We start from the raw sequence: 53058 nt of genomic DNA, 5'->3' as shown, positions 1-53058 counted from the left end.
AAATTGCTAATATAGACATATTGGGGCATGAATCACACAACCTCACACAGTCAAAGAACATTTTAGTTGACTAGAAGGACCAGGCAGGACAGTCAATGGCAGGATTGGCAGGGTTTACACCAGAGTTGTTTGGTTTAAAAATAATTTGTTCCTGCCAATATCATTTTCTAGCAAGTAATTCAGTTTAATACATTGCGTAAAAAAAAGCAGTGTAAGTGCTGACAGTGTGCCTCATTTATCAAGCTGGAAATTAACACATTTATTTACTTACAAATGACTGATGTTGAAATGCATTGTACACACACACACACACACACACACACACACACACACACACACGTTATGTATGTTATGTATGATATTGTTTTGAAATAACAATAGTTTATAGCCCTGCATGGAATACAATAGACTAGGTCTTCCCCCCCAAATATCTCTATCCATTATGTATCAGTAGGTTTTAAATTCAGAACACAAATTCTACATTCATTTGGTTGACCTGGTGAGAAATGTTATTGAGCAGGTTCCATATATCCCCTGAGCTAAATAGTGATTAAACCACAACATCTGTTGTGTCACAACATGTGTCATTTGAGTTTTATTGTGGTGAATAAAACATTGTATATTGAAAGGCATTACTTTCTTGATGACAAAGTTCAGGGATCAAGGTTCATGTATAAATGGCCATGTAATTACTGATTTTTACTTTGGGATTCGAATTTTGAGAGTTATTTGACCAAAATATTGAAATTATCTGATTTTCATCAAATTTGCATATATTATTAGGTGGGTCAAGACAAACATTGAGGTTTGATTAATATCCTCCTATCATACTGAGATACACTATCATCAAATATTTTGCTCTGCTACATCGCAGGATAATTGCATAACAAGATGAAACTTATCACCCTCCCATCTTCCTATTGAGTTTTCATACGCACATTGTGAATTTGGTGAGAATTGGATTTGGGAGAAATTTTCAGCCAAAAACACGTAAACCAGCTGTCTTAGCATTTTTAAAGTTTTTTTGACCAAAATTTTGAAATTGTCTGATCTTCATCAAATTTGCATACATTTATATGCAAATGGTGGGTCAAATGGTCACATTTTTTTTATTTTGCTAGAAAGCTTTTATTCTGTAATACATTAGCATTAAATATGCTTGCTCTGCTATTTTGTAGGATATTTGCATAATAGATTGAGATCACCCTCATATGTTACTATTGAGTTTACTATTGTGAATTATGAATTTTGTGACGACTGTATTTATGAAATTTTTGCCAAAAAAAACACATTTTGAGTGTTTTTTGACCAAAATATTGACATTGTCTGATCGTCATCGGCATGGAGTTCACCAGAGAAACACAGGTTGCCACTGGAGTCCTCTTCCACTCCTCCATGAGGACATCACAGAGCTGGTGGATGTTAGAGACCTTGCACTCCTCCACCTTCTATTTGAGGATGCCCCACAGATGCTCAATAAGCTTTAGGTCTGGAGACATGCTTGGCCAGTCCATCACCTTTACCCTCTGCTTCTTTAGCAAGGCAGTGGTTGTCTTGGAGGTGTGTTTGGGGTCGTTATCATGTTGGAATACTGCCCTGCGGCCCAGTCTTCAAAGGGGAGGATCATGCTCTACTTCAGTATGTCACAGCACATGTTGGCATTCATGGTTCCCTCAGTGAACTGTAGCTCCCCATTACACTCCCACCACCACGCTTGACTGTAGGCAAGACACACTTGTCTTTGTACTCCTCACCTGGATACCACCACACACACTTGATACCATCTGAAGCAAATAAGTGTATCTTGGTCTGGTCAGACCACAGGACATGGTTCCAGTAATCCATGTCCTTAGTCTGCTTGTCTTCAGCAAACTATTTGTGGGCTTTCCTGTGCATCATCTTTAGAGGAAGCTTCCTTCTGGGATGACAGCCATGCAGAACAATTTAATGCAGTGTGCGGTGTATGGTCTGAGCACTGAGAGAATGACCCCCACCCCTTTAACCTCTGCAGCAATGCTGGCAGCATTCATACGTCTATTTCCCAAACACAACCTCTGGATATGACTCTGACCATGTGCACTCACCTTCTTTGGTCGACCATGGCAAGGCCTGTTCTGAGTGGAACCTGTCCTGTTAAACTGCTATATCTTTATGTACACCATCTTTATGTAGAGCAATAATTCTTTTTTCAGATCATCGGAGAGTTCTTTGCCATGAGGTGCCATGTTGAACTTCCAGTGACCAGTATGAAAGAGTGAGGGCGATAACACCAAATTTAACACACAGGTGCTCCACATTCACACCTGAGACCTTGTAACACTGATGAGTCACATGAGATCATGGAGAGAAAATGGCTAATTGGGCCCAATTTGGACATTTTCACTTAGGGGTATACTCACTTTTGTGGCCAGCGGTTTAGACATTAATGGCTGTGTGTTGAGTTATTTTGAGGGGACAGCAAATTTACACTGTTTTAAAAGCTGTATACTCACTACTTTACATTTTAGTGAAGTGTCATTTCTTCAGTGTTGTCACATGAAAAGATATAATAAAATATTTATATGTGTGTGTGTGTGTGCGTGTGTGTGTACACACTAGATAAAAGCAGGACACAGATGATATCCAAAGGTTTTCTGAATCTTTAATGCGGATCTTTAAGCTTACACACAAGGGGAGGAGTACTCCGTCTCAGACTGGTCATCTAAATGAAAGAATCATTAAGTGAAAGTAATGTAGTCACAATAACAATGCTTAAATCACACTTGTTTGGCAAATCTTACTTGGTTGGTAGTAATCATAAACTTTGATCACAGCTGGCTTGAGATTCTTGACAGGCAACGCTTGTTTAATATGTAGACGATAGATGACAGGAATATTCCTTTGGAGCTGTTAGAGATACAGAAGAGTTTTTAAACAACATATCCCATCATATTGTTTTGTACATTTTAAAAATAAAACATATATTATTTAAGAGTAGGTGTACAGCAGATGTGTGTAATATAGGTGATAATATTTGGTACAGCTTTCTAACTCTTACCTTTTTGATGTACATGATAATATGGTCATCTTTGGAATCAACTCGTTGAACCAAAAATTGATTTATCAGCTAAGAAAATAAAGAGTCAGCATTACTAAATAAATACTTAACACACACAAATAGAGTAACTTAATTTCAGTGGCCATGTGAAAGTGATAAGCAAATCAGCTTACTACCATCTCAGAAATATAGCCAGAATTAGATGTTTTGTCTCAAGACAGGACTTAGAGAAACTTGTCCATGCTTTCATCACCAGCAGGGTGGAGTATTGCAATGGACTCCTTACTGGGATCCCCAAAAAGACCATTAGACAGCTGCAGCTCATACAGAACGCTGCTGCCAGAATTCTGACCAGAACCAAAAAATCTGAGCACATCACTCCAGTCCTCAGGTCCTTACACTGGCTTCCAGTTACATTTAGAATAGATTTTAAAGTATTGTACTCGTTTATAAATCACTTCATGGCTTAGGACTGAAATACATTACAGATATGCTAACTGAATATAAACCAAGCAGACTACTCAGATCATTAGGATCAGGTCAGTTAGAGATACCAAGGGTTCACTCAAAACAAGGTGCGTCAGCATTTAGTTATTATGCCACCTATAGCTGGAATCAGCTTCCAGAAGAGATCAGATGTGCTTCAACAGTAGACACTTTTAAATCAAGATTAAAAACACATCTGTTTAACTCTGCATTTACTAAATGAATACTGTGCTGCTTCACACTGACTGCACTTTTTATCCAAATCACTTTTACTCCTGTTTTATTCTTTTTAACATATTTTAAACTGTTTTTATTGAAATCACATTTATTTTCTTTAATTGTTCTTTGTTTTTATTATGATTTTATCGTGTGTCTCTTATTTTTACATATATATATATATATTTTTTCTCTCTTATAAACTGTTTTCTAATTTCTATGTAAAGCACTTTGAATGACCTCTGTGTATGAAATGTGCTATACAAATAAATTTGCCTTGCCTTGCCTTGCCTAACTAATATTTTAGCATTTTTACACATTTTTGTATATAGCTATTCTAACTTACTTCACCAGGATCTGCTGTGAACCCTGATAAGAGTTTTATGTCCACTATGATCATGTTAGTGCTGTTTAGTTCCCCATCATATCTGAAAATAAAAAACAAACAACAAAAATATACTCTGATATTTTATGCGATATGATCTTCAGTTGTTTAATGTTAAAGATTGAAAAGAATCAGGCACTTATTTACTCATATTAGTTTAAGGATTTATTATATGTTTATTCTTACGTGACAGTGAAATTGATTGCTAGAGTGTATTGGAATGATTTCGTGCAGTTTCCACCAGATGTAGCTGAGATGCGCAGTGTATTGGCATGAGGAGGTGTGGGGACATTGTAGAAAAGTGCTGTCTGCAAGTTGGGATAAAATTGAACAACAAATTGAAGTTGTTATATTGCCTTTAAATTACAAATACTGTAACTCAATATTACAAATGAATAATTTCAATAATAATAATAATAATAACAACAATAATAATAATAATAAATGTGTGCGTGCTCTTATTATTTAACAAATAAAGAATTGTAAAAAATGTATTGAAATAATTTAGAGCACTGACCTGCACTGACACACAGGTGGAGCCCTTCACATCAATGCTGTATTTACCAGGAACATCCTGCAATGATCTTTCTTGGTACAGTAACTTGTTGTTCTGATTCACATCAAAGTTGTGACTGTGTCCAGCTGCAGACTTTACAGTTACTGTGCTAGAGCCTTCTGAGCTGAACACTTTAGTGGAGTACAGAGCCAGAGCTTGGAGGGCCACAACTGTGTCCTGATTAAGAGTATGAGAATATACTGTACATATAAATATTTACTGAGGAAAATATAATCATACAGGTATATTCAACACTTTTTTTAATCTCTACATATATTGTGTGTTCTTAATATGAAATGGGAACTTTAGAAATTTTTTGGTATCAGTCAGCATGTTTACTGTTTGGTGTTTTGTGTATTATTGTCTGTGTTTTATGTGCTGTTTGGTACAGGCCTGTTGAAGACAGTATTTGCGGCACAAATATTTAGATCTTGCATAAAGAAAATTTGCATAAAGGTCTGAAAATCAGTTACCTGTGTGGATGAAAAGCCTCCATAGGGATTTTGCTGCTTCACGAGCCAACTGACTATCCTATTAGCGTAGCCCAAATCAGCAGCAGTGAGGTGACCTGTAGTGAGAACAGCTAGGAGCACGTAGGAACTGATTTCCACTGACAATGAGCTGGAATCATCCAATGCTGACTGAGACCAGTGAAGACGACCATCTAAAATTAAAGAAAATACAAGATAATTAATACAACCTCATTGGGATGTTAGACTATCACACACTCATTCACATACGTAGTTACACCAAAAGTCCAGTCCAGCTACTAGCAGGAAGGAGACACTTACACATGGTCAAGAAGTGAAACTCCATAGAAATTTAATTGTAATACGTTTATATAATGCAAAATACTTGAATGCTCTCATACCTCCTGTAATAGCAATACTATTTAACTCTTTAAGTAGCTGCTCTCGAGTTTCATTCTCTCCGGCCAGACTGAAAGTGTAGGCCAAGAGCGCAGTGGTGTAGGTGTTTGTCAGGTTACCAATTGAAGATTTTAGGCATAACAGCCCTTTATTCACAACAGGATCCTGCAATCAAAACAAACAATAGTAAAAAAGTGTTTCCCATTCAAGTTAAAGCTTTATAATGACTTTTTCAAAGCCTCCCGATAGACTTAGGTAACCTTAAAGCAGAAACTGAATGCATCATGCTCTTACTTGCACTGTAAGGCCCAATTCAAGGAATGATGCAGTGATGTATGCAGTTATGGTCACATCATCATTTACACCACCCTGTAATACATGATAAATTAGATTGGATAGGACGAAATATTCAGAAACGTGTTCTCTAGATTTGAGAGCCGTAGAACCAGAAATACCTTCATTCTGTTATTGAACAGATTTCCCTGTCGTATAAAACAGCCATCTGATCTTTGCATACTTTTGAGCCATTTCTTTGCACTGTTAATGATTTCTGGATCAATAAAAATGTAACGCTGTGCTTTGCCGAAGGTCCTTAAGACAAACGCAGTTAACCTGGTGGTGGAGATTTATTTGTATTAAATGATAAAAATATTGTTTTAAATTCACAATGTCTGAAAATCATTAGATAAAAATAGCTTTGTAACCATTTGCATCATTACTGCTACCTGTAAAATTCTTACCATGTGTTCTCCTCTCCACTGCCAAATGTGCTATATCCACCATTGATGTGCTTATAGTTTAGCTGCCTCTGATATCCTGTGTAAAAATAATTGATTGATTCTGATTACTTCAGAAAGAATATATTGGATAGCTAGTATTGACCTGTAAAGATTAAAAACAGAAATATTATGTCACTGACCACTTTTAAGTAAACCAGTAGCCCTCTTATGGATAGCTGTGGTGAGCTGCTTGGTGTTTTCTAGATACTGAAGAATGTAGATATTTGGGGCGAGAAGAGCAATGTTGTCTTCTCCACAGCCATATGGCATCATTAGTTGTCCATCCAGATTTTTTAATGCACGACCAAGTACATCTCCTACAAAAAAGGAACAATAATACAATAATCATTGTATATTCTTTATACATTGGCAAAAATCCATTGCAGTGCTTGTACAGTATATGTCCATATATGTTTTCATTTCTTATGTTCTGGATTGCCAGAAAAGCTCGCTAAACTTTCTGTGTAAACTAGGGTTATTTACTAACCAAACACTTCTAGCCATCAAAATAATGAATCAGTATATGATTAATCAGTTTATAAAACAATTATACACTCAATGGCATATAATTGAAGAAAGGAAAAAAGCATTTTCCAGCTTCATGTCACACATTCCTGCTCATTATGTAAATCTGACCAATCATGCCTGGTTGTGCACCTATGTTGTTATCCGTTGAAGTTAATATATTTTCTAATAATTATTGTTGTAAACAGATGAATTTTGAGTCCCATAATCTTGTGCACTATTACTGTTGTGATGTTGGACACAGGCGAGTGAGGATCCAAATGCAGTTTTTAGACTTTACTGAACCAAAACAAGAAACAGGCAATACAAACAAGCAGACAAACCAGAGCATAATACAGAGCAGACAAACCAGAGCAGAATACAGGGCAGACAAACCAGAGCAGAATACAGGGCAGACAAACCAGAACAGAATACAGAGCAGACAAACCAGAACAGAATACAGAGCAGACAAACCAGAACAGAATACAGAGCAGACAAACCAGAACAGAATACAGAGCAGACAGGAGACTGGTACATCCACAACATACATACAAGCACAATGCTATAACGACCAACAAAAGGGAAGTGAACAAACAGGGTATAAATAACAGACAAGAACCAATCACAGAGCAGAACTAATTAGAGACAAAGACAACACACCTGAAGGAGAGAAGGAGTACAATTAATGTCCATGGAAACCAAAGAGTGGGCGGATCAAACAATTAACAACCGGGAAAGACAGCAGACAGAAACAGGACAGAAACACAGACAGACTCATTACAGAGTTCCCCCCCTAGGAGTGGATTCCAGACACTCCAACGCAGAACCGGAGGGTGGTGGAGCAGAGGCGGAACAGGGGGCGGGAAGGCGGGCCAGGTCCATGTGGCGGCAGAGGGCAGGGCGGAGCCGGCAAAGCTGGAAGCCAGGGCGGAGCCGGCAGAGCAGGAGGCCAGGGCGGAGCCGGCAGAGCAGGAGGCCAGGGCGGAGCCGGCAGAGCAGGAGGCCAGGGCGGAGCCGGCAGAGCAGGAGGCCAGGGCGGAGCCGGCAGAGCCAGCAACCAGAGCAGGACTGGAGACCAGGGTGGCGCCGCAGGCAGAGCCAGCGACCAGAGCAGAGTTGGAGGCCAGGGTGGTGCTGGAGGCGCTTTGAACCTATAAGGATGGACAGGAGAGGGAGAGACTGACAGAGACAGGGAGACAAAACTGGGGACTGATAGAGCAGATAGGCAGAGCCATTCGGTATCAAGCCCTTCAGGCAGGACAGAGAGTCTACGGGGCTTGGGCACAACCATACTCGCTGGTTCCGTCGACCCGGTCGGTTCGGCTGGTTCTGTCTACCTGGCAGGCCCGGCTGGTTCTGTTGACCCGGTCGGTTCCGTTGACCCGGTCGGTCCGGCTGGCTCGGTTGACCCGGTCGGTCCCATCGACCTGGTCGGTTCGGCTGGTTCTGTCGACCCGGTCGGTTCCGTTGACCCGGTCGGTCCGGCTGGCTCGGTTGACCCGGTCGGTTCCGTCGACCCGATCGGTCCGGCTGGTTCGGTCGACCCGGTCGGTTCCGGTGTCTCAGTGGGTTCGGCGGGTTCGGGTGCTTCAGCAGGTTCGGGCGCTTCAGCAGGTTCGGGTGCTTCGGCGGGTTCAGGTGCGTCGGCGGGTTCTGGCGCGTCGGCGGGTTCGGGTGCGTCGGCGGGTTCAGGCGCTTCAGCAGGTTCGGGCGCTTCAGCAGGTTCATGTGCTTCAGCAGGTTCGGGCACTTCGGCAGGTTCGGGCACTTCGGCAGGTTCGGGCACTTCGGCAGGTTTGGGCACTTCGGCAGGTGCGGGCGTTTTGGCAGGTTCGGGCGTTTCGGCAGGTTCGGGCGCTTCGGCAGGTTCAGGCGTTTCAGCAGATTCAGGTGCGTCGGCGGGTTCGGATGCTTCAGGTGCCTTAGGTGCTCCAGCCGGTGCCGTAGGGATGCCGGCCGCCCGAACCGGCACCATCGGGGTGTCCGCCAGCTTGGCGATCAGCCGGTTCCCCCGGGCCTCGCCCGAGCTTTCCGGTCTGGCACCCATGTGGACGGGTTCGGTCACCGTACACAGGCCTGGCGTACACAGGCCTGGCGTACACAGGCCTGGCATACACAGGCCTGGCGTACACAGGCGTACACAGGCCTGGGTCGGGCCGAGGTACCGTAGGGGCCTTGGGCGTCCGAGCCCACGGACCCCGATGCCAAAAATATTTAGGGCCAGTGTCCGACTCTGTCCTGTGCACGGTTAGGGAGGACCCGCCCAGGAGCAACGCTACATTGGCCAGGTCCGTGAAAGGCCCCACCTCTCGGCCCAATGGCACTAGGTAGCGCAGCCCGTCCTCCAAACCATGCCGGAACAGGTCCTTGAGGGCCCTCTCCCCAAAATCCACCTGATTGGACAAGTCCAGAAACCTCTACATATTCCTCCAGTGGGGAATCCCCCTGACATAAACGGAACAAAATCTCTGCTGGATCCATGTGGTTGGTCGTTCTGTTGTGATGTTGGACACAGGCGAGTGAGGATCATTTGGAGTTTTTAGACTTTACTGAACCAAAACAAGAAACAGGCAATACAAACAAGCAGACAAACCAGAGCATAATACAGAGCAGACAAACCAGAGTAGAATATAGGGCAGGCAAACCAGAGCAGAATACAGAGCAGACAGGATACCGGTACATCCACAACATACATACAAGCACAATGCTATAACGACCAACAAAAGGGAAGTGAACAAACAGGGTATAAATAACAGACAAGAACCAATCACAGAGCAGAACTAATTAGAGACAAAGACAACACATCTGAAGGAGAGAAGGAGTACAATTAATGTCCATGGAAACCAAAGAGTGGGCGGAGCAAACAATTAACAAACGGGAAAGACAGCAGACAGAAACAGGACAGAAACACAGACAGACTCATTACAATTACATCAGACTTGCACATTTTTATGAACAGCAGATATGTTAATCCCTCTACACTGTTTCTCTCTTTCTACCCATCCCGAGGCATCCAGACATTCTACCAGTTCCGATCGTCTTCCGTGTGATGAAGATCTCGGACCTCCACTGAGTTGAGGCTGACTGTGAGAATCCTGAGACCTCTACAGATCTACCAGCTCCAGTTGGACTCTGTGATACTAAGAGGAGATCTGAACTCCATGTGATCCTTACACCAATACAACAATTGTCAGACTGTATATTTGTAATCACACCCTCTAGTGTCACCCATATGAGGATGAGGTTCCCCTTTGAGTCTGGTTCCTCTCAAGGTTTCTTCCTTTACCAATTTAAGGGAGTTTTTCCTTGCCACTGCTGCCTGAGTCACCTCAGACTTGCTCATTGGGGATAAATACATATACATACGTACATACATACAGTACATACATACACGCTGTGAACTATATATATCTCGAATTTTTATTATATTAATTCTTTATATTTCTCCTTATGTTTATCTTCTGTTCTATGTTTATGTTCTGTAAAGCTGCTTTGAGACAATGTCCATTGTAAAAAGCGCTATACAAATAAACTTGAATTGAATTGAATATGTAAAATATGCAATTCAGCAACATTTGCATGCGAGAAAGTACTTTATTTCACCCTAATTCTTACTCTCTTACCAAGCACTGAAACAGAAGCTTGTGCTGATCCTTCTATAACATCCTCAGGAAGCGTCAGCTCCAATTCTTCGGAAACACTGTTGCCTGTAGTGCATGTGTATTAACTCATTATCTTTACTGAGTGGTACAGTACTGTGGGAACCAGTTCATATGTGTAAGTCTAACCTTGTGGGCATAATATCCAGCTCTGGCTTTTTGACATTTCAGACCCTTCAGCCTACATAGGGGAAATTTGTCATTAAATCATAGAAATAATTTGTAGAAGCATACATTTTCAAGCCTTTAGACTAACCTTTACAATCAGGCTTCGTGTAACTGTGTCAATACGGCCTCTCTCTGGAACACTCACGATCTCATTATCACACACAGTCTGGGATTGTTCTGCCTCTGCACTCACTGTCACATTCAAGACTCCTGTAGCATAATAACAAACTCCCCAAGTCTCCACAATGTAATGAAATAGACATACTAGGTTCTGTCTTAGCTGAAGAGGTTTGAAGTCTCACCATGCACAGAGGGAATCAGAGTCCATTTGAAAGTCTTTCTTCCATTTGCACACAGGCAGGATGAATACTTGCCATCAGAAGATTTTTCCAGAGTGTAGTCTGAGGAAGGGGCTGGAGTCACTTTAACCTGTCAATGAGACACAGGTGATTAATTTACTGTGAATCATAAATTTGACAATACTTGTAAAGATCTAATCTCAGAAATAAAATACCATAATGCATTTGGAAAGATAATTAAAGACAGTAGCCTTCAGCTCAAAAACCTCTCCCCGTGTAATGGAGTAGGGCAACGAGAGCTCCAGGAAGAAGGGCTGAAACACAGTGAGCTGAACAGGAGGAGCGAGACCCAGACCTATAGAGGACACGCAGAAAGCGTCTGTCTCCCAGGTGGTGATGGTGTCAGGAACAGTGAGTGGAAGCTGTACTGATCCAGAGTCCCTGTGGAGAATTACACTGGAAGCTGTTCAATGTGCAAATATTCAAATGTGCAAATATGTCAAAGTAAAAAAGAAAAAAATTCTAACCCCACTTCAACAAGCTGCCATATCCAAGTTTCTGGGAACAATTTACGAATTTGCAGTTCTGTGTATCTACTGGATCTACTGGAATCATGAGATCCTGCAAGTCCGAATTCTGGACTGAAGTCTAATGCAAAAAAATCATAATTAATAAACATATTGTAAACATAATTCATTAATTTGTACAATAGCTGTTATATTGCATAGGACTATGTATTTATGCTTATGAAGATGTTCTTAATGTTGCCCTATAGTGATATATGAATTACAAAGGAAAAACCTGAGAGAATGATGAAACACTACTATTTATTGAACAATAATATATGAATAACTGCCTGGGTGTACCATGGAATCGATTATAATACAGGCCTTTGTACACCAAACAATGAGGTTCTCTAACAGCCAAATTTGTTGCCATCTTCAGCCCCACTCCCTGTAACATGATGCATAGTCATCAAAATTAACAGTCAACCATGGAAGTTAAAATAATCACTTTATATTGAAAGTATTAAAAAATGTGTATTTAGAATTTCCATCTACATTATATAATTTTCCAAGATTTACTTTCACAAACAGTTATGCAACATTTCGCAGTCAGTCAGTCAATTACCTTTAATGTATTGTAGACATGTTCAAACCATACATCCCGCTGGGGTCTAACATGCAAGCACTTCAGCTCGTCTTCAACTTCACTGGGATAATCTAATACTGATTTCACTGGCAACAAGCGAAATATCTATGGGTGATATAAAAAATGGCATTCATTTAATACTATAATAAATATTATTAATGTTTCTGCTATTAATGTTTACATAACATACATATATGAATATATGTTTCCATACAAATTAAGTAGACACCTACTGTAGTTGTAAGGCCAAAGCCCATATCATCACAAATGGTTATATATATTATTTATATGTACATACACTAAAATATACTAAATAAATATTCAAATATACTAAAACAAACAAACAAACAAACAAACAAACAAACAAACAAATAAATAAATAAATGTAATAGGAGATCAGTCAAAATAGTTGACAATCATATTTTGGATTATTATGCATCAAACTCAACATCAATCAAAGTTTAAGCTGAGGCTACACTAAAACAAACAAACAAACAAACAAACAAACAAACAAACAAACAAATAAATAAATGTAATAGGAGATCAGTCAAAATAGTTGACAATCATATTTTGGATTATTATGCATCAAACTCAACATCAATCAAAGTTTAAGCTGAGGCTACACTAGAGTTATTTAAACAAACTGTAGGTTCAAGCATGTACATAGATAAAAGTAGATCATTTTAAACTATAATGCAGATTTAACCACTCTATTAAAAAAATCCTTTAATTAAAAAGTATTGAAATTTCACCTTTCTAGTGTTTAGACGATTTCCTGGCTCATTGATGAACACACTCTGATCTACAGCACTGAGGCCACACAGTGAACCAGGATGGGCTGAGACCCCAAGAGTGTTCTTCTCACCTGGAACTGCTTTAGAGGGAGAGAACTGTAGTAAAACCTGGAGCACATGAAGAAAACAAGTTTAGAGGGGTTTAGTTTTTTATGCCAAACAAGAAAGAATTAGATTATTTCACTGAGCATATGCTATTAAGAAAAATGCTAAAATTACCTTATTTCTAAAACATTTCTCCACACTGAATTCCCTGCTAGAAGCAATGACATTCTCACTGGGCAGGACAGAGTACAAGACAACCTGCATTACAGGAGACATCTCAGCATCAACAGGTAGTTTAAATGAGACTTTTCCTTTTCTGGTTTCTGTAGATGCTTCCACTTCAACTGTCTCATGCCCATGATGGACTATGGCTCCTTTAGACAAGACCTGAACCAGAGGCACAAAATATATTATAATAAATGTGCAGTGAAATATATTTAGAGCTGAAGGAATGAAGGTAATACAGGAGACTTGCATTTCCTGTCTCAAGTAGCATACAATTACTACAATTACTTACCATGTATATAATATCAATACTGTAACTTTCAGAAGTTTCCCCAACAATATAGTAGTTAATTGTTATGGGAATTTCAGCACCACATTTAAATGGTTCTTCTGAGCTCTCTATTGACAGATCACTGAACACTGGACTGTAAGGTGTAGCAGGTTGGGGCAGATGTATACGTGTCTCCGCAGTTGAAAAGAATGGTGTTTTGTATTGGAGGTATTCTTCCTTTGGATAGACACTTGCCTAGACAACAATAATACAAAAACAATAATAACCACAAATGTTTGCTTTACCACATGATGGAGTACTAAAAATTGGTTTCTTTTTCTTTCATTTCCTTTTTTGAGGTATTTTGTCATAACATACCCTCAATAATATCTCTGTTTTAGGATGTTCAGGTGAAGGGACTGAGAAGTCTGCCAGGCCATTACTATCTGTAGTAAGATTGAGTAGTAATGTTTGAGCCCATTGAGGACCTTCTGAAAGATACACCTTCTTGTTAGGAATTGGTGTTCCACTGAAGGTAGTAACTTTAATCTGTTGATCAGAGAAAGAAAAACTACTGTCAAGATAGTGTAAAAAACTTAAAACCAATGACAATAAAAAAAAATTCAAAAAGACATACTTTTCCTTCTATAGCTTTTTCTCTCTCAAAAGTTTTTGGTGAATCAAGGATTTCCACTTTACCAATTTGGAAAGAAAGTCTTATCTCTTCAGATTTCACAATGGAATTATCTAAACAAAAAGAAACAAAATGCATTGTTATAATGAAATACAAACAAAAGTTTTGTTATAGTATATTAATGGGCATAAAGTATAACATAAGGAATCAGTCTGTTAATAGCTCTGGCTTCATTATTATTTTTGTTTTTAGAGATCCATTACTGACTTACCTGTTCCTTCCTCTGTAAGTCTAATAGTAGCAAGAAGATAATCCTCAGAACTTTTTTCAAATTCAGTATTTATGAGGCTTGACACATTGAAAAGAAGGAATGCACAGCCATTTTTACTCATCTATGGGAACACACAAAACAAATGATGTGAATGTTTTATTAGTGAGACAAAAGAGAGTGAAATAGGTGTCTGTGAAGTTTGTTACATACATACTTTCACCGTTTCACTCATACATCTGGCCTCATTATAGCTCTGCCGTACATTGCGGCACACCTCCACCACAGCTTGACCAGGTACTGGCTGTCCATAAATGTACCTTAATATAATAAAGTTACATAAATACAAACACCAATCCGAGCTAGATATCGTATATACTGTACATGTGCTAAACATTCATTTGTGTCAACACTATGCAATGTATTTAAAAAACTGAAATTCTAAGAGTTCTTTGTTTATTTTTAATAATAAACTTGAAACATACTTTCCACAAACTTCTAGCTTTAGTTCCTTGTCACCAACGCTGTGTTCTTTTGGTGCGTTCAAAATAACCTCAAATTTGGGTAAAACTAACAGTAAATGCAGCTGATTATTACAATTATTATTACAGATATTACATGATGTTGGATACATTTGTAAAAACTAAACTGTTACTAATAATCTCACTTACCAAACTTCTCCACTATAAAACTGTACTTTATCAAACTTTTTCCAGTGTCAGCAATCAACTCATATCGTCCCTGTGGAGCCTCAGCATTTAGCTCATGAGAAAGCTGCAGTATCAAACCTGTCGAAGACACATTTGTCCACTGACCAATCCTGTTCTGATGACTATCCTGTTTGGTTCACAAAAGATATCTACATTTAGTTCAGTGATGTGAAGATTTTCACAAATCATTGCATTATAGATATTACATCAATACAAGAGTGTCATAAAATATGTAATGTTGTGCTTGGTTCCACTTCACCTGAAGACTCACTGTACTGTACTGTGGAGTATAAAACAAAAATCAAACTTAAGAATTTCCATTATATAATAATATAAAACCAATAAATTACCCAGAACATTATAATCAAAACAAGTATGTTTTATTCAGTGGAATACAAATTATTTTTAAAATTGTTTATTGGTCTGTGTAAATATAAATGAATGAGTAGATATAAATTACAATAATCTGTTAAATAGGCGTCTTTTATGTATCAACATAAATCTCTCCTCCTACCGTTTGTTTAAATGGGATTAATTTATAATCCATAGAGACAATTCTGAAATTCACTGTGGAAACATAACAATTGTGAAAAGATTTAAGTTGCACCTTCAGTAACAATTAATCTTTCATTAAATAGTTGAAATTGAAAACTGAAAAAAGATGATTGTTATTGCAGGAATGAGTCACCTGTTTGGCCTGGACTGTAGATGGGTTTATCAGTCTGGATAAAAGTCAGTGTATCATATGGTTTAAACATCACTTTTCTTTTCTCTGTCATCATAAAACCTTTCCCTTTAATGTTTACTTTGATCTCCTGCACTGATTCACTCACAACCTGTGGAGCCTGTGAAGATGTATTCCATGTTGAACAACACAAACAACTTAATAAATATGAATTAAATTAAATTAAAATACATAAACTAGCTATATAAACTTATTGTGCACTGACTATCGGAATAAATAAATAAATACAAGCAAACTAACATAAAAAATACATTTCTGACCTCAAAATGGGAGCAGCGATGAAAGTCCTTTTTCACTGTTTCTTGTAAAAGATTTCTGCTCTGACTGTTGTGAACCAGATAAATGTTTATTTGCAGAGTCTCATTAGGCTTTAAAAGACTCACACAAAGTTTGGCATCAGAGCCAGCTGGTATTAAAGCAGGAAATGTCACCATGAAATATCTACAGACAAAAAAGAAAGGTTTATGATCAATCAATTTTCAAGTGATTAATATGCAATCAATGAAAATTATAGAAAGGTTGTTGAAGCAAACTATTGTAGCCATATCATAGTAAATGTTTGAGTAAACCCTTAACTAAACAGAACAGAGCTCAACAAACAATAGTATTGCAAAAGTCTAAACAGAGAACCTTAACCTAACACTGACCTGTGAGCTTACCTGCAAACTGAATCATGCAAATTAAATGTCATTGCTATATAGGAGCTGTGTTTAAGATGTTTGCAAAATTAGCTCATTTTTAATTTAATGCATCAAAACAAATTGTTTTTCTAGGGGACAAAATCGTATCAGTCATAACATGACTATCTAAAGCACCTGACATTTCGCCATTGTAGTGTTCATGTGAGCCAATTTAATTTCTTTCTCTTAGCTGAATCCACAGTAACTGAAACAAGGACTTATTCTCTCCTGGGACCAACTCTGGTAGGTAGATTTTTTTTTTTTTTTTTTTTGTGGCTTGAAAGCTTTGTACAATGTTGTGGTAAATTTGATAGATTTTTTTTCAGTGCATGAGACCATTAAAGTTTTGTCTGCAATGTGTCTTTATAGGTGAAATGCTCCACTGGAGTACTGTAGCTTCTTATGTGTTATCACAGTGACAATCTGTAATTGTTAATGACAAATAATATTAAATTGTTTATTTATAATTACATGATACTCACGGTCCTGAGTTTTGTCCATATACAGAGAGAAAGAGGAAGCTGGCTATCCACAGCCTTATCCTAATGTAGACCCGACTGACCACCATGATGATGTCTCCACTGCCAAACTGGAGAGATCAAAATCCTTTTTAAAGACAGCCCAAACTGCACTCATCCTCTTATTAATGATTAACCACTTTGAGCAATCTGAGTACATTTCAAACTTCTGTTATTAAAAGCAAATTAAAATAATTTCAATAATCATGCAGGTAGTGAAATTGACATCTGGTTGGACACTTATTTAGGCACACATTGTGTTTAATTCTAACTATTAATTAGAAAGAAATAGTATTACTGTGACATACACTTATTGCTTTTTACCTATGTGAACAACTTTCTTTCATTAAGCACACAATGCTGATAAACAGTATATATGTAAGAAAAAAATATACATCACATTCTGTTCAACCATTTATATTTGTGCTATTTAACCAGTTGAAATTAAATGTATTAATTTTCCTGGGCATCTGTGAGAAGCCCCAGTTAAGTCATAAAATATGGTCCAGTTCAAATCATGTATCATGTATCATACTGGTCTACTTGTTCTGGTACCTTGTTAGCTTAATTCAGTGCCTAAGGTTCAGTCCATTAATACATCAGAAATTACTTTCTAATAAATTAAATGTTTAATTTAACATTTTTGATAGCTCAGGCTTAGTAGTCTGGAAGTCTTTATCTCCACCTTTAGCTTCTTACTTAATGCCTTTACTCAAATTAGAAAAATTAAAATAATCTGAGAGGTTCAGCTTGCAAACTTTACTAAAGCTTGGAACTTCTTATTCTGACCGGCTACAGCAGGTGTGAAAGCACTTTCATCCATTCTAACTGAGATCCCTTCTTTTTATTTAATTTCATTTTTTAATATAAAAAGGTGGGGCATGTTGGCTTAGTGGTTAGCACGTTCGCCTCACACCTCCAGGGTTGGGGGTTCGATTCCCGCCTCCGCCTTGTGTGTGGAGTTTGCATGTTCTCCCTGTGCCTCGGGGGTTTCCTCTGGGTACTCCGGTTTCCTCTCCCGGTCCAAAGACATGCATGGTAGGTTTATTGGCATCTCTTGAAAATTGTCCGTAGTGTGTGTGTGAGTGAATGAGAGTGTGTGTGCCCTGCGATGGGTTGGCACTCTGTCCAGGGTGTATCCTGCCTTGATGCCCGATGACGCCTGAGATACTCACAGGCTCCCCGTGACCCGAGGTAGTTCGGATAAGCGGTAGAAGATGAATGAATGAATGAACGAATGAATGAATATAAAAAGGTTTGTTTCTAATTCTTAATTTAATTGAATTTAATCACTCTCTCAGGTAAATAGTTTATTTTTAATGCCATAATATTTTGTTTTTTACTTCAGGCCTTTGTTGTGAAACGTGTCTGTATGTTTACAATGCCATGTGTGTTTTGATTTGGTTCCTTTTCTGTCTACAATCATGTCTTATAATTGGTTGTTTCCCCATATGCGTCCTTATTTTCTGCACCTATTTTGAGTTTGTCTGTTGTTCCACTTCGGAACTCGAGCTACGTCAAAACGCTATGGGAACACCCCTGCGTGACCGCGTTCTGAACCACGTGTGTAATCGGACCAATAGGCGTTGGGACGTGATGTCGTCGGCGGGCGATGTTGCATAAACAGGAGGCTACAAATGGCTGCGAGATGGACAAGACGCTAGCTTCTGCTCGTTCAGGTAAGCGCTGTGTTTTTCTGATCGAGTGATGGCTAGCAGACAGAATTTCCTTAAGTGTGTTTATCCGTGTCCCCGTTTCATTACCGGGAAGGATTCGAATGATCGGTGTGTTGTTTGCTTGGGAGTGGAGCATGCACAATCGGCTCTTGAGGGAGTCGATTGCTCGCATTGTAGTCGCATGGCTATGCGCACGCTTCGCTCTCGGAGAGCCCTCTTCGAGAAGCAAAGGCAAGGCAAAGGCAAAGAAGCGAGGCAAAGCCGCGCCGGCGCTCATGGGGCTCGCAGGCCGATTTAGCAGCGGGATTGGAGTCGGATGAGTCCTCTCCAGCCTCGTCTGCTGGAGCAGGCCCGAGGGCTGCGCAGCCCCAGCTGCTCTGAGTGGGTCAGAGGCCAGCCCCGAGGGGCTGGTTCCCCTGAGGAACTTTCTGACAGCTTGGGAGGAGCTGCCAGGAGTCTCCCGGTGGGTTCTGCGGTTTCAACGGGATGTGTCCCACCCTGGTGGGACCCGAGCAAGCTCTGGTCCTGGAACGAGAAGTGCGCACACTCCTGAGGAAAGGAGCCATTGAGGTGGTTCCCCCCTCGGTTCGAGAGTCAGGCTTCTACAGCCCGTACTTCGTCGTTCCAAAGAAGGATAATGGGTTGCATCCCATTCTAGATCTATGCTCCTTGAACCGCTCTCTCAGGAGGCTCAGGTTCAGGATGCTCACCCTCAAGGAGGTCATGACTCAGATCAGGTCCAGGGACTGGTTCGTCACAATAGATCTGGAAGATGCGTACTTTCACGTTTCCATCCTCCCTGCACACAGGAGTTTCCTGAGGTTTGCTTTCGGGGGTGAAGCTTACCAATATCGGGTCCTCCCGTTCAGCCTAGCACTCTCACCCCGCACCTTCACGAAATGCGTCGACGCAGCACTGACCCCGCTGCGGCTCCATCGCTCTTATCGAGATTTCTTCCTCGCTTGCATGAAGGTGCTTGGGTTTTGACTAAACGCCAGCAAAAGCGTGCTCACTCCAGCGCAGAGAACCACCTTTTTGGGCGTGGTATGGGCCTCGGCCAGGATGCAGGCACGGTTGTCGCCTGCTCAGGTCAAAGTCATCCTCACCTTTGTCAGGAGAGTGCGGGAAGGCCAGCCACTCACTGTGAAGCAGTTCCAGAGGCTGCTGGGTCTCATGGCAGCGGCGTCCAGCGTAATCCCGCTTGGCCTCCTGCACATGAGGCCCCTCCAGTGGTGGCTCCGAGGCAGAGGGTTTTCTCTCAGGGGAAACCCATATCGTACCATCAAGGTCTTGTGGCATGCCCTTCGAGAATTGGATGTTTGGAAAGACCGAACGTTTCTGTCCCGAGGCCCCGTGTTGGGGACTCCATGTTGTCACGTGATGCTAACGACGGACGCTTCCCTCATGGGGTGGGGAGCAGTCATGAGTGGCCACTACGCCCAGGGTCTGTGGAGCGGCCAAAGTCTCTCGTGGCATATAAATTGCCTGGAGATGATGGCAGTGTTTTTGGGGTTAAAACACTTCCTCACGGACCTATGAGATCGCCATGTATTGGTCCGCACGGACAATACTGCGGTGGTCTCCTACATCAACCACCAAGGGGGTCTTCCATCACGCCCTTTGTACAAGCTAGCACGAGTGGTCCTCTTATGGTCTCGGGACAGACTCCTCTCTTTGAGGGCCATTTATATCCCGGGACGGTTGAATGTCAGAGCAGATGCCCTGTCGAGGCAGGGGCCGAGGCCTGGGGAATGGTGTCTCCAACCCCAAGGTGGTGGAGTTCATATGTCGGAGGTTCTACAGAGCCCAGGTGGATCTTTTTGTGACCCAGGAGACCTCGCACTGTCCCCTCTGGTTCTCTCTCTCTCACCCAGCCCCGTTAGGTCTGGATGCCATGGTACAGTCGTGGCCGAGGCTACGTCTGTACTCCTTTCCCCCGATCGCACTGCTCCCTGGAGCTCTGGAGAGAGTTCGCCGGGATGGAGTCCGTCTCCTCCTGGTAGCACCTCGATGGCCGGGCAAGCCATGGTTTGCGGATCTGGTGTCCCTACTTGAGGGCCCTCCGTGGGAAATTCCCCCCAGGAGGGATCTCCTCTCACAGGTGGGCGGAACCCTGGTTCACCCCCGCCCAGAGCTGTGGAGGCTGTGGCCCCTGAGGGGGCACAGTTCATAGCGGTTGATCTCTCTACCAAGGTAGTAGAGACCCTTCTCCACTCCAGAGCTTCCTCCACAAGGAGGTCGTACACCGCACGATGGCGACTGTTCATGTCGTGGTGCGAGCACCATGGCCTGGAACCAGTTAACTGCCCGATTGGCTCAGTTCTGGAGTTCTTACAGGTACAGTTTGCCGCTGGGTTAACCCCCTCGACCCTGAAGGTTTACGTGTCCACCATCGCGGCATATAGCACCCCGCCGGCTGGGCAGTCGCTGGGTAGGCACCCACTGGTGACACGTTTCCTCCGCGGCGCCTGGAGGCTGAGGCCCGGGACGTGACCCAGAGTGCCTGTCTGGGATCTGGCAGTTGTGCTGGCGGCTCTATCAGAGCCCCCGTTCAAGCCATTGGCCGAAGTGGCCCTTAGGTTTCTGTCTATTAAGACCACCTTCCTCTTGGCAATTTCCTCCCTGAAGAAGATCGGGGTTCTGCACGCCCTGTCCGTGGCCCCGTCTCGCCTGCAGTTTGCCCCTGGCATGGCCAGAGTGTTTCTCTATACGAAAGCTGGGTAAAGGTACCTGGGGAGCCTCCAGCCCCCTCACAACCTGTCGTGTTGCAGGCATTCTGCCCTCCTCCATTTACAGCGCCCGAACAGGAGCGACAGAACCAACTGTGTCCAGTGCGAGCACTGGTCACTTACCTCCGCAGGACGAGTCCGTGGAGAAAGTCGGAGCAGCTGCTCATCTGCTACGGCCCTAAAAGGAAAGGTTTCCCGGCCACGAAGCAGACGTTGAGCAGATGGGTAGTGGATGCGATTGTGTCGGCTCATGAGTCAGCCTCTCCACAATGCTCGGGGTCCGAGCTCACTCCACCCGGGGTGTGGCGGCCTCTACGGCCTGGTCCGCTGGAGTGGCACTCCAAGACATCTGTGACGCTGCAGGTTGGTCCACCCCGCTGACCTTCGTCAGGTTCTATGACCTTGACCTCAGAGCCACCACGGGCTCCTCTGTCTTACGTGCAGGTGCCGAGGCCCTCACTCTCTAAGCAGGGTCTGGTCAGTGTGGCGTGATTGGACACTCGTTCCCATAGCATTTCGACGCAGCTCAAGTTCCGAAGGGGAACGTCTCTAGGTTACGACCGTAACCCTAGTTCCCCAAGGAACAAGACGCTGCGTCTCCATGCCACACTCCCTGCATCCCTGCGGCACTTACCTTCTCTCGCAGGAGCTAGCGTCTTGTCCATCTCGCAGCCATTTGTAGCTTCCCGTTTATGCGACGTTGCCCACCGACAACGTCACGTCCCAACGCCTATTGGTCAGATTACACACGTGGTTCAGAACGCGGTCACGCTGGGGCGTTCCCATAGCGTTTCGACGCTGCGTCTCGTTCCTCGGGGAACTAGGGTTATGGTCGTAACCTAGAGACAATCTTTTTTGTCTATTTAAACCCTTGTGTCTTTTGCTTTGTCTCTATTTCTCCAGACCCAGTTCTTGACTTTGTACTGTATGCTTTCCCCATTGAATGTATTTTGCCCAGTCTTTTGTACACTGTCTGAAGATTGCCTGGAAAATACTTTTTTCCTCTCCTTTTTTTCCCCCTCAATACTCATTCTCTTGGTAAAGTTATTTTATCACACAGGTTCTCTTACCATTGCTATGCTGATGACACTCAACTTATATTCTCCTTCCCACCCTCAGAAACCACGGCTTCTGTTCAGATCTCAGCATATCTGGCAGACATCCCACCGTGGATGATGGCTCATCAGTTGAAGCTTAAAAAACTGAATAACTGATCATTCCAGGTGATTCATCCCCAGGACCAGATCTTACAATATCCCTGCACAACAATCTGATCTCCCCTTCAGTCACAGCTGGCAACCTTGGGCTAACCATGAACAATCGACTGTCCTTTTCCTCACATGTTGCTAATGTGACACGCTCATTTCAATTTCTTCTCTACAACATTAGAAGGATTCGTCCATTTTTGTCCACACAGGCTGCTCGGGTGTTCAGTCATTCACTCTTTTCATCTCAAGATTGGACTGCTGCAACTCAGTGCTGGCAGGTCTACCTATGAATGCAATTTGTCTTCTGCAAATGATCCAAAATGTAGCTGCATGACTTGTTTTCAACCAGCCTGAGTTCTCACATACCACCCTGCTGCTGCACTCCCTCCACTGGCTTTCTGTTGCTGCTTGCATCAGATTGAAAACACTGATGCTTGCCTACAAAGCCAAAAATGGACCAGCTCCCTCTTACCTCAAAGCCCTCATCACTCCTCGCACTGCACAACTGGTCCCACCATCTCTCAAGGTATGAGGTAGGTATACAACAAGACTCTTTTGAACCTTCCCTAGGGGTCCAGACAGCTGAGTGTTTGAACAGCTTGAACAGCCAGACAGCTGACCAGACAAACTGTTTGACCTACTTCTTCAAATACTTGAACTAGCAAGTTTCTCCCCCTGTTTGTTGTGTGTGTATATTTAAAAAAAAAAAAAAAAACTTTGAACAGTGTTTTAGGCTCATGGTATCTCAAGTCTGTAACCTAGTGAACCAAATGCTGTAAATGTAAAATGGCCATTGCCTATGCTTTGATTTTGAGCATTGCCTAACATTTTGAATGTGTTTGCTGTTCTTAAAAAACAGCCTGTACTCCTGCACTGGTATCCTACTCCTCAAAGGTAAACCTAAGGTGCTCAGATAGTAAGGCATTCCAAAGTGAGGACCATTTCAAAACAGTACCTACACCACCCAAATCCTATGTTTTGTTTTATACTGAAGGCCACATTATTGAATTTATAGAATTGAGGTGCAGCTATGACCTAGATAGCTATACCTAGATGAATTGAGCTATGACCTAGATAGCCATAAATCACTACCAAAAACATCATTAATAGCTGAAATAGCTGTATTTGTATTGTATCAAAGGGACTGCTCCTCCCTTTGAGTACATAAAGAATTGACTAAATCCATGTCAAGCCAGATGGGCTCTATTTTACTCTAGGTTTAATTTCAAAAGAATCAAAAGTAATTATTACCTCATTTTATTTAAAATGTGTCTTAATACTTAGATACATAGAAAAGTCCTAACATTGTGATCTAACAACTACAGGTTAAAACAATTTTTTGAATGTTTAAAAATAAGTCATCAGACTAAACTTTTAAAATTGCAGGGAAGGAAAATGACAAACAGTATCTGTTTTAACAAATACCAATCAGAACATACTGCCCCCATGCTGCCCAGTCAACACTGTGCTGCTATTTCCACCAAAAGTTATACCCATAAATCATTTTTACAGCAGCAACCCCAGAACAAATGTGGATAGGACAACGGCCTTAAACACACTGCTAAAGCTACACCAAGACCCTGAATATGTTAGAATGACCATAGAAAGCCCATAAGTTCATTTCATTAGCAAGACAAAATTTCAGGGGAGATGAAAACTATGCAAGGCACTGTATACATTTGTTTGGATGCAAGAAAATTCAGCTTTACTAACAAGAGGACAAGCATATGAACATTTTTTCTTTTTTTTTTACAGGAAAAACAGCACACAGAAGATATCCATTCTGCTTTTCTGAATCTTTAATGCAGATCTGGTAGCTTACACACAGGTGGAGGTGTACTCTGTCTCAGACTGGTCATCTAAATGAAAGAATCAGTAAGTGAAAGCAATGTAGTCACAATAACAATGTTTAAATCACACAACCCAGGAGAATCTTACTTGTTTGGTAGTAATCATAAACTTTGATCACAGCTGGCTTGAGATTCTTGACAGGCATCGCTTGTTTAATGTGTAGATGATAGTTGAAAGGAATATTCCTTTGGAGCTGTTAGAGATAGACCAGATGTTTTATCATAAACACAGTCCATCGTATCTTATTTTGTGTGTAATAAATAAAACATACATTCTTGGAATGCATATACAATACAGTTAGGTAAAGAATAACGTTCTCTACAGGTCAGACCACATATTCATCTTACCTCGTTTATATACATGATAATATGGTCATCCTTGGAATCAACTCGTTCCACCAAAATCTGATTTTTCAGCTAAGAAAACAACAGAAAAGTTACTCCGCATTATTAAATTACATTTTAACCACATATGTAAAGGCAATGGCAAGCACACACACACAAAACATGCTAGCTTTTTTCTAAACTCCTTACTTCACCAGGATCGGCTGTGAACCCTGATAGGAGTTTTATGTCCACTATGATCATGTTAGTGCTGTTTAATTCCCCATCATATCTGCAAATTGAAGACAGACAACAACAAGTACTAGGTATCAATTACTAGAATAAACACCAATGACTAATAAGGACCAATAATAGCCCAGTAACCAACAATAATAGCAAATAGTAAGCATTGTCCTGGCGGTAAAATGAAAGCAAATTCTGCTGGATTAATCGATAAATTCTTTTAAAATACTGTATCTCTGAAATATACATGGCAATTCAATAAAATATGGTGAAACACTTGAAAATTAACTGTTCACACTTTATACTGCTAAATCCTTAAATTTTCGAAGAAGTGATAAAACAAATTTACTGGCGGAAGTTTCAGAAGTTTGAGCATTTCTTACATAATTTCCTGTAATGTAGATGACATGGAGATGGAATCACCATGATGATGTAAACGTAATAAAATGATAAAAGAAATTCTTATTATATAAATAATATAAAAATTTCCTCAGGTGATTTAGAAACCGATTTTAAGTACAATTCTAATGCAAGCATAACATTGCTAAGTGTATTATCTATTTTTATTTGATATAATTTGCAGTAATTTAAGGTAAATTTGAATGACTAATTGAATGATTGATTGAATGCATTATTTCAAGTATTTAGCATGTATTTATACTTACACAACAGAGAACGTGATTGTCAAAGTGTGACCAAATGATTTTGTGCAGTTTCCTTCGGTCTTAGCCATGATGCTCAGTGTATTGATTTCAGTAGGTGTAGGGATATTGTAGAAAAGTGCTGTCTGTAAGTGAGGATAAAAAAGTCAAAGCAGGTAATAAACAGAAAATATGTCTGCATTATGTACGTCAGTCACTAATTTCATTTTTAATGGCATGCAGATGGCAAAGCAAGTGGGTTTGTTCACTCCAAATATACAAAGGAAATTCAGTGTGCTTTCAAATGGACAAAATATTGGTAAACATTCTGAGTTAAGATTAATACTGTGAAAGACAAACAGGTATGTCAGGACAGCAAGACTGATAAAGCACTTATCATGACAAATATGCACTGACCTGCACTGACACACAGGTGGAGCCCTTCACATCAATGCTGTATTTACCAGGAACATCCTGCAATGATCTTTCTTGGTACAGTAACTTGTTGTTCTGATTCACATCAAAGTTGTGACTGTGTCCAGCTGCAGACTTTACAGTTACTGTGCTAGAGCCTTCTGAGCTGAACACTTTAGTGGAGTACAGAGCCAGAGCTTGGAGGGCCACAACTGTGTCCTGATTGGAGAAGGAAAACAATTATATTAAAAAAAAGGAAGGGCCCTAAATCAATAAGAAAAAGGATCAACAATTCAGATTCTTGGATAACTATAAAAACATTGGTATAGTGAGATACCAAACAAAACTTTAAACCCAATCTGTATAGAACAGAAAAAGATAGAAGATACTTGTATTTAATCAAAACTTCAGAAATGATAACAGACTTAATATAAAAAAAATGAACAGTAAAATGACCAAGTCTCTTTCTAACATTTACAAGAAGAAAATACCAATTTTAGGCCACAGATAAGCACCTTGTGGAAGACCTAGACTTCTAAAAGTGTTTTAACTCTACAGTCATTGCTATGATTAAAATTTAGCAGTGAACTCTTAATATTTAGTGTGAACCCAGTGCTTTTTAGTCTACATTTTAGTTTTCATGAGCATGCAAGTTTTATGAGCTGGTTGTTGCAAGTTAAAATTTGAGACAGTGAAGCTGGAAGTGAAATAATATAAAAGAATGCAAATGAATCAAGTACCTGGGTGGATGAGAAGCCTCCATAGGGATTTTGCTGCTTCACGAGCCAGCTGACTATCCTATTAGCGTAGCCCAAATCAGCAGCAGTGAGGTGACCTGTAGTGAGAACAGCTAGGAGCACGTAGGAACTGATTTCCACTGACAATGAGCTGGAATCATCTAATGCTGACTGAGACCAGTGAAGACGACCATCTAAAATAAAAGAAGATAATTAAGACTTTTTGGCTCTGCATGCTCAAAGGTGGCATTCATCTTGTCCTTTGTACCTCAAACATGATTCACACTGTCAAAATATCAAGTAGATCACTTGCTTGCTAGATAGCTAGCTTTATACCTGGAAGCTGTAAGATATGAATAGCTGTATAATGATATATTCTAGAGACATTGTCTCAGCTGTAACATCAATAAATTACTCTTTTTGTACATCCCATGTGTCTAAGTTTTGCAATTGTCACTACCATAATGTAGATTTATTAATCCTATTATGTCCTCCTTTTAAGCAACCGACATAGCTTTATTTACACACTAAAACTATCTTCACGGCTATCTTTGGATAAAAAGGATGACACTATTAAAATTGTACAAATTATTCTACTCATTCCTCACCTCCAACAATAGCAACATATTAATTGTAATACATTTTTATAGTGCAAAATACTTGAACGCTCTCATACCTCCTGTAATAGCAATACTATTTAACTCTTTGAGTAGCTGCTCTCGAGTTTCATTCTCTCCGGCCAGACTGAAAGTGTAGGCCAAGAGCGCAGTGGTGTAGGTGTTTGTCAGGTTACCAATAGAAGATTTTAGGCATAACAGCCCTTTATTCACAACAGGATCCTGCAATCAAAACATAAATAGTGGTAAATAAGAACAGCAATCGTTTGGCAGATTTCCAGAAAACTTTCAGTTTTATTCATTTTATTATGACTTTCATGCCTATAGAGTTATGTGTCATTTAAAAGCAATCGTAAAACTGCATCATGCTCTTACTTGCACTGTAAGGCCCAATTCAAGGAATGCTGTAGTGATGTATGCAGTAATGGTCACTTCATCATTTACACCACCCTGTAATACATGATAAATTAGATTGGATAGGACGATATATTCAGAAACGTTTTCTATAGATTTGAGAGCCTTAGAACCAGAAATACCTTCATTCTTTTATTGAACAGATTTCCCTGTTGTGTAAAACAGCCATCTGATCTTTGCACGTTTGTGAGCCATTGCTTTGCACTTTTAATGATTTCTGGATCAATAAAGATGTAACGTTGTGCTTTGCCAAAGGTCCTCAATACAAAAGCAGTTAACCTGGTGGTGGAAATTTGTGTGTCCATAATTAAAATACCTTTGTATAACAGTTATCATGATATTCATAATTCAGAAGCTTTGCATTTTTTAAACATTTTGAACACCATTAATGCTTCTGGTGTGCCACGTAAAAATTCTTACCATGTGTTCTCCTCTCCACTGCCAAATGTGCTATAACCACCAGTAAAATGTTTATAGTTTAGCTGCCTCTGGTATCCTGTGTAAAAATAATTGATTGATTCTTATTGTTTCAGCAAGTATCTATTCAGGTTGGCTAGTGTTGACCTGTAAAGATTGTAAAGAGAAATATAATGTCACTGACCACTCTTAAGAAAACCAGTAGCCTTCTCACGGATATCTGTGGTGAGCTGCTCAGTGTTCTCTAGATACTGAAGAATGTAGATATTTGGGGCGAGAAGAGCCATGTTTTGTTCCCCACAGCCATATGGCATCCTTAGCAGTCCATTCAGATTTTTTAATGCACGGCCAAGTATGTCTCCTACAAAAGAACTTTTTTTAATATTCTTTCCTTTATTTAGAAAAAATACACTGATTTGCCTGACAAAAAAAAATCATAAACAATTTAAAACAAACACGTATGCCAGAGAAATGAAAATCAAATATTGATTAAGATACTAGAAGATATCGCTAATGTTTTGCTGTCTTATGTTCTGTACTACCAGAGCAGTTACTTTTGGGACAATAAAGATCTTAAAGTTGTCTGTGGCGGCTTCTTGTTGTCTTCAGAACATTAATGAGCTCACTTTAGCTTGCCAACTGAGCTTCCTGAAGATCTGTGAGCAATGCAGTAGTGAAGTTCAGCAGAGGGAAGTACACTGCAGGATGACATTCAGGCTACCTTACTGAAACTGAAGCTGATTATACACATCTGAGACAACGAATTTTATGGCCTAGTTGCCATAATGCATGCATCATACAGACTGATATTAAAGCAAACACATTATAGGTTGCAAAATGTATGATGTTATGAGTAATGTTGGCTGTATCCAAAACAGGGTGTACATTTTCTCTTGCACTTTAATAAGATGATGACCAAAGATGCAGATGCAAGAGGCATTAGGAGAAGAGACACCTCTCCTTCAACCTCATACAATCCACAACATGAACTGGAGATTTTTATTTCAGTTATATGGTGAATTCATTTGCATGATTTTCTCAAATAAGTAAATTGATCATGCGGTCCAGGAAACGGTGAAAAACTGGAAATCTGTGGCTTGGACCAAATGGGCCAATTGGGATTCCCTAAAATCAGTGGATGTCATTAACAAATAACAAGTCATTCCAATCTATGAACCCCTTAGAGATGTTTATAGAGATTATTTAGCCATCATAATATATCAGACCAGATTAAGTAAATTCTATAGTGAACTGCAAGTCTGCACTATTAAAGGCTTGCTGGCTTTATGGAATGTCATCCCTTTAATGTAGATTCCTTTAATTTGTTTTCAGAGTGTTAAACAATCTAATATAGCCAATGCAATATTTTTTTTTACAAAGATGTTACTGCAAGACACTCATGGAGAAATATTTTAACCAAAATGGTTGCCAGTTGCAAATCAAAAAGTATGCATAGCTGCATTCCCTAAATAAATGATGATCTGCTATTTGTTTAAGTTTTTTGAAATGTAACCAATCCAACTGATAATGAGTGAGATTCAGGAGGATTTCTATTATTGTATATACCTTTCTACTATTTGTTTTATCTTGTCATTTTTCTTTCTTGTTTTTTTCCACCGCTGACAATAATGCATTTTTAATGTTTCCTTTCTTACCAAGCACTGAAACAGAAGCTCGTGCTGATCCCTTTATTACATCCTCAGGAAGAGTCAGCTCCAATTCCTCTGAAACACTGTTACCTATAAACGAAAGGAAACAGATTTCTATATTTACCTAGTGATACTGGTGGCACCGGTTTTACACGAGTGTGAACAATTAGAAATAAATCAGAAGTTTACATGTCTAAGTCTAACCTTGTGGACATAATAACCAGCTTTGGCTCTTTGTCTTTTCAGTTCCTTCAGCCTATATGAGAATAAAGTGTTACAAAAATCTTAGAAACAATTACATTAAGCATATTTCCTGATTAGGTGATTTTTAAGTCACCGACCTTTACAATGAGGCTTCGTGTAACTGTGTCAATACGGCCTCTCTCTGGAACACTCACGATCTCATTATCACACACAGTCTGGGATTGTTCTGCCTCTGCACTCACTGTCACATTCAAGACTCCTGAAGCGTAACAACAAGCTCATTAGTTCTCCACAATATAATGCAATAAACATATGAGACATATATGTCACAAGCTGAAGAGGTTTGAAGTCTCACCAAGCACAGAGGGAATCAGAGTCCATTTGAAGGTCTTTCTTCCATTTGCACACAGACAGGATGAATACTCGCCATCAGAAGATTTTTCCAGAGTGTAGTCTGAGGAAGGGGCTGGAGTCACTTTAACCTGTCAATGAGACACAGGTGATTCATTTACTGTGCATCTCAAACGTCATAATACTTGTAAAAGATTTAATCTCAGAAATAAAATACCATAATGCATTTGGAAAGATAATTGAAGACGGTGGCCTTCAACTCAAAAACCTCTCCCCGGATAATGGAGTAGGGCAACGAGAGCTCCAGGAAGAAGGGCTGAAACACAGTGAGCTGAACAGGAGGAGCGAGACCCAGACCTATAGAGGACACGCAGAAAGCCTCAGTCTCCCAGGTGGTGATGGTGTCAGGAACAGTGAGCGGAAGCTGTTCTGATCCAGAGTCCCTGTGGAGAAAAAGCATATATAAAAAAAAATATATATGCATATATAAAAATACATCCTTTATTATAGTTAATTTGATTTCAAAGCAGTATAGCACACAAACATACAAAAAGTAAAACAAAAAATGAAATATTTTAATTCACTAACCCAACTTCAAGAAGTTGCCATATCCAAGTTTCTGGAAAGAATTTACGAACTGTCTCGATGGGTTCAAAGCCTTGATGATTAAAATCTGCTAATGCCATTGGTTGACCAAAATGATTTGTCCTGTATGCAACTATAAATCAGCAAATAAATTAACAATTAACAAAACACAGAACAGCTGGTATATCTATGAGAACTCTGTATATATGAAGCTTATTATGTGCATATCAGTATTACGGATAAGTTTATCTAACATATATAAAAATCCATAAGAAACATTCTATTTTTTGGAACAGTTATAACCTAATTACAGGAATGAGAAATTTATCGAACAATAATATATGAATAAAGTCCTGGATTTACCAAATATATGTTCACGATGAAACTGCACGCCTTTGTACACCAAACAACGAAGTTGTCTAACAGCCAAATTTGTTGCCATCTTCAGCCCCACTCCCTGTCAGGTGATAATACATTATAGCTTAATAGCATATAGCATAACTAAAAGCACTTCAAACAATGTTTTACAAAATACACATGGCATTTTTATTCTAGATCGAGTATTCTAAATTGATTTAATTTCAATTTAATATTATTCAAGCATTCAATGTTTTACAACCGTCCATTCAGTTACCTTTAATGTATTGTAAACATGATCAACCCGCACATCTCGCTGGGGTCGAACATGCAAGCACTCCAGCTCATCTTCAACTTTATAGGTAAAATCCGATACCAAGGTCACTGGCAACAAGTTAAATATCTACAGAAAATATAATCAAAAATAATTTATAAAATAAATAGTTATAAAATAATTATATTATTATTATTTTCTATTAAATAATTAAAAAATATTTTGAAATATATATTTTGATTAAAAGATTTCATCCCCTCCTTGAACCGCCACCTTATTGTGGTGGAGGGGTTTGCGTGCCTGAATGATCCTAGGAGCTATGTTGTCTGGGGCTTTCTGCCCCTGGTAGGGTCTCCCAAGGCAAACAAGTCCTGGGTGACGGGCCAGACAAAGAGCGGTTCAAGCACCCTTTACGAGAAATTCAATAACGAGGTCCGTGACGTCGCCCGGTATGGTGCAACCGGGGCCCCACCCTGGAGCCAGGCCCGGGGTTGGGGCTCGCATGCGAGCGTCTGGTGGCCGGGTCTTACCCCACGGGGACACTAGGACACGCTGGAGGGACTATGTCTCTCGGCTGGCCTGGGAACGCCTCGGTATTCTCCCGGAAGAGCTGGAGGAAGTGTCTGGGGAGAGGGAAGTCTGGGCGTCCCTGCTTAGACTGCTGCCCCCGCGACCCGGTCCCGGATAAGCAGTAGAAAATGGATGGATGGATGGATATATTTTCATGTATATCTCATAAAATACACACGGACAGTTCATTTTGAAGATGAAGAACATGAAGGACAAGACTTGAGGGTTATTTTATTCACACACTGAATACCAGATAAAACACTGGACATGTCAGTCCAGACATATTTCTCATCATTGAAATTAAGTATGTGCATAACAACTGCTGAGACTTTCAGGATTTTTTAGCCTAGACAAACAGTTCCTGAGGGTTATGTTAAAATTACACATTACAAATTAGACAGCACAAGTACATCCTAATTTCACCTTGTCAGCGTTTAGGCGGTTTCCAGATTCCAAGATGAACACACTCTGATCTACAGCACTGAGGCCACAAAGTGAACCAGGATGAGCTGAGACCTCAAGAGTGTTCTTCTCACCTGGAACTGCTTTAGAGGGAGAGAACTGTAGCGAAACCTGCAGCACATGATGAAAGCAAGTTCACACAGGTTTAGCAATTTCATTGCTCATATTATGGAAATCGGGGGGCTTGAATGAACATAAAATGTTAACAATGAAGGTGCTAGCATTACCTTATTTGTGAAACACTTTTCAACATCAAAGTTCCTACTAGCTGCAATGACGTTCTCACTGGGCAGGACAGAGTACGCCACAACCTGCACTACAGGAGCCAGCTCAGTAATAACAGATAGTTTAAATGAGATTTTTCCTTTTCTGAGATCTGTAGATGCTTCTACTTCAACTGTCTCATGCCCATGATGGACTATGGCTCCTTTAGACAAGACCTGAACCAGAGAGAGAAAAAATATAATAATTGTCCAGTGCATTATATATGGAGTCATTGCAAATTAGATAATGCAGGTGGCAGATAGTAGTGCATCATACAATTTTTGTATGCAAAGTATACAAAGTACTTACCATGTATATAAGATCAATACTGTAACTTTCAGAAGTTTCCCCAACAATATAGTAGTTAATTGTTATGGGAATTTCAGCACCACATTTAAATGGTTCTTCTGAGCTCTCTATTGACAGATCACTGAACACTGGACTGTAAGGTGTAGCAGGTTGGAGCAGGTGTATACGTGTCTCCGCAGTTGAAAAGAATGGTGTTTTGTATTGGTGGTATTTTTCCTCTGGATAGACACTTGCCTAGATAACAATAATACAAAAACAATAATAACCACAAATGTTTGCTTTACCACATGATGGAGTACTAAAAATTGGTTTCTTGTTCTTTTATTTCCTTTTTTTTTGCAGTATTTTGTCATAACATACCCTCAATAATATCTCTGTTTTAGGATTTTCAGGTGAAGGGACTGAGAAGTCTGCCAAGCCATTACTATCTGTAGTAAGATTGAGTAGTAATGTTTGAGCCCATTGAGGACCTTCTGAAAGATACACCTTCTTGTTAGGAATTGGTGTTCCACTGAAGGTAGTAACTTTAATCTGTTGATCAGAGAAAGAAAAACTACTGTCAAGATAGTGTCATACATAAAACCAGTAAAAAAATAAATAAATAAAAATTCATAACAGACATACCTTTCCTTCTATAGCTTTTTCTCTCTCAAAGTTTTTTGGTGAATCAAGGATTTCCACTTTACCAATTTGGAACGAAAGTCTTATCTTTTCAGATTTCACTATGGAAGTATCTAAGCAAAAAGAAACAAAATGCAGTATTATAATGAAATACAAACAAAATTTTTGTTTAAGTTTATTAATGGACATAAAGTATAACTTAAGGAATCAGTCTGTTAATAGCTATGGCTTCATTCTTATCTTTGTTTTTAGAGATCCATTACTGACTCACCTGTTCCTTCCTCTTTAAATGTAACAGTAAATTGAAGTTGATCCTCAAATCTATTTTCAAATTCAGTATTCAAGAAAGTTGTCACATTGCTGAGGAAAAATGCACAGCCAGTCTGACTCATCTATGGGAAAACCCAATAACAAATGGTGTGAATTATTATCAATAAAGATTGAGAGAAATGATTCTTAATAGAGTGTAACACGTATACCTTCACTGTTTCACTCAGACAGGGTGAAATCATTGATGCATCATAATAATGCAGCCTAAATCGCCGGCACACCTGCACCACTGCTTCACCAGGAACTGGCTGTCCATAAGTGTACCTTCATTTCACAAGGTTTTAATACAATACACATAAATCTGATGTATGACATACAGCATGAAGGATAAATATCATATACACATGTGCTAGATACTCATGTGTTAGATACTATGTGAACACTTTTAATAAAACTAAAATTTCAAGCCAGTTTTTGAAAAAAAAAATTTCAACTTACTTTCCACAAACTTCTAGCTTCACTTCCTCATCACCAATGCTGTGCTCTTCTGGTGCTTTTAATGTAACCTCAAACTTGGGTAAAACTAAAAACCAGATCCAGTTTATTATAGTGATTTTTAAGTATGCTTCCATTTCTATAAGCAAAAAATAAAACCATCCACTGTTACTAGTTAATGTCACTTACCATACTTTTCCACTTTAAACTGGTGTCTGATCGACTCGTCTCCAGTCTCAGCAATTAACTGATATTGTCCCTCTGGAGCTTCAGCATTTAGTTCATGAGAAAGCTGCAGTATCAGACCTGGCGAAGACACATTTGTCCACTGACCAATCCTGTTACCATGATTATCCTGTTTGTTTCCACAAAAGATACACTTATAAGAAATGCTTAGAGATAAAACCATATTAATGAACAAAGGTGTCATTAAATATGTATTGTTGAGTAGGATTCCACATTACCTGAAGATACACTGTGCTGTACTGTGGAGTAAAAGACAGCGCTTAATATTTAGTAATTTCAATGATAAAACTATCAAACCATGTTAAATTCAACACATTATGACAACGCGTACCAACACATTACAAGCAAGAAATATACGGTTTAATCTTTTAGCAACAGAACACTGGTCTGTTGTTTTGTAAACTGACTATGAAACACTCCTCTTACCTTTTGTTTAAGTGGGATTAAATGAGAATCCATAGTGACAACTCTGAAATTCACTGTTAAGTCAAACAAGAGAAGAGTGATGTTTTGAGCTGTACCATAAATAACCTTTTTAAAGATAGAATTAGCATATTTATCCATATTGCACATAATAATCACCTGTTTGTCCTGGATTGTAGATGGGTTTATCAGTCTGCATAAAAGTCAATGTGCCATAGGATTTAAACATCACTTTCCTTTTCTCTGTCATCTTAAAACTTTTCCCTTTGACTTCTACTCTGATGTCTTGCACTGATTCACCTTCAACCTGTGGAGCCTGTGAAGATGTGTTCCATGTTAACCCATCACCTCAATCATTACCAATATCATTTGTGTGCGTGTCTGTGTCTGTGTGTGTGTGCGTGTGTGTGTTTACCTGCCCATCACAACCCAAAGTGTTGCCAAGAAGAATTGGTTCAGAGCCCAAGCTCACAAATGCGCATGTGACTAATTAGCCAAATTCCCACAGCCACATTTGAACTGAAGGAAACCCTTCAAATGTTCAAAAAACACTTGGTTGTGATGGTCAGTTTTCTACATTCTTCAGTTAATAAAAAGTGTAAAGATGCAATTGCTGACCTCAAAATGAGAGCATTTGTGAAAGTCCTTTTCCACTGTCTCGTGTAAAAGAGTTCTGCTCTGGTTGTCATGAACCAGATATACGTTTAATTGCAGAGTCTCATTAGGCTTCAGAAGACTCGCACAGAATATTACACGAGAGCCAGACTCGATTACTGCAGGAAATGTGACCATGAAATATCTAAAGACAAAGGTGAAGGTTTATGAAATTGGAGGCAGGGAAAGTAAATGATTGCAGCCAAATGTTACATCAACAGTTTGAGCAAACTCTAACCTATCCAAACTCAGTTCAGCAATCAATACTGTTGCAAAAGCATATACAAAGTGCCTTAAGGTACACGGACCTAAATACCTATCTGCAGTTTGCAATCATTGTTATTGCTGTGTAAGATCTGGGTAAGATGTTTAAACTTTCACCATTATATAATATCATGCAGCCAAACTAACTTCAATTTATGGGGAAAAAATGGCATCATACAGCATTACTGTCTAAAACATCTGAAAAGCATTCCACATTTTGCCATTTTATATATTATTATATACTGACATGAGTACCAATGTACAATGTTGTTGTTGTGTAAGACCCTAGGGGCATAATTGGGTGCTTAGTCAAATGCCTTTGAGTTAAAAGTTGTTCAGTCTCACTGATCTTCTATTGTTAATGCTCCAGCAGTGTTGGTGGTGGAAGACAGTCATCAAGTTGAATAAAGAATTTATTTAAGGTACGTTTTATTTCTTTGGTACCTGGAATGTTTAGAGAATCTGTTCTAAAAATGTTTTCTAAAAAATGTTAAATTATATTCATTTACACGTTTCAATATAGATGTTTACTAACTTGTTAATGACAATTAATTTAACATTTTAAAACCAATGTGTGTGTGTGTGTGCGTGTGTGTGTGCTGCTACACACTCCCTGTTCTCACTGATTGCTGGAGCCCTGTAGCTTGTTAGCTGTTGTTGGTTCTTTTCAGCTGTTCTGCTCACTAGATCAATCTTAGTTATTTTTATTATACATTTTCGAATCCAAAATGCAAATACAACAAAAAAAGAATTATTTTTTAAAACTTTATACAACTTTATAAAACAGAAGGATAATTTACAACAATGAGTTCATTACAACAATGTAAAGTTGTATATACTTACGGTCCTGAAGTTTGTCCATAGACAGAGAGAAACAGGAAACTGGCTAACAGCAGCCTTCTCCTTATGTGGACCTGACTGACCACCATGATGAAGTCTATCACCACTGCTAAGATATAAAGCAGAAATGCCTTTTTAAACCCAACTGCGCTCATCCTCTCGTTAATGATTATCCACTTTGAGCAATCTGACTCCATTGAAAATGTCTGCCATAAGCAAAAATGTATTAACATGTTGTAGGTTTCACAATAGTATGTGATATGTGAGATACAATAGGCAGATAAGCAAATGTAAATCAAATAAATCCTATTACCTTTTCAACAATCAATACATCACTGGTGATGATAAATCACACAATATTTTTTAATTGCATAAACAATATAACAATTTTTGTCTGTTGATTCAGTACTGACAATCAATTGAGTCAATAAGACAGCAAAGCAACAGGGTAACAGTATAAAATATATAGAATGAGTCAATAAAAATAATCACTGTAGGCATGTAAATAAGTGTCTATAATTGAAAGACTAATTATATAGATTCAATATATATTTAATAAACATTAAAATACATGTAACATGACTGGTGTGTTTTGCACTTCTATGAGAAAGTTACTGTAAGAAAATATGCACAATTTGCTTGCACAATTGCAAACTGTACAATCTGGCACACAGTTAACATAAAAATTAATTGGTCTGATATTGAACTTTTTGATTCAGTGGTGTTCCGTATTTGCTCTTAGTCTCACAGTGTTTACTTATAGTAAACATACGGTCACTAACCTATTTTGCTCTGCTTTTGGTAAACGCATCACCCACACAGTAAAAACCTTGATCTTTAGATAATTTACTTTAACAGAAAATGGCCAAGTAATTATTTTTTAAAACAGTGATAGAACTTGAAATATAAAGTGCAGAAATATTCCAAGAGTGCTCTAACATGCATTGAAGAAGAAGCCTATTGCAGCAGATAAAAAGATTTATAACTGTATATAAGAATTCAAAGAAATGAACGAATTGATGTAACCCACATTTGTAATAAATGAATTACTGAAATAGTGTAATTTAGTTTCATTTTAATAACTGCTGAATACTTAAAAAAACACATTAAAATATTTATGAATTAAGGCTTACAGACAACATTGAAAAAAAAATGTAAGAAAATAAGCAACGGGTAAAATTCAAAACTTACAGAACCAGTGAAATGAACAGACCCTCTATGTATGACTTTTAACTGCCTTTAAGCAAAAACAAGATCTAGGATCTAGGAGCCTTCCTTGAGATCAGACGGCACAGTCTCTTCCCCAAGATCTTCTCCTCTAGATCTAACCCTACTTATACCCCATGCACTTCTTTGTAGTGTATAATGGCCAGACTATCAAATGGGACAGACATAATGGCAGGATGGACCCCCAACCTAGTAAATTCGCCCCAAGGTGTTCTATGCTAATTTGGTTTCTGGGAATGATTTTGTGAAACAATGGCAAGAGTTCCCCTGTGTAGACCAAGTGGCTCCAGTACGTGTGGATGTAGGTGTGTGTTTGTGAGAAAAAGAAGGACATGTAAGCCTTTGCATTATTTAAAACCATATACTGCAAATGTTATTCATAAACTTGCATGATATTTTTGATGTCACCATATTGTTCATGATGAAATATTGATTCATTTAATACTAGACATTCCCCGAGGAATATTTTATAGCTTAGATAGAGAGACACAACTTTATTGTCATTGCATAGAACAGGTACATAGCATACCAGAAGTGCAAATAGCTGTGTAAATAAACATATTCAAATAAATATGTAAATATATGTACACCAAATAAATACAGCTAAAAGAATATGTTCTAGTTTTATATATATATTTTTATATATGTATATGTGTCTGTACTAGGGATGAACCAATCCGATATTCCCGTGGTGGTTAATTAATGAACAGCAAATATCATAGACTATTGCTTGAACTTATAAGAAAAATACACTTATATATTAAATTGCATTAATGAAAATAAATATAATAAATTTTATAGGAAATATATCACTAATCAAATTCGATAAAGGAATGGTTCCTGAAGAAGTCCAAAGGTTTTGAAATGTCCCAATCAGAATACAGATGTAAAGCCAATGGAAAACCCAAAATATTACTTGAAGATGTCTGGGCAGGAGAGGTCTTCAAAATTGAATTCATTTGAAGCATTTTATTTGCAAGAAAGATTAAAATAAAACTGCTAAAAATTAAACTATGGTGTTAAACTGGTAAACACACAAAGACTGCCAAATGGTGATTTAGCAAAGCATACTCATAACCTGATTAGAACTGAATACACTACGGTTAAGCCAGAAACAAGTATATTTTTAGGGGCGCGACTTTTATATACTTAGCGGTAATAACCAATTCTATTGTGGAATTTCTTAATAATTCCTCTTCAAATTGACGATATCTGAAAATAAAATTGTGCCAGTGGGTCCATTTAATCCACCATAAAATGAAAATTTCAAAATGTTAGTAAAAACAACAATTTTAAATTTCCATTTTATAATGGATTAAAATGTACTTTCTGGCACAATAATACTGCCCGATATTGTGAGTTTGAAGAGGGATTATTAAAAGATTCCACAGTAAAATTGGCTGATGTTTATTTTGAGCATAGAGTAGATCATTCTGAAGTGATCTGAGTGACATTTATCAACTAACATTTTTAAATTTCCATTTTATAATGGATTAAATATGCCAAATGTGCAATTATATTGACTTTGTATAGAAATTATTTTTAAAAATTCCACAGTAAAATTGCTCGGACTCTATTTTCTCTGTACATTAGCTCATGCGCAAATGATCTGAAATGACAATTAGGATTGTACATTTTAAAATTCCATTTGACTTTTTCTTTATGAACTTTTTCTTTATGTGCTACAGCACAGAACAGCGCCATTACCGCAAAGTATCTAAAAGAAGCACACGCACACACACGCATTCAATATACATCTATGTTTACATCACCTCTCATATAAACAGTGTGTATACGCTGATTTTTCACATTCACCCCAATGCTCCATTTGCACATCACTATTTAACGCTGACACAAACTGCTACTGTTGTATGTTTACATATGTTTACAATAATCCTCTTTCTGTTTAAAATCCTCCTGTTTGTATAATAGTGCGTGCGCTCTTCGGTCCACTGTCTTGTGTGTCTGCGTTGTCTTTTGTTTGCACACTACGCACTTTCTCTAACCAGGATAACTTACTTTAAGTCTTTAGCTCTGTGTTGTTTTACGCGGCACCAAATGTACTGCGTCAGCTATAAATGGTTAAAATGACCATAAAAGTTTCTTGACTCTTGACATGTATAGGAAAGTAACTGCTTTAGCTGGATATCTATCCCAAAGGCCTAGTTAACACTGTCATTAACACATGCGTATACACAGTCACTAGGGCTTACCTCAATGCACACTTATAGACCTGTTCACTGCTACACGTTAATCCAGTGCACAATCCTGCATAGAATAGACTGTCAGTGCCTCCAGAACATGACTATGGCAACTTCATTGCGCTTGATGATGAACCACAGAGAGATCAAAGAAAACTTGTATGTGGGGGCGTGGTCGAGTGGAGGGGGGGCGTGGTCGAGCGGAGGCTGTGTAAAAGGCAACACGTCATGATTGTCCCTTAGGCCACGTTCACACTGCAAGTCTTAATGCTCAATTCGGATATTTTGCTCAGATCTGATTTTTTTTGTTTGTCTGTTCACATTACCTTTTAAAATGTGGCCTATATCAGATACCAGTGTGAACTGTTTGCTGTTTCGAACTGACCCGCATGCGCAAACGAACAATAACAATGACGTCACACGCAGCACGCCGTTGCGCTAAAAAGTTGGCGAGGTTATGGAGGAAGTGTTATATCATCTGGTGCAAGCAAACATATCATGTAATGCTATAATATGATGTATTCAATGCAAGCATTATGAGCTGGTTCACGTAACCACTTTATATAACACTCAACACACACGTTACCAGTCACGTTTGTGTCACGTTTTCGCCGGCGCAAAAAAAAAAAAAAAAAAAAAAATAGGTTTCGCCGGCGCAAAAAAAAAAAACAAAAAACGCCGGCGCATAATTGTGACGAATGTCGATGTAGATTGACGTAAAAGTCGCATCAAATCCTCCTTGACTGTTCACACTGCGGCCACATTGGAAAAGATCAGATTTGGGTCTGATTCAGGACCACATATGGAAGTGATTTGAGTGTTCACACTACTCCTGAAGAAGTCTGACCTGGTCACTTGACCCCCAAAAAATCGGATTTGGGCCACTTTTACCTGCAGTGTGAACGTGGCCTTAGGCCACGTTCATACTGCAAGTCTTAATGCTCAATTCGGATATTTTGCTCAGATCAGATTTTTTTGTTTGGCTGTTCACATTACCTTTTAAAATGTGGCCTATATCAGATACCAGTGTGAACTGTTTGCTGTTTCGAACTGACCCGCATGCGCAAACGAACAATAACAATGACGTCACACGCAGCACGCCGTTGCGCTAAAGTTGGCGAGGTTGTGGAGGAATTAAGCATTTTCGCTTTTCTTTCTAAATGTTTGTGTAATGGCAGCAGAGAAATACAGTGTTTTGAAAATTTTCGGATGTCGAGGGCAACTTTTGATTATTTGATCCATTTTGTAGGCGTGGTCACGTTTGTGTGCGTACTCGCCGGCGCATAATTGTGACGAATGTCGATGTAGATTGACGTAAAAGTCGCATCAAATCCGCCTTGGTTGTTCACACTGCGGCCACATTGGAAAAAATCATATCTGGGCTAGATTTGAGTGTTCACACTACTCCTGAAGAAGTCTGACCTGGTCACTTGACCCCAAAAAAAATCATATTTGGGCCACTTTGGTGGCGTTCACACTGCAAGTCTTAATGCTCAATTCGGATATTTTGCTCAGATCTGATTTTTTTGTTTGTCTGTTCACATTACCTTTTAAAATGTGGCCTATATCAGATACCAGTGTGAACTGTTTGCTGTTTCGAACTGACCCGCATGCGCAAACGAACAATAACAATGACGTCACACTCAGCACGCCGTTGCGCTAAAAAGTTGGCGAGGTTATGGAGGAAGTATTGTATCATCTGGTGCAAGCAAACATATCATGTAATGCTATAATGTGATGTATTCAATGCAAGCATTATGAGCTGGTTCACGTAACCACTTTATATAACACTCGTAACACACACGTTACCAGTCACGTTTGTGTCACGTTTTCGCCGGCGCAAAACAAAAAAAAAAGGTTTCGCGGGCGCATAATTCTGACGAATGTCGATGTAGATTGACGTAAAAGTCGCATCAAATCCGCCTTGGCTGTTCACACTGTGGCCACATTGGAAAATATCAGATTTGGGTCTGATTCAGGACCACATATGGAAGTGATTTGAGTGTTCACACTACTCCTGAAGAAGTCTGACCTGGTCACTTGACCCCCAAAAAATCGGATTTGGGCCACTTTTACCTGCAGTGTGAACGTGGCCTTTTACCTGCAGTGTGAACGGAGCCTTAGGTCTTATTCATGCGAGTTTACTAACTTTAGTCACTTTGCATCTTCAGTAACATCCATAACGAGATGAGGCTGAGCGGATAAGAGACACCCTATCTTACACACACGCGCGCACACACACACACACACACACAGTCTTCCTCTCTACTATTTCAGCTTATATTTCTGTCTACACTCACTGCTGGCTCAATAATACACTATCAGATAGCCTAAAACTGCGCTTTTTTGCTCAACATGGCAGTAAACTGGTTATTTGGGTGATAGTTTCACCTTTCTAACAAATCTGAAACTTTCTATTTAACTAAAAATTCCTTCCAGCAGTTTCTGAAATATTCAAGCCAGCCCGTCTGAAACCAACCACCACCAACAGTGAAGATCTTGACCCGTATGTGCATGATTTTATGCACTGCTACACCATGAACAGGCTTACAAGTGACCCTGCTATATCGGTTGTTGAGTGTAGATTCAATACAGAGCGATCAAATATTTTTGCATATATGGCAGAAATGGCCACGTCCGGACTAATTTTATCAATAGCGATTGAGCTGCTTTTACAGTTAAGACATACACAGAAGTGGCACCTTACATGTACCTACAGTAAATGGAAAAAGAAGGAAAAAGAAGCAAAGCAGTTTGCTTTAAATTTTTTGCTTAAAGAAAAGCACCAGGGAGAATTTTTTAACTATGCCTTGTATTTTATATTGTGTTATGTGAGAATATCCCTTGTTTAATCTGACTCATCAAACATAGACAAAAACCTATGCTAAATAAAACTTACAGCACACGAATCTTTAATTGCAGACAATACTATCAGAATGTAACAGATTGCAATGCAAGCTTTCTTTTGATGATTAAATCAACGAAGTCATACAGCATTACTTGAGCTTAGTTAGCTTAGCTTAGTTAGATTAGACTTTCTTCTGAGAAGAAAAACACTCAGGTAATAAACTTTAGTTTCTCACAATGCACATGTCAATAATGTGTTCATACCGATTTGATTTCAAACATTCTAGCACACATGCTATAACTTCCCAAATAAATAAAACCAGGCATACGAGTACATTAGACAAGGTCAAATTCAATCACATTCAGTTCAATCACTTGCGGGTGCAAGCACTTATGTTCCAAAGTATTTATTTCAAATACATATGGTTGGTGAGCTGTATCTTGCTTATAACCAGAAAAATACCATTATATAGTTGTCTTACTAATTGTAGTGAAAAAGTATGAAACATGCAAGTTTTTCGTTTTTCCCCCATCAGAATTGTTTCTGAATGATGTACAAGAAAGGTTCTCATGCTTCTGCCCAACTTATAACAGTACATAAAAGAAATTCATCATTAGATCAAGTAAAAATTGTGTTGTACAAAAGAAATATATACATGATAATGCAAGACCCATTAAAATTAAATGTTCATAACAGACTGAGAAATCCTCCATTACGCATTGTCCACGATTGCTGTTGCAATCCCAAAACCTAGAAACGTCTTTTAGTGTATGGATTTTTATTCGATTTTAACCTTCCACGATGAGCCACAACCAGCATTTGAACTTCAGCTCCCATCACTCTTCACTGTGGCTCAGCACTGGCTGCCGCTATAATACCGTGTTGCCTGAGCTGGCTCCTCAAAATCTGATTTTTTGATTTCCAGTCCTCCACCTGGGGCAAAAAAAGAATCAGTTAGAAAAGAATAGTTTCAGTTTTATTTACAAATGCTATTATTGAACTTTTCTTACTTTGTAATTCATATCTAATTTACATTTGTGAACACTGGCTGGTTACAGTCACAGATTGTCAGATGGATGTAACTGGATAAAAATTTAAATCACCCTAGCCTGAAAAAAAAATTAAAGGCTCACTTCTTGTCGTAAAAGCTGGTTGTCCATCCTCAACCTATCCAGTGTGTTGAGCTCCTCTGCTATTCGATTATTACTTTGTCGCAGCTCCTGGATGTAATCACAGGCCTTTGAGAGGATCCCTCCTTTACTCTATAGCAAACCACAAGGTAGAAAACGCCATTACTGACACTGTATGTGACGTAGTAAAATTCCAGATAAAGTGAATCCAACCTGTCCTGTCTTGGTTGCGTCCAGCGTGCAGTCTGGAATAGTCTTGGAAAGCTGAACAATCCAGTTGTTAATCTTATCTCTGCGCCTTCGTTCAACTATAAATCGGCAAACAAATATATTGCCCTAAGAGATTCAATCTGTCTGATTCATCAATACAACAAAGAGACAGTTTTAAAACTGAGGTCACCACTCACCTTCGTTGTGCTGTGCTCGCCGTTTCTCATCTCTAGAGGTCCTCGGTGCCTCTGACTTGCTGTCAATATAAAATATAGACCACAATAAAAGAAACGTAAAACCTTCTCAAAACTCTAGGCATTTCACACAAATCTGATAATTCATACTAATTATAAATAGCTATTACAGGCTCTTATAACATTCTGAATGAGAAGATTAGATTACGTGTTGCAAGTTTGTGTGCGAGGTGCAATAGATCTCTGAGTTGCCCCTGTCAGAACCTCCTGGGGTGACATCATCACATATAACTGACCTTTACCAAAGGTAACAGAAAAGTAGAGTTAGATTTTTATATTAGTCCCATATACAAAATATACACGAGGAAATTGTAACATATAAAGCAGGACATAGCCTCGAACATAGATCCTAACTATAAAAGATGGACGTGCAAAACAGATTGTGAACAAATTGCAATGACAAGATGGTGCAAAATGTGACAGTGTTTTCACTATTTATACACAGTTAGAGGGATCTATTATCGTGCTATTTACTACAACTGTTTTGCAATTGATACCGTTCACACTCCAAGGTTGAATGAGGATACATATTCTCATTGTAAATCGTATTCACATGAATACTCAAGTGGTGGTTTACATGTACATACTAAATTGGTTTTGTGCTTTTATTCAAAATGACAGCATTTTAAATGCCTGTTCAAGCAGCATAAATTAGTGTCGATATTCTCTCTGAGACATGCACAATAACAAAAGAGTTGCTTTACATGTACATAAACTTGGCATCCCTTTTACTCTAAACCAATAGCTTTGTACTGAAATTCCACATCTTAAATTTCAATACTTCAGATAAGCTCACACAAGCACAATAAACACACTTTGCAGCAATGTAATCAACATATGTATCCCCCTCTAACTCGCTGAATAAGTGAATATAAAGCCTACACTACCCACCCAATCCAACACAATCTAGCAATCTACCAATGGAAAGTTTGCATTTTATTTATTTACACTTGTTTGGAAAATTAACCCCTCATGTATTGCTTATTATTTGCTTATTAATGTGAAGATTTAATATTTTTTAGTGTTAATGTTTAATGTCATATTGGTAAGAAAAAAAATCATGAAATTAAAGGAAACAGTGCGAGAATGAGAAACTTTATATGACTCTTGACACCAAAGTGGTTTAAATAAATAAAAATGCAAATCAATACAAATAACAATTAACAGTGATGTTGTCATAACATGGAAAACATACCAGCAACATCTATAATGTATAATTATGCCAGGTTTTTTATAGTGTATGCTAAAATAGATACCCGTAGGTGTGCCCTGACTGAGAATTGTGTCAGAAGCCTGCACACCGGTAACCATAGTGCCTGTTCCAGCATCTGAAATAGTGGCAGGGTAATAGGTGTAATGGGTTTCTGTGCCATCTCCCTCTAAGGCTTCGGCCTGTGAGAACACAGCCTATTTACAGAGACCAACAGAGGTATTAGTTACATTTAGAGAATGATAATATTTAAGAATTTATCATAGCTCACCATACACTTGCCTGTGTAACCGGCTGTGTTGTAGCAGGAAATCCAGCAACAACACTGACAGCAGTGGTGCCATCTGATTGAGCCTCTAACTGTCCATCTGCAACTTGAATCACCCGATATGTCACCTGCAAAAAATGGGAGGGTCACTAACACCTACTACAACACATCTCTTAAGGTCCTATTGCATGTAAGACAATCCTAACACAAAATATATATCCATTCCATCTACTTGAGCTGACACATGCTTACAGAGCAGTGGAATACAACTACAGTTTAAAACTTCATCACTTCTTCTCCTGTCCTACCTGCCCGATGGGAGGGTACAGTTCCCCTACCTGTCCCCCAGCTCCCTCTGTCTTAAAGAGGTATTTTATAGGCTGTTCGGAGGAAAACGTGGCAGCTGACTGAATAGTTGTAATTGCCGATGGATCCTCAGCAGTAGCCACTAAACAAAAGAAATGCAGCATTTTAGTCAGTGGTATTTCAATAAGATTTTTTTAGGGCTGAGATATGTAAGAAATAAAGCAGTACAGAACACGGCAGAGAAAAAATCCAGAACTGTTAAATGTTTTTTCAATAAAAATAGATCCCAATTTGTCTATTATTTTCATATTAACGAATGACATGACTTTTTTTTTTTTTTTTACAAATTTAATGTTGTTAACAAATTATACAGTTTATAAATGTTTACTTTGTTCTATATATATATATATACGTATATATATATACGTATATATATATATATACGTATATATATATATATATATATATATATATTATTTTATTACATATAAGAAATAAATAATATAAAATAAAGAAATTATATATATATATATATATATATATATATATATATAAATAATTTATCCTTTTTTTTCTCCAATAAATGAGTAGGTTAATGATACCTTCTTCAATTACAGGAACATTACAGTCAGGGTCAGGACTTTTCTGTTGCCTATAAATGAAGTGTTCAGGGGGAAAATTTCAGAGATATGCACAAATAATAAAATCTTTAACATTTAACTGAGTGTAGAAAGCAAGCATCCCGTTATCGCACAAATATATTGGAAGCAGTGACCCTTTCATTTCCACCGGCATGTGAAACAGCAAGTCCTGCTTAATCCACCCTTCTGTAGAATAAAATAAAAAACAGACCAAATCAAACTCCAACAATAACTGCAGCAGAATTAAAAAAAAATGTTGCCATAGCTTAAAAAATCAAGCTAATTGCTAGTCTGCTAGCTAGTGAGATATCTTTGCCTTTTAGGCCGTATTTCACAAACAGACGTTTAAACAGCAATTGTGCATTATATACGTGTTTTTTTTTTTTTGCATAAAAACAAAGAGTAAAATAAGCTATTTAGCCCAGTGAACTAGGCGTCCACTTTAGGTTAGCTAATGCTAATGCTAACTGCGCTGCTAAAATTGGACAGATTTTTCTAACTGGTAACAAACGTGAAGCGGTTTAAGGACTAGTTCCATACGTTTAGCACACGATTTACAACACATAAACACACATATACAAGTATCAAAATATTAAAAAAAGAAGAAACCCCATAATTTCATCTCATATCTTACTGTTTAATATGACTGTATTGTTTACTTGCACCGGTATGACCCGGGTTGCCAGATCTCTGTAAAGAAATCTAAACACATGGAGAAAAATTCCTTATTTCAAATATTAAACCCGCTCTGCTTTATATCGCCCAAACACACTGGGTGGACCTGCTACCAGCTGTTTGTGTGTGTGTTGAGTTTGCTGTTTTTAATAAAACGAATGTATAAAAAAATAATTAAATTTTTATTAAATTTAAAATAAAAATGAATGTATGCGTCAGAGATTGTCCTTAAATATAGGTTGCCTTTGAACTGAAAACTGATCTATTATTATAATATATAAAATATATAATATTTAGTATTATACTATAATACTATAATACTATATAGCTTTTGACTCATTTCACTTAAACGCCATACGGTAATATTGATATAGGCTTTCCACGGATCTGGCAACACGCTGTGTGTGTGTTTGTGTGTGTTTGTGTGTGTGTGTGTGTGTGTGTGTGTGTGTGTGTGTGTGTGTGTGTGTGTGTGTGGTTTGCGTCATTATTAATCGAAGAATAAAAGTTGTTGTTTTTAAAATGTGTAAAATGTATGTTTTTGACATAAAGAACAGCCTTTTCCCCTCAATAGAAACTGCCCTGTGTGAATCCTGAATGACTGACAGCTGACAGCTGACAGGTGGTTTGAGGTCTTGTTTGTTTAGAGGGGCGTATAGAGTTAATTTGTTGCCAGATGTTTCAAATTAAATTCTAAAAATCCACATGCAAAATGTTAATAATCAAAATGTTACAAATATGTTGAATTTTTCATGAAAAAAACATTTTTATTTGGAACATTACAATATAATTCCATATGAGCGTTGCGTCTCAAAATGGGTCCTGGAGAAAAAGTTCTGGATATAAAAAAGGGCTTGGACTGGGGTAAAAGGGTTGTAGGGGCCTAAGCCTCTGATGTTTTGTGTCAAGTGAATATTATTATTTGAATAATGCTTATATTATTGTGTGTTAATAAATTGTTAACGTTTCATCCTTTCCAAGCTGGCACATCACTAGTTTTAACTTCAGATAACCTACTTTTGGTTGTTGGTGGGATGCGAAATATTTCTGGTGAATTTCCAGAAACATTCCATGGGAACCTCATATGGGAATTTTTAAAAAAATATTCCAAGTTGGAAATTTATCCGGAATTTATGAGAATTTATGGAAACTAATGGAAATGAATGTGAATTAATTTTAATTAATTTATGGGAATTTGTGGAAATGCATATAGACTGTATCATATAAGAACATACATATACACATTTTGTTTGGACATAAGCTGCAATATAATACAGATTTTTTCTTTTTTAATGACATTTTTTCAACACTGGCTGAGGTGAAATGTGATGACATGACATGAGATGGTGTGCATGGCATGGTTGTATAGAATACGTTTGAAAAAAAGCTTGTATGCACTGCACTTATGCACTTGTATGCAAAAACTTTTTACAATAAAAAAAACATTTTACAATTGATGCAAATGAATAGAAATAGTATAGATGAATAAATACTCCTCAATCAGCATGATTGCTAAAACAAACTATAACCTATTTTATACAATAATTCAGTCAATAGTTTGGACAAATTACTATGTTTTTGAAAGACGTACCTTATGCACATTTAAGCCTGATTTATTTGATCATGCATTTAAAATTTTGACTTATATTAAGCAAAGAATTCTGACAAAATTATAGCAGGTTATAAAAATTATGAAGAGCACAGCAACTCTAAAATCAGTATATTAGAATGATTTCTGAAGTATCATGTGACACTGAAGACTAGTGTAATGGCTAATGAAAATTCAGCTTTGCATCACCAAAATACATTATATTTTAATATATCTAAGTATATTACATCAGAAAGCCATTGTAATAATATTTCACAACAATATTTCACAATCTGTTTTGTCCTGTATTTGATGTTTTGATGTCAAATGAGTGTTTGATGATCATAAGTTACTTCTTTAAAAACATTAAAAATAGTAATGTGTTTAAACTTTTGACCATTACTGTACTTCTGTAAAATAACAGAAAACTGGCTAGCAGAAAGGATAGAGGAAAGAGCATAACGACTTGAGCTAGCTAGCCTCATAAATTGTCAATGAAATTGTGCTATCTTACATTTAGTATATCTGATTTACTGACTACTTACCGACCTAGTAACTTACTAGCTACTTACCAGCAACTTAGATATTTACCAAAGTAAATATATGCATACAAAAAAAAAATGCAAACCTGTGGAATCAATATTTCTGTGGTAGTCAGAGCCTGGAAGGGAGAGGGATGTGAGTAAGTGGTATTGATTGTGGGCATAGTCTTTTTAGACAGTTCTTTATTATTTAGCCTAAATGTCTGCTCAGTCAGTGTATTTGTATTTACAATGGTATAAATAAATATTTATTGCACAATAGCACAAGGAAGTTTTAAATATAACTTTATGTAATATATAAATACTTTATGTAAATACTCAAGAGGTTGGACATTGTTTGACATTTTTTGCGTGCAGGATTCAAGAAATTATCTGTGTTATGTTATGGAGGAATGCACAGTGCATTAGGGGGTATGGCTTATATAGCCCTGCAGTAGGCTTAGAGCTGTGTGCATGAGATTGATGAATGTGCAGGGTAGAAATTCAACTGAAATTGCAGCAAATCTGGTTGTTTTAACCAGGATTATCCTGCAAGTTTTTTTTTCAGCTACATTTAAGTTCCCTGTTATAGGCTAACCTTCAATTTTGTAAATTTCCAGGTAATCCCATTAATTTCCGTTAATTCCATATATTTCCATTAATTCTCATGGAAAGTTTAAAGCCGTGAACATTTCCTGCATTTTGGAAACTTAGTTGTACAACAGGAAACACACACTGGTCTGCATTTTGGAGCTTTCAAATGACACCAGCCCTGCACCTCTCGAGCTATGGTGCCTCTGGGATCTATAGTATGGCTCTATATTTTTAACCCTTGTGGACACTTTAAAAAAAACACCCTTTCGTGATGTTTGTGGCCAAAAACGTCCACTAAATTAAACTTATATAAAAATATATCAGATTTACTGGAACTGGATTTTTATTTTACCTTTTATTACAGTCTTGGATATGTCAAAGGTTACTAATAACATTAGCTTTTATGCATTGTTAGTGTTTGTGCAGCATTAGATTTTATTTATTTCCCCCTCATTTACTTTTCATGACCCATTGACTGCCATTATAATCACATTTTTTCACTGAATGGCCATGATATGAAAAATCATGTATAATAGGTGTTGCACAAAATTTAGCATTTAAAAGCTGTGTTTTGTGTTTTTATATTATCACTAAAGATTGTATGGCACCCTGTAAGATATGCTAATCGGGATATGAAAAAAAACACAACATTTCAAATGCTCCAATGATAGAACACATTTTTATCAGCTTCAGTATATATGGACTGCTTAGATTATTATTTCAACATCACATTATTGATCCAGTTAAAAGTCCAACATGTCTATGTGCTAGTGAAAACTGTGTAAACACTTCAGATAGAATGATTAATGTTTGTTCATACCAAGCAATAATGCAGCTTAAATAATGATTAGTAAATTGAGGATTGCTAGTCTTTTCTATAACTCTCTTCCTAGTAACAATGCAATTTGCTACAGAAACAAAAAAACATCCAAAAAGTAAAACATACTTTCACACATACAGCCCTTTCCTGATTTCATGTAATTGTGCTTACTTGTTAGACTTGATTGTTTCAGATCTCAGACACAGTAAACTATTGATTCACAATAAATGATTTCACTTCATCTACTGAATGTCATTTATTGAATGGAAAATGGTATCACGAACTGAATTGGATAAATGATAAAATTTATCATTTTGAATTTTGAACTATTAAGCTATAATGTGATTTTTAAAAAAAAAAAAAAAACACATGCTATATATAATATATTATAATTCTATACTATAAATGTTTCTGCACAATCACACAGACATATTTTTATAAAGCTGATCTTTATTCCTTGTTCCATTGGAAGGTTCAGTTGACTTTTTTTTATAAAGCATATGTACAGTAGAACAACAGCAGCTGATTATAATTTCCTGTAACCTGAAAAGAAGAGTCACAAACATTTTGTTTTGTATCAGAGTGTAAACAGAACATGGAATTTGATTTTATTCTTGATGATGTCAGCCTATATGATCTTTAAAAAGCTTGTTTATTTGAACACATACGAACACATTTTAATTAGAAATACTTTTGTCATATATATTTATCTCCTGTGGGCCCACCACCTGCAGGAGGGACCGTAAGGGGCTGGTGCAATGTGGATTGGGTGGCCTCGGCGACCCAATCCCCGGACACGGAATCTGGCTCTAGGGACATGGAATGTCACCTCGCTGGGGGGAAAGGAGCCTGAGCTGGTGCGGGAGGTTGAGAGATACCGACTAGAGATAGTTGGGCTCGCCTCCACGCACAGCTTGGGCTCTGGAACCCAACTCCTTGAGAGAGGCTGGACTCTCTACTACTCTGGAGTTGCCCGCGGTGAGAGGCGGCGGGCTGGTGTGGGCTTGCTCATAGCCCCCCAGCTCAGCAACCATGTGTTGGAGTTCACCCCGGTGAACGAGAGGGTCGTTTCCCTGCGCCTGCGGGTCGGGGATAGGTCTCTCACTGTTATTTGTGCTTACGGGCCAAATGGCAGTGTAGAGTACCCGACCTTCTTGGCGTCTCTGGAAGGGGTGCTGGAAAGTGCTCCAACCGGGGACTCCATCGTTCTACTGGGGGACTTCAACGCTCATGTGGGCAGCGACAGTGACACCTGGAGGGGCGTGATTGGGAGGAACGGCCCCCCCGACCTGAACCCGAGTGGTGTTCTGTTATTGGACTTCTGTGCTAGTCACAGTTTGTCCATAAGGAACACCATGTTCAAGCATAAGGGTGTCCATCAGTACACATGGTACCAGGACACCCTAGGTCGGAGGTCGATGATCGACTTTGTGGTTGTTTCATCTGACCTCCGGCCG

At 38.6% G+C, this 53058-nt stretch overlaps 2 protein-coding genes across 7 annotated transcripts; both read right to left on the bottom strand.

Annotated features, from left to right (window-relative positions):
- Positions 1-2619: 2619 nt before the first annotated feature.
- On the bottom strand, positions 2620-40688 carry LOC132857822 (alpha-2-macroglobulin-like). Of its 3 annotated transcripts, none has more exons than XM_060887896.1 (35): positions 40549-40688; positions 37112-37217; positions 35969-36149; positions 35510-35666; positions 35354-35406; positions 35146-35166; positions 34871-35036; positions 34685-34769; positions 34396-34510; positions 34188-34308; positions 33920-34029; positions 33656-33826; positions 33296-33529; positions 32950-33162; positions 32684-32833; positions 31694-31819; positions 31423-31516; positions 31063-31192; positions 30692-30917; positions 30479-30605; positions 30261-30382; positions 30124-30175; positions 29926-30009; positions 28455-28631; positions 28274-28349; positions 27976-28132; positions 27815-27889; positions 27499-27661; positions 26826-27016; positions 26089-26304; positions 25696-25817; positions 24998-25079; positions 24812-24880; positions 2781-2886; positions 2620-2701 (listed from the first exon to the last, which is right to left on the bottom strand). In XM_060887896.1, the coding sequence occupies exons 2-35, from the start codon at positions 37195-37197 to the stop codon at positions 2661-2663; spliced, it is 4299 nt and encodes a 1432-aa protein (XP_060743879.1). In that variant the 5' UTR covers positions 37198-37217; positions 40549-40688; the 3' UTR covers positions 2620-2660. The 3 variants fall into 3 exon arrangements, with proteins under 3 accessions (XP_060743879.1, XP_060743880.1, XP_060743878.1); XM_060887895.1 differs by lacking the exons at positions 2620-2701; positions 2781-2886 and adding exons at positions 23848-24472; positions 24552-24657; XM_060887897.1 differs by lacking the exons at positions 24812-24880; positions 24998-25079; positions 25696-25817; ... (28 more) ...; positions 37112-37217; positions 40549-40688 and adding exons at positions 3038-3106; positions 4086-4167; positions 4311-4432; ... (27 more) ...; positions 16063-16243; positions 16965-17058.
- A 3070-nt stretch (positions 40689-43758) lies between these two features.
- On the bottom strand, positions 43759-48099 carry usf1 (upstream transcription factor 1). 4 transcript variants are annotated; one of them, XM_060888574.1, is made up of 11 exons: positions 48038-48099; positions 47517-47589; positions 47365-47414; positions 46765-46904; positions 46471-46584; positions 46235-46385; positions 45127-45214; positions 44922-44980; positions 44728-44822; positions 44518-44646; positions 43759-44317 (listed from the first exon to the last, which is right to left on the bottom strand). In XM_060888574.1, the coding sequence occupies exons 2-11, from the start codon at positions 47555-47557 to the stop codon at positions 44228-44230; spliced, it is 957 nt and encodes a 318-aa protein (XP_060744557.1). In that variant the 5' UTR covers positions 47558-47589; positions 48038-48099; the 3' UTR covers positions 43759-44227. The 4 variants fall into 4 exon arrangements, with proteins under 4 accessions (XP_060744557.1, XP_060744559.1, XP_060744558.1 ...); XM_060888576.1 differs by having other exon boundaries at positions 46795-46904; XM_060888575.1 differs by lacking the exon at positions 48038-48099 and having other exon boundaries at positions 47538-47714.
- Positions 48100-53058: the final 4959 nt, after the last annotated feature.

The sequence above is a fragment of the Tachysurus vachellii genome, chromosome 15 (assembly GCF_030014155.1).
Source record: "Tachysurus vachellii isolate PV-2020 chromosome 15, HZAU_Pvac_v1, whole genome shotgun sequence".
Lineage (NCBI taxonomy): Eukaryota > Metazoa > Chordata > Actinopteri > Siluriformes > Bagridae > Tachysurus > Tachysurus vachellii.
Note: the sequence above shows the minus strand (reverse complement) of the source record. Positions and strands in the feature narration are given on the sequence as shown.

Excerpts from the sequence above, each read along its gene's own strand:
- usf1 (XM_060888574.1), bottom strand. The coding sequence starts at position 47,557 with ATGCCGGTGGAAATGAAAGGGTCACTGCTTCCAATATATTT. Across the intron at positions 46,905-47,364 it reads TGTTCCTGTAATTGAAGAAG|TGGCTACTGCTGAGGATCCA; the intron begins GTATCATTAACC and ends TCTTTTGTTTAG. Across the intron at positions 45,215-46,234 it reads CAGTCAGGGCACACCTACGG|GTCAGTTATATGTGATGATG; the intron begins GTATCTATTTTA and ends CCTTTGGTAAAG.
- LOC132857822 (XM_060887896.1), bottom strand. The coding sequence starts at position 37,197 with ATGGTGGTCAGTCAGGTCCACATAAGGAGAAGGCTGCTGTTAGCCAGT. Across the intron at positions 30,176-30,260 it reads CACGAAGCCTCATTGTAAAG|GCTGAAGGAACTGAAAAGAC; the intron begins GTCGGTGACTTA and ends ATTCTCATATAG. Across the intron at positions 27,662-27,814 it reads AATTGGGCCTTACAGTGCAA|GATCCTGTTGTGAATAAAGG; the intron begins GTAAGAGCATGA and ends TTTTGATTGCAG.